The following is a 72,089-nucleotide window of genomic DNA, read 5'->3' as shown; positions in this document are numbered from 1 at the left end:
ACTCCACATCCAATGGTCCAAATTCTGTACACCATAATATCCCTTCTTGATCCATTGGTGAAAGATTGAACCTTGCACTCCACTTTCTCTACAACTTCATCTGATGGCCAAAAGTGAATCTTCTGTTGATCCAAAGGCCCTGATTTACTCCAGCCATGAGACAACCTTTTCAAGATAAATTTTGTCTCTTTCTCTTGTGTCTCTAACGTCTATAATCATCCAAGGGTCCAGATTTATTCATCTCATCCAATGGCTCACAAATCATGAGACAACACTTCACTTTTACCAAAAAGCAAACCCTAGTTTCTTGCTTCTAAAACCTTGAACGAAAATACACTTGCGTTCTCTCAAATTGTTCTTCATTTTCTGAACCTAATCTTTCTTATACTTGCTTGATTCATACTTGATCTTTGAGAGACCTCACATACACAAGTCAATGCAAAGCTTAATCTCTACACTCTTGAACATTCACACCGATTCTACATTTAATCTCAAGAGCGCTTCTACTTGCTTGAGCTTATTTGATTGCTTTGTGCTCAAATCTACCATTAGGAGACCATACGATCATATTAGGATTTTATATATGATTTGCTCAAATTGATTGTTCTACTTGACTCATATACATCTACACTAGCACTCAATTTGGTATTTAGCTTCCGCTTAGGGTGAAGTTTGATAGAAATCATTGTAACAGAAAAAAGGAGTGAACTAGTCTAAATTTGACTAAGGACACAATTCACCCCCCCTCTTGTGGTGCCATATGTCCTAACAATTGATGCTTTGGAATTGCTCAACAGTCTCCATGGATGAGCATGTCACGTTTCAGTGCAATTTCAAACATAACTTGGTCTATTCGCATCTTTACCTTACGAAACGTTGCTCGAAGGCTAAACTAGCAACTTAGACTTCTAACAATACTAAATAGAGTACAACGGTCCACATTGATGCTTCGAAATTGCTCAACTCTTTCCACAGACGAGCTTGTCACGTTTTAGTGCAATTTTCAGACATAACTTGGTCTATTCGCATCTTTACCTTACAAAACGTTGCACGAAGGCTACACTAGCAAGTTTTACTTCTAAGAACTCTAAATGGAGAACAACGGTCCATATTGATGCCTTGAAATTGCTCAACTCTCTCCATGGACGAGCTTTTCACGTTTTTCTGCAATTTCAAACATAACTTGGTCTATTCGCATCTTTACCTTACGAAACGTTGCTCGAAGGCTAAACTAGCAAGTTAGACTTCTAAGAATACTAAATAGAGTACAACGATCCACATTGATGCTTTGGAATTTCTCTACTCTTTCCACAGACGAGCTTTTCACATTTTTGTGCAATTTCAAACATAACTTGGTCTATTCGCATCTTTACCTTACGAAACGTTGCATGAAGGCTAAACTAGCAATTTCTACTTCTAAGAATACTAAATAGAGTGCAAAGGTCGACATTGATGCTTTGGAATTGCTCAACTCTCTCCATGGACGAGCTTTTCACGTTTTTGTGCAATTTCAAACATAACTTGATCTATTCGCATCTTTACCTTACGAAACATTGCTCGAAGGCTAAACTAGCAAGTTATACATCTAAGAATACTAAATAGAGTACAACGGTCGACATTGATGCTTTGGAATTGCTCAACTCTCTCCATGCACGAGCTTTTCACGTTTTTGTGCAATTTCAAACATAACTTGGTTTATTCACATCTTTACCTTACGAAACGTTGCACGAAGGCTAAACTAGCCGGTTAGACTTCTAAGAACACTAAATAGAGTACAATGGTCCACATAGATGTTTTCGAATTGCTCAACTCTCTCCATAGACGAGCCTCTCACGTTTTAGTGTAATTTCAAACATAACTTGGTCTATTCGCATCTTTACCTTACGAAACGTTGCTCGAAGGCTAAACTAGTAAGTTTGACTTCTAAGAACACTAAATGGAGTACAACGGTCCACATTGATGCTTTGGAAATTGCTCAACTCTCTCCATAGATGAGCTTGTCACGTTTTCGTGTAATTTCAGACATAACTTGGTCTATTCACATCTCTACCTTACGAAACGGTGCTCGAAGGCTAAACTAGCAAGTTATACTTCTAAAAACACTAACTGGATTACAACGGTCCACATTGATGATTTGCAATTGCTCAACAATCTCCATAGACAAGCTTGTCACGTTTTAGTGTAATTTTCAGCCATAACTTGGTCTATTCGCATCTTTACCTTACGAAACGTTGTATGAAGGCTAAACTAGCAACTTAGACTTCTAACAATACTAAATAGAGTACAACGGTCCACATTGATGCTTTGGAATTGCTCAACTCTCTCCATGGACGAGCTTTTCACGTTTTTGTGCAATTTCAAACATAACTTGGTCTATTCGCATCTTTACCTGACGAAACGTTGCACAAAGGCTAAACTAGCAAGTTATACTTCTAAGAATACTAAATAGAATACAAAGGTTGACATTAATGCTTTGGAATTGCTCAACGCTTTCGACGGATGAGCTTTTCACTTTTTGTGCAATTTCAAACATAACTTGGTCTATTAGCATCTTTACCTTACGAAACGTTGCTCGAAGGCTAAACTAGCTAGTTATACTTCTAAGAACACTAAATGGAGTACAATGGTCCATATTGATGCTTTGGAATTGCTCAACTCTCTCCACAGACGAGCTTTTCACGTTTTTGTGCAATTTCAAACATAACTTGGTCTATTCACATCTTTACATTACGAAACGTTGCATGAAGGCTAAACTAGCCGGTTAGACTTCTAAGAACACTAAATAGAGTACAATGGTCCACATAGATGTTTTGGAATTGCTCAACTCTCTCCATAGACGAGCCTCTCATGTTTTAGTGTAATTTCAAACATAACTTGGTCTAATCGCATCTTTACCTTACTAAACATTGCTCGAAGGCTAAACTAGAAAGCCAGACTTCTAAGAACACTAAATGGAGTACAACGGTCCACATCGATGCTTTGGAATTGCTCAACTCTCTCCATAAACGAGCTTGTCACGTTTTCGTGCAATTTCAGACATAACTTGGTCTATTGATATCTTTACCTTACGAAACGGTGCTCGAAGGCTAAACTAGCTAGTTATACTTCTAAGAACACTAAATGGAGTACAACGGTCCACATTGATGCTTTGGAATTGCTCAACTCTCTCCGTGGACGAGGTTGTCACGTTTCAGTGCAATTTCAGACATAACTTGGTCCATTCGCATCTTTACCTTACAAAACATTGCTCGAAGGCTAAACTAGTTAGTTATACTTCTAAGAACACTAAATAGAGTACAACGGTCCACATTGATGTTGAATATATATGTTTGAGTGATTACAAAGGCATGCTTGTTTGAACTTTGATATATTGATTGTGTTGAGAAACTACCCGATTAGTTTATGAATTCAAGACTTGTATTAAACTAGTTCAATTGTGCTTATTTGATGATTTGATTATTGAACTAACATGGACTAATTGCAAGAAACCCTAAAAGGGTTTACAAAGCATATCTTGAGGTTGATTTGTGTGTAGGGTGACCAAAACTTGACTTGGTCCTAATGTCATCCTTGACCAATTTTAGTGAAGGCTTAATCAGTGTCAAACATGATTAAGAAAGTCAAATTCATGGTCAACACAAGTCAAAGATGTCTTGGAGCTTAATTGGGATCAATTTAAGTAAAGTTGACTTTCTGGTCAAAGTCAGAGTCAACCGACGTGACATGGCAACTGACATGGCATTGATGACATCGCAAAGAAGACAAGTTAACCATTGTTGCATCCTAACTAGAAGACTTGGAGCCAAAAGAGGAGAAGGAAAAGTTGGTTTGAAAAGAGGAGACAAGAAGTATAACAAGTACTATGACAAGCTTTCTCTCTTCACATGTGTGAGAAACTTTATTTCAAAACCATTTCTCTTTCCCACCAAGACACTCCACATCCAATGGTCCAAATTCTGTACACCATAATATCCCTTCTTGATCCATTGGTGAAAGATTGAACCTTGCACTCCACTTTCTCTACAACTTCATCTGATGGCCAAAAGTGAATCTTCTGTTGATCCAAAGGCCCTGATTTACTCCAGCCATGAGACAACCTTTTCAAGATAAATTTTGTCTCTTTCTCTTGTGTCTCTAACGTCTATAATCATCCAAGGGTCCAGATTTATTCATCTCATCCAATGGCTCACAAATCATGAGACAACACTTCACTTTTACCAAAAAGCAAACCCTAGTTTCTTGCTTATAAAACCTTGAACGAAAATACACTTGCGTTCTCTCAAATTGTTCTTCATTTTCTGAACCTAATCTTTCTTATACTTGCTTGATTCATACTTGATCTTTGAGAGACCTCACATACACAAGTCAAGGCAAAGCTTAATCTCCACACTCTTGAACATTCACACCGATTCTACATTTAATCTCAAGAGCGCTTCTACTTGCTTGAGCTTATTTGATTGCTTTGTGCTCAAATCTACCATTAGGAGACCATACGATCATATTAGGATTTTATATATGATTTGCTCAAATTGATTGTTCTACTTGACTCATATACATCTACACTAGTACTCAATTTGGTATTTAGCTTCCGCTTAGGGTGAAGTTTGATAGAAATCATTGTAACAGAAAAAAGGAGTGACCTAGTCTAAATTTGACTAAGGACACAATTCACCCCCCCTCTTGTGGTGCCATACGTCCTGACAATTGATGCTTTGGAATTGCTCAACACTCTCCATGGATGAGCATGTCATGTTTCAGTGCAATTTCAGACATAACTTGGTCTATTCGCATCTTTACCTTACGAAACGTTGCTCGAAGGCTAAACTAGCAACTTAGACTTGTAACAATACTAAATAGAGTACAACGGTCCACATTGATGCTTCGGAATTGCTCAACTCTTTCCACAGACGAGCTTGTCACGTTTTAGTGCAATTTTTAGACATAGCTTGGTCTATTCGCATCTTTACCATACAAAACATTGCACGAAGGCTAGACTAGCAAGTTTTACTTCTAAGAACTCTAAATGGAGAACAACGGTCCATATTGATGCCTTGGAATTGCTCAACTCTCTCCATGGACGAGTTTTTCACATTTTTGTGCAATTTCAAACATAACTTGGTCTATTCGCATCTTTGCCTTACGAAACGTTGCACGAAGGCTAAACTAGCAAGTTATACTTCTAAGAATACTAAATAGAGTACAACGGTCGACATTGATGCTTTGGAATTGCTCAACTCTCTCCATGGACGAGCTTTTCACGCTTTTATGCAATTTCAAACATAACTTGGTCTATTTGCATCTTTACCTTACGAAACGTTGCACGAAGGCTAAACTAGCAAGTTATACTTCTAAGAATACTAAATAGAGTACAACGGTCGACATTGATGCTTTGGAATTGCTCAACTCTCTCCATGGACGAGCTTTTCACGTTTTTGTGCAATTTCAAACATAACTTAGTCTATTCGCATCTTTTGTTCCGAAACGTTGTATGAAGGCTAAACTAGCAACTTAGACTTCTAACAATACTAAATAGAGTACAACGGTCCACATTGGTGCTTTGGAATTGCTCAACTCCTTCCACAGACGAGCTTATCACGTTTTTGTGCAATTTCAAACATAACTTGGTCTATTCACATCTTTACCTTATGAAACGTTGCACGAAGGCTAAACTAGCCGGTTAGACTTCTAAGAACACTAAATAGAGTACAATGGTCCACATTGATGTTTTGGAATTGCTCAACTCTATCCATAGACGAGCCTGTCACGTTTTAGTGTAATTTCGAACATAACTTGGTCTATTCACATCTTTACCTTACGAAACGTTGCTCGAAGGCCAAAGTTGAAAGTTAGACATCTAAGAACAGTAAATGGAGTACAACGGTCCACATTGATGCTTTGGAATTGCTCAACTCTCTCCATGGATGAGCTTTTCACGTTTTTGTGCAATTTCAAACATAACTTAGTCTATTCGCATCTTTAGTTCCGAAACGTTGTATGAAGGCTAAACTAGCAACCTAGACTTCTAACAATACTAAATAGAGTACAACAGTCCACATTGGTGCTTTGGAATTGCTCAACTCCTTCCACAGATGAGCTTATCACGTTTTTGTGCAATTTCAAACATAACTTGGTCTATTCACATCGTTACCTTGTGAAACGTTGCACGAAGGCTAAACTAGCCGGTTAGACTTCTAAGAACACTAAATAGAGTACAATGGTCCACATAGATGTTTTCGAATTGCTCAACTCTCTCCCTAGACGAGCCTCTCACGTTTTAGTGTAATTTCAAACAGAACTTGGTCTATTCGCATCTTTACCTTACGAAACGTTGCTCGAAGGCTAAACTAGTAAGTTAGACTTCTAAGAACACTAAATGGAGTACAACGGTCCACATTGATGCTTTGGAAATTGCTCAACTCTCTCCATAGACGAGCTTGTCACGTTTTCGTGTAATTTCTGACATAACTTGGTCTATTCACATCTTTACCTTACGAAACGGTGCTCGACGGTTAAACTAGCAAGTTATACTTCTAAGAACACTAAATGGAGTACAACGGTCCACATTGATGCTTTGCAATTGCTCAACACCCTCCATAGACAAGCTTGTCACGTTTTAGTGTAATTTTCTGCCATAACTTCGTCTATTCGCATCTTTAGCTTACGAAACGTTGCATGAAGGCTAAAGTAGCAACTTAGACTTCTAACAATACTAAATAGAGTACACATCTTTACCTTACGAAACGTTGCATGAAGGCTAAACTAGCCGGTTAGACTTCTAAGAACACTAAATAGAGTACAATGGTCCACATAGATGTTTTGGAATTGGTGAACTCTCTGCATAGACGAGCCTCTCACGTTTTAGTGTAATTTCAAACATAACTTGGTCTATTTGCATCTTTACCTTACGAAACGTTGCTCGAAGGCTAAACAAGTAAGTTAGACTTCGAAGAACACTAAATGGATTACAACGGTCCACATTGATGCTTTGGAATTGCTCAACTCTCTCAATAGACGAGCTTGTCACGTTTTCGTGCAATTTCAGACATAACTTGGGGTATTCACATCTTTACCTTACGAAACGGTGCTCGAAGCCTAAACTAGAAAGTTATACTTCTAAGAACACTAAATGGAGTACAACGTTCCACATTGATGCTTTGGAATTGCTCAACACTCTCCTTAGACAAGCTTGTCACGTTTTGGTGTAATTTTCAGCCATAAACTGGTCTATTCGCATCTTTAGCCTACGAAACGTTGCATGAAGGCTAAACTAGCTACTTAGACTTCTAACAATACTAAATAGAGTACAATGGTCGACATTGATGCTTTGGAATTGGTTAACTCTTTCCACAGATGAGCTTTTCACGTTTTTGTGTAATTTCAAACATAACTTGGTCTATTCACATCTTTACCTTACGAAACGTTGCACGAAGGCTAAACTAGCAAGTTATACTTCTAAGAACACTAAACGGAGTACAGCGGTCCACATTTATGCTTTGGAATTGCTCAATACTGTCCATAGACAAGCTTGTCACGTTTTAGTGCAGTTTTCGCCCATAACTTGGTCTATTCGCAACGTTAGCTTACGAAACGTTGCATAGGCTAAACTAGCAACTTAGACTTCTAACAATACTAAATAGAGTACAACGGTCCACATTGATGCTTTGGAATTGCTCAACTCTTTCCGCAGACGAGCTTTTCATGTTTTTGTGCAATTTCAAACATAACTTGGTCTATTCGCATCTTTACCTTACGAAACGTTGCTCGAAGGCAAAACTAGCAAGTTTTACTTCTAAGAATACTAAATAGAGTACAAAGGTCGACAGTGATGCTTTGGAATTGCTCAACTCTCTCCATGGACGAGCTTTTCACTTTTTTGTGCAATTTCAAACATAACTTGGTCCATTCGTATCTTTAGCTTACGAAACGTTGTATGAAGGCTAAACTAGCAACTTAGACTTCTAACAATACTAAATAGAGTACAACGGTCCACATTGATGCTTTGGAATTGCTCAACTCTCTCCATGGATGAGCTTTTCACGTTTTTGTGTAATTTCAAACATAACTTGGTCTATTCGCATCTTTACCTAACGAAACATTGCACAAAAGGCTAAACTAGCAAGTTATACTTCTAAGAATACTAAATATAGTACAAAGGTCGACATTAATGCTTTGGAATTGCTCAACGCTCTCGAGGGATGAGCTTTTCATGTTTTTGTGCAATTTCAAACATAGCTTGGTCTATTTGTATCTTTACCTTACGAAAAGTTCCTCGAAGGCTAAACTAGAAAGTTAGACTTATAAGAACACTAAATGGAGTACAACGGTCCACATTAATGATTTGGAATTGCTCATCTCTCTCCATAGACGAGCTTGCCACTTTTTGTGCAATTTTCAGACATAACTTGGTCTATTCGCATCTTTAGCTTACGAAACGTTGCATGAAGGCCAAACTAGCAACTTAGACTTCTAACAATACTAAATAGAGTACAACGGTCCACATTGATGCTTTGGTATTGCTCAACTCTTTCCACAGACGAGCTTTTCACGTATTTGTGCAATTTCAAACATAACTTGGTCTATTCGCATCTTTACCTTACGAAACGTTGCACGAAGGCTAAACTAGTAAGTGATCCTTCTAAGAATACTAAATAGAGTACAAAGTTCGACATTGATGCTTTGGAATTGCTCAACTCTCTCCATGGACGAGCTTTTCACGTTTTTGTGCAATTTCAAACATAACTTGGTCTATTCGCATCTTTACCTTACGAAACGTTGCTCGAAGGCTAAACTAGCAAGTTATACTTCTAAGAATATTAAATAGAGTATAAAGGTCGACATTGACGCTTTGGAATTGCTCAACTCTCTCCATGGATGAGCTTTTCATATTTTTGTGCAATTTCAAACGTAACTTGGTCTATTCGCATCTTTAGCTTACGAAACATTGTATGAAGGCAAAACGTGCAACTTAGACTTCTTACAATACTAAATAGAGTACAACGGTCCACATTGATGCTCTAGAATTGCTCCATTCGTTCCACTGGCGAGCTTTTCACGCTTTTGTGCAATTTCAAACATAACTTGGCCTATTCGCATCTTTACCTTACAAAACGTTGCTCGAAGGCTAAACTAGCAAGTTATACTTCTAAGAACACTAAATGGAGTACAACGTTCCACATTGATGCTTTGGAATTGCTCAACACTCTCCTTAGACAAGCTTGTCACGTTTTGGTGTAATTTTCAGCCATAAACTGGTCTATTCGCATCTTTAGCCTATGAAACGTTGCATGAAGGCTAAACTAGCTGCTTAGACTTCTAACAATACTAAATAGAGTACAATGGTCGACATTGATGCTTTGGAATTGCTCAACTCTCTCCATGGACTAGCTTGTCATGTTTCAGTGTAATTTCAGACATAACTTGGTCTATTCGCATCTTGACCCTACGAAACGTTGGTCGAAGGCTAAACTAGTTAGTTATACTTCTAACAACACTAAATGGAGTACAACGGTCCATATTGATGCTTTGGAATTGCTCAACACTCTCCATAGACAAGCTTGTCACATTTTAGTGCAAATTTCGGACATAAGTTGGTCTATTTGCATCTTTACCTTACGAAACGTTGCACGAAGGCTAAAGTAGCAAGTTAAACTTCTAAGAATACTAAATGGAGTACAAAGGTCGACATTGTTGCTTTTGAATTGCTCAACTCTACCCATGGACGAGCTTTTCACGTTTTTGTGCAATTTTAAACATAAGTTGGTCTATTCGCATCTTTACCTTACGAAACGTTGCTCGAAGGCTAAACTAGCAAGTTAGACTTCTAAGAATACTAAATAGAGTGCAAAGGTCGACATTGATGCTTTGGAATTGCTCAGCTCTCTCCATGGACGAGCTTGTCAAGTTTCAGTGCAATTTCAGACATAATTTTGATTATTCGCGTCTTTACCTTACGAAACGTTCCTTGAAGGCTAAACTGGAAAGTTAGACTTCTAAGAATACAAAATAGAGTACAAAGGTCGACTTTGATGCTTTGGAATTGCTCAACTCTCTCCATGGACGAGTTTTCACGATTTTGGGCAATTGTAAACATAACTTGGTCTATTCGCATCTTTAGCTTACGAAACGTTGTATGAAGGTTAAACTAGCAACTTAGACTTCTAACAATACTAAATAGAGTACAACGGTCGACATTGATGCTTTGGAATTGCTCAACTCTCTCCACGGATGAGCTTTTCATGTTTTTGTGCAATTCCAAACATAACTTGGTCTATTCGCATCTTTAGCTTACGAAACGTTGTATGAAGGCTAAACTAGCAACTTAGACTTCTAACAATACTAAATAGAGTATAACGGTCCACATTGATACTTTGGAATTGCTCAACTCTTTCCATAGACGAGCTTTTCACGCTTTTATGCAATTTCGAACATAACTTGGTCTATTTGCATCTTTACCTTACGAAACGTTGCACGAAGGCTAAACTAGCAAGTTATACTTCTAAGAATACTAAATAGAGTACAACGGTCGACATTGATGCTTTGGAATTGCTCAACTCTCTCCATGGACGAGCTTTTCACGTTTTTGTGCAATTTCAAACATAACTTAGTCTATTCACATCTTTAGTTCCGAAACGTTGTATGAAGGCTAAACTAGCAACTTTGACTTCTAACAATACTAAATTGAGTACAACGGTCCACATTGGTGCTTTGGAATTGCTCAACTCCTTCCACAGACGAGCTTATCACGTTTTTGTGCAATTTCAAACATAACTTGGTCTATTCACATTTTTACCTTATGAAACGTTGCACGAAGGCTAAACTAGCCGGTTAGACTTCTAAGAACACTAAATAGAGTACAATGGTCCACATTGATGTTTTGGAATTGCTCAACTCTCTCCATAGACGAGCCTGTCACGTTTTAGTGTAATTTCGAACATAACTTGGTCTATTCGCATCTTTACCTTACGAAACGTTGCTCGAAGGCCAAAGTAGAAAGTTAGACATCTAAGAACAGTAAATGGAGTACAACGGTCCACATTGATGCTTTGGAATTGCTCAACTCTCTCCATGGACGAGCTTTTCACGTTTTTGTGCAATTTCAAACATAACTTAGTCTATTCGCATCTTTAGTTCCGAAACGTTGTATGAAGGCTAAACTAGCAACTTAGACTTCTAACAATAGTAAATAGAGTACAACGGTCCACATTGGTGCTTTGGAATTGCTCAACTCCTTCCACAGATGAGCTTATCACGTTTTTGTGCAATTTCAAACATAACTTGGTCTATTCACATCTTTACCTTGTGAAACGTTGCACGAAGGCTAAACTAGCCGGTTAGACTTCCAAGAACACTAAATAGAGTACAATGGTCCACATTGATGTTTTGGAATTGCTCAACTCTCTCCATAGACGAGCCTGTCACGTTTTAGTGTAATTTCGAACATAACTTGGTCTATTCGCATCTTTACCTTACGAAACGTTGCTCGAAGGCCAAAGTAGATAGTTAGACATCTAAGAACAGTAAATGGAGTACAACGGTCCACATTGATGCTTTGGAATTGCTCAACTCTCTCCATTGACGAGCTTGTCACGTTTTCGTGGAATTTTAGACATAACTTGGTCTATTAGCATCTTTGCCTTACGAAACGTTGCACGAAGGCTAAACTAGCAAGTTAGACTTTTAAGAATACTAAATGGAGTACAACGGTCCACATTGATGCTTTGCAATTGCTCAACACTCTCCATAGACAAGCTTGTCACGTTTTAGTGTAATTTTCAGACATAACTTGGTCTATTCGCATCTTTAGCTTACGAAACGTTGCATGAAGGCTAAACTAGCAACTTAGACTTCTAACAATACAAAATAGAGCACAATGGTCCACATTGATGCTTTGGAATTGCTCAACTCTTTCCACAGACGAGCTTTTCACGTTTTTGTGCAATTTCAAACATAACTTGGTCTATTCACATCTTTACCTTACGAAACGTTGCACGAAGGCTAAACTAGCCGGTTAGACTTCTAAGAACACTAAATAGAGTACAATGGTCCACATAGATGTTTTCGAATTGCTCAACTCTCTCCCTAGACGAGCCTCTCACGTTTTAGTGTAATTTCAAACATAACTTGGTCTATTCGCATCTTTACCTTACGAAACGTTGCTCGAAGGCTAAACTAGTAAGTTAGACTTCTAAGAACACTAAATGGAGTACAACGGTCCACATTGATGCTTTGGAAATTGCTCAACTCTCTCCATAGACGAGCTTGTCACGTTTTCGTGTAATTTCAGAATAACTTGGTCTATTCACATCTTTACCTTACGAAACGGTGCTCGAAGGCTAAACTAGCAAGTTATACTTCTAAGAACACAAAATGGAGTACAACGGTCCACATTGATGCTTTGCAATTGCTCAACACTCTCCATAGACAAGCTTGTCACGTTTTAGTGTAATTTTCAGCCATAACTTGGTCTATTCGCATTTTTAGCTTACGAAACGTTGCATGAAGGCTAAAGTAGCAACTTAGACTTCTAACAATACTAAATAGAGTACACATCTTTACCTTACGAAACGTTGCATGAAGGCTAAACTAGCCGGTTAGACTTCTAAGAACACTAATACAATGGTCCACATAGATGTTTTGGAATTGGTGAACTCTCTGCAAAGACGAGCCTCTCACGTTTTAGTGTAATTTCAAACATAACTTGGTCTATTTGCATCTTTACCTTACGAAACGTTGCTCGAAGGCTAAACAAGTAAGTTAGACTTCTAAGAACACTAAATGGATTACAACGGTCCACATTGATGCTTTGGAATTGCTCAACTCTCTCAATAGACGAGCTTGTCACGTTTTCGTGCAATTTTAGACATAACTTGGGGTATTCACATCTTTACCTTACGAAACGGTGCTCGAAGCCTAAACTAGCAAGTTGTACTCCTAAGAACACTAAATGGAGTACAACGTTCCACATTGATGCTTTGGAATTGCTCAACACTCTCCTTAGACAAGCTTGTCACGTTTTGGTGTAATTTTCAGCCATAAACTGGTCTATTTGCATCTTTGGCCTACGAAACGTTGCATGAAGGCTAAACTAGCTACTTAGACTTCTAACAATACTAAATAGAGTACAATGGTCGACATTGATGCTTTGGAATTGGTTAACTCTTTCCACAGATGAGCTTTTCACGTTTCTGTGCAATTTCAAACATAACTTGGTCTATTCACATCTTTACCTTACGAAACGTTGCACGAAGGCTAAACTAGCCGCTTAGACTTCTAAGAACACTAAATAGAGTAAAATGGTCCACATAGATGTTTTGGAATTGCTCAACTCTCTCCAAAGACGAGCCTCTCACGTTTTTGTGTAATTTCAAACATAACTTGGTCTATTCGCATCTTTACCTTACGAAACGTTGCTCGAATGCTAAACTAGAAAGTTAGACTTCTATGAACACTAAATGGAGTACTACGGCCCGCATTGATGCTTTGGAAATGCTCAACTCTCTCCATAAACGAGCTTGTCACGTTTTCGTGCAATTTCAGACATAACTTGGTTTATTGACATCTTTACCTTACGAAACGGTGCTCGAAGGCTAAACTAGCAAGTTATACTTCTAAGAACACTAAATGGAGTACAACGGTCCACATTTATGCTTTGTAATTGCTCAATACTCTCCATAGACAAGCTTGTCACGTTTTAGTGCAATTTTCATCCATAACTTGGTCTATTCGCATCGTTAGCTTACGAAACGTTGCATAGGCTAAACTAGCAACTTAGACTTCTAACAATACTAAATAGAGTACAACGGTCCACATTGATGCTTTGGAATTGCTCAACTCTTTCCGCAGACGAGCTTTTCATGTTTTTGTGCAATTTCAAACATAACTTGGTCTATTCGCATCTTTACCTTACGAAACGTTGCTCGAAGGCAAAACTAGCAAGTTTTACTTCTAAGAATACTAAATAGAGTACAAAGGTCGACAGTGATGCTTTGGAATTGCTCAACTCTCTCCACGGACGAGCTTTTCACTTTTTTGTGCAATTTCAAACATAACTTGGTCCATTCGTATCTTTAGCTTACGAAACGTTGTATGAAGGCTAAACTAGCAACTTAGACTTCTAACAATACTAAATAGAGTACAACGGTCCACATTGATGCTTTGGAATTGCTCAACTCTCTCCATGGACGAGCTTTTCACGTTTTTGTGCAATTTCAAACATAACTTGGTCTATTCGCATCTTTACCTAACGAAACGTTGCACAAAAGGCTAAACTAGCAAGTTATACTTCTAAGAATACTAAATATAGTACAAAGGTCGACATTAATGCTTTGGAATTGCTCAACGCTCTCGAGGGATGAGCTTTTCACGTTTTTGTGCAATTTCAAACATAGCTTGGTCTATTTGCATCTTTACCTTACGAAAAGTTCCTCGAAGGCTAAACTAGAAAGTTAGATTTATAAGAACACTAAATGGAGTACAACGGTCCACATTAATGATTTGGAATTGCTCATCTCTCTCCATAGACGAGCTTGCCACGTTTTCGTGCAATTTTCAGACATAACTTGGTCTATTCGCATCTTTAGCTTACGAAACGTTGCATGAAGGCCAAACTAGCAACTTAGACTTCTAACAATACTAAATAGAGTACAACGGTCCACATTGATGCTTTCGTATTGCTCAACTCTTTCCATAGACGAGCTTTTCACTTATTTGTGCAATTTCAAACATAACTTGGTCTATTCGCATCTTTACCTTACGAAACGTTGCACGAAGGCTAAACTAGTAAGTGATCCTTCTAAGAATACTAAATAGAGTACAAAGGTCGACATTGATGCTTTGGAATTGCTCAACTCTCTCCATGGATGAGCTTTTCACGTTTTTGTGCAATTTCAAACATAACTTGGTCTATTCGCATCTTTACCTTACGAAACGTTGCTCGAAGGCTAAACTAGCAAGTTATACTTCTAAGAATGCTAAATAGAGTATAAAGGTCGACATTGACGCTTTGGAATTGCTCAACTCTCTCCATGGATGAGCTTTTCACGTTTTTGCGCAATTTCAAACATAACTTGGTCGATTCGCATCTTTAGCTTGCGAAACGTTATATGAAGACAAAACTAGCAACTTAGACTTCTAACAATACTAAATAGAGTACGATGGTCCACATTAATACTTTGGAATTGCTCAACTCTTTCGACAGACGAGCTTTTCACGCTTTTGTGCAATTTCAAACATAACTTGGTCTATTCACATCTTTACCTTACGAAACGTTGCACGAAGGCTAAACTAGCAAGTTATACTTCTAAGAATGCTAAATAGAGTACAAAGGTCGACATTGATGCTTTGGAATTGCTCAACTATCTCCACAGACGAGCTTTTCACATTTTTGTGCAATTTCAAACGTAACTTGGTCTATTCGCATCTTTAGCTTACGAAACATTGTATGAAGGCAAAACGTGCAACTTAGACTTCTAGCAATACTAAATAGAGTACAACGGTCCACATTGATGCTCTGGAATTGCTCCATTCGTTCCACTGGCGAGCTTTTCACGCTTTTGTGCAATTTCGAACATAACTTGGCCTATTCGCATCTTTACCTTACTAAACGTTGCTCGAAGGCTAAACTAGCAAGTTAGACTTCTCAGAATACTAAATAGAGTACAAAGGTCGACATTGATGCTTTGGAATTGCTCAACTCTCTCCATGGACGAGCTTGTCACGTTTTACTGTAATTTCAGACATAACTTGGTCTATTCGCATCTTTACCTTACGAAACGTTGCTCGAAGGCTAAACTAGCAAGTTATACTTCTAAGAACACTAAATAGAGTATAACGGTCCACATTGATGCTTTAGAATTGCTCAACACTCTCCATAGACAAGCTGGTCACGTTTTGGTGCAATTTTAAGACATAACTTGGTGTATTCGCATCTTTAGCTTGCGAAACGTTCCAGGAAGGCTCAACTAGCAACTTAGACTCCTAACAAGACTAAATAGTGTACAACAACCAACATTGATGCTTTGGAATTGCTCAACTCTTTCCACAGACGAGCTTTTCACGTTTTTGTGCAATTTCAAACAAAACTTGGTCTATTCTCAACTTTACCTTACGAAACGTTGCACGAAGGCTAGCCTAGCAAGTTATACTTCTAAGAACATTAAATGGAGAACAACGGTCCACATTGATGCTTTGGAATTGCTCAACTCTCTCCATGGACGAGCTTTTCACGTTTTTGTGCAATTTCAAACGTAACTTGGTCTATTCGCATCTTTAGCTTACGAAACATTGTATGAAGGCCAACCTACCAACTTAGACTTCCAACAATACTAAATATAGTACAACGGTCCCCATTGACGCTTTTCAATTGCTCAACTCTTACCACAGATGAGCTTTTCACGCTTTTGTGCAATTTTAAACATAACTTGGTCTATTTGCATCTTTGCCTCACGAAACATTGCACGAAGGCTAAACTAGCAAGTTATACTTCTAAGAATATGAAATAGAGTACAAAGGTCGACATTGATGCGTTGGAATTGCTCAACTCTCTCCAGGGACGAGCTTTTCATGTTTTTGTGCAATTTTAAACATAACTTGGTCTATTTGCATTTTTATCTTACGAAACGTTGTATGAAGTCTAAACTAGCAACATAGACTTCTAACAATACTAAATAGAGCACAACGGTCCACATTGATGCTTTGAAATTGCTCAACTCTTTCCACAGACGAGCTTTCAACTTTTAATGCAATTTCAAACATAACTTGGTTTATTCACACCTTTAGCTTACGAAACGTTGTATGAAGGCTAAACTAGCAACTTAGACTTCTGAAAATACTAAATAGAGTACAACGGACCACATTGATGATCCGGAATTGGTCAACTCTTTCCACAGACGAGCTTTTCACACTTTTGTGCAATTTCAAACATAACTTGGTCTATTTGCATCTTTACCTTACGAAACGTTGCTCGAAGGCTAAACTAGCAAGTTAGACTTCTAAGAATACTAAATAGGGTACAAAGGTCGACATTGATGCTTTCGAATTGCTCAACTCTCTCCATGGACGAGCTTGTCACGTTTCAGTGCAATTTCAGACATAACTTGGTCTATTCGCGTCTTTACCTTACGAAACGTTGCTCGAAGGCTAAACTAGCAAGTTAGACTGGTAAGAATACTAAATAGAGTACAAAGGTCGACATTGATGCTTTGGAATTGCTCAACTTTCTCCATGGACGAGCTTTTCAAGTTTTTGTGCAATTCCAAACATAACTTGGTCTATTCGCGTCTTTAGCTTACGAAACGTTGTATGAAGGCTAAACTAGCAACTTAGACTTCTAACAATACTAAATAGAGTACAATGATCCACATTGATACTTTGGAATTGCTCAACTCTTTCCACAGACGAGCTTTTCACGCTTTTGTGTAATTTCAAACATAACTTGGTCTATTTGCATCTTTACCTGACGAAACGTTGCACGAAGGCTAAACTAGCAAGTTATACTTCGAAGAATACTAAATAGAGTACAAAGGTCAACATTGATGCTTCGGAATTGTTCAACTCTCTCCATGGATGAGCTTTTCACGTCTTTATCCAATTTCAAACATAACTTGGTCTATTCGCATCTTTACAGTACGAAACGTTGCTCGAAGGCTAAACTAGCAAGTTAGACTTCTAAGAATACTAAATAGAGTACAAAGGTTGACATTGATGTTTCGGAATTGCTCAACTCTCCATGGATGACCTTTTCACATTTTTGTGCAATTTCAAACATAACTTGGTCTATTCGCATCTTTACCGTACGAAACGTTGCTCGAAGGATAAACTAGCAAGTTAGACTTCTAAGAATACTAAATAGAGTACAAAGGTCGACATTGATGCTTTGGAATTGCTCAACTCTCTCCATGGACGAGCTTGTCATGTTTCAGTGCAATTTCAGACATAACTTGGTCTATTCGCATCGTGACCCTACGAAACGTTGGTCGAAGGCTAAACAAGTTAGTTATACTTCTAACAACACTAAATGGAGTACAACGGTCCATATTGATGCTTTGGAATTGCTCAACACTCTCCATAGACAAGCTTGTCACATTTTAGTGCAATTTTCGGACATAAGTTGGTCTATTTGCATCTTTACCTTACGAAACGTTGCACGAAGGCTAAACTAGCAAGTTAAACTTCTAAGAATACTAAATGGAGTACAAAGGTCGACATTTTTGCTTTTGAATTGCTCAACTCTACCCATGGACGAGCTTTTCACGTTTTTGTGCAATTTTAAACATAAGTTGGTCTATTCGCATCTTTACCTTACGAAACGTTGCTCGAAGGCTAAACTAGCAAGTTAGACTTCTAAGAATACTAAATAGAGTGCAAAGGTCGACATTGATGCTTTGGAATTGCTAAACTCTCTCCATGGACGAGCTTGTCAAGTTTCAGTACAATTTCAGACATAATTTGGATTATTCACGTCTTTACCTTACGAAACGTTCCTCGAAGGCTAAACTAGCAAGTTAGACTTCTAAGAATACAAAATAGAGTACAAAGGTCGACTTTGATGCTTTGGAATTGCTCAACTCTCCCCATGGATGAGTTTTCACGTTTTTGGGCAATTCTAAACATAACTAGGTCTATTCGCATCTTTAGCTTACGAAATGTTGTATGAAGGTTAAACTAGAAACTTAGACTTCTAACAATACTAAATAGAGTACAACGGTCCACATTGATGCTTTGGAATTGCTCAACTCTCTCCACGGATGAGCTTTTCATGTTTTTGTGCAATTCCAAACTTAACTTGGTCTATTCGCATCTTTAGCTTATGAAACGTTGTATGAAGGCTAAACTAGAACCTTAGACTTCTAACAATACTAAATAGAGTAAACGGTCCACATTGATACTTTGGAATTGCTCAACTCTTTCCATGGACGAGCTTTTCACGCTTTTGTGCAATTTCAAACATAACTTGGTCTATTTGGATCTTTAGCTTACGAAACGTTACACGAAGGCTAAACCAGCAAGTTATACTTCTAAGAATAATAAATAGAGTACAAAGGTCGACATTGCTGCTTTGGAATTGCTCAACGCTCTCCATGGACGAGCTTTTCATGTTTTTGTGTAATTTCAAACATAACTTGTTCTATTTGCATCCTTACCTTACGAAACATTGCTCGAAGGCTAAACTAGCAAGTTAGACATCTAAGAATAATAAATAAAGTACAAAGGTCGACATTGATGCTTTGGAATTGCTCAACTCTCTCCATGGACGAGCTTGTCACGTTTCAGTGCAATTTCAAACATAACTTGGTCTATTCGCGTCTTTACCTTACGAAACGTTGCTCGAAGGCTAAACTAGCAAGTTAGAATTCTAAGAATACTAAATAGAGCACAAAGGTCGACTTTGATGCTTTGGAATTGCTCAACTCTCTCCATGGACGAGCTTTTCACGTTTTTGTGCAATTTCAAACATAACTTGGTCTATTCGCATCTTTAGCTGACGAAACGTTGTATGAAGGCTAAACTAGCAACTTAGACTTCTAACAATACTAAATAGAGTACAACAGTCCACATTGTTGCTTTGGAATTGCTCAACTCTCTCCATGGATGAGCTTTTCACGTTTTTGTGCAATTCCAAACTGAACTTGGTCTATTCGCATCTTTAGTTACGAAATGTTGTATGAAGGCTAAACTAGAACCTTAGACTTCTAACAATACTAAATAGAGTACAACGGTCCACATTGATACTTTGGAATTACTCAACGCTTTCCACAGATGAGCTTTTCACGCTTTTGTGCAATTTCAAACATAACATGGTCTATTTGGATCTTTACCTTACGAAACGTTGCACGAAGGCTAAACTAGCAAGTTATACTTCTAAGAATAATAAATAGAGTACAAAGGTCGACATTGATGCTTTGGAATTGCTCAACTCTCTCCATGGACGAGCTTTTCACGTTTTTGTGCAATTTCAAACATAACTTGTTCTATTCGCATCTTTACCTTATGAAACATTGCTCGAAGGCTAAACTAGCAAGTTAGACTTCTAAGAATAATAAATAGAGTACAAAGGTCGACATTGATGCTTTGGAATTGCTCAACTCTCTCCATGGACGAGCTTTTCACGTTTTTGTGCAATTTCAAACATAACTTGTTCTATTCGCATCTTTACCTTATGAAACATTGCTCGAAGGCTAAACTAGCAAGTTAGACTTCTAAGAATAATAAATAGAGTACAAAGGTCGACATTGCTGCTTTGGAATTGCTCAACGCTCTCCATGGACGAGCTTTTCATGTTTTTGTGTAATTTCAAACATAACTTGTTCTATTTGCATCCTTACCTTACGAAACATTGCTCGAAGGCTAAACTAGCAAGTTAGACATCTAAGAATAATAAATAGAGTACAAAGGTCGACATTGATGCTTTGGAATTGCTCAACTCTCTCCATGGACGAGCTTGTCACGTTTCAGTGCAATTTCAAACATAACTTGGTCTATTCGCGTCTTTACCTTACGAAACGTTGCTCGAAGGCTAAACTAGCAAGTTAGAATTCTAAGAACACTAAATAGAGCACAAAGGTCGACTTTGATGCTTTGGAATTGCTCAACTCTCTCCATGGACGAGCTTTTCACGTTTTTGTGCAATTTCAAACATAACTTGGTCTATTCGCATCTTTAGCTGACGAAATGTTGTATGAAGGCTAAACTAGCAACTTAGACTTCTAACAATACTAAATAGAGTACAACAGTCCACATTGTTGCTTTGGAATTGCTCAACTCTCTCCATGGATGAGCTTTTCACGTTTTTGTGCAATTCCAAACTTAACTTGGTCTATTCGCATCTTTAGCTTACGAAATGTTGTATGAAGGCTAAACTAGAACCTTAGACTTCTAACAATACTAAATAGAGTACAACGGTCCACATTGATACTTTGGAATTACTCAACGCTTTCCATAGATGAGCTTTTCACGCTTTTGTGCAATTTCAAACATAACATGGTCTATTTGGATCTTTACCTTACGAAACGTTGCACGAAGGCTAAACTAGCAAGTTATACTTCTAAGAATAATAAATAGAGTACAAAGGTCGACATTGATGCTTTGGAATTGCTCAACTCTCTCCATGGACGAGCTTTTCACGTTTTTGTGCAATTTCAAACATAACTTGTTCTATTCGCATCTTTACCTTATGAAACATTGCTCGAAGGCTAAACTAGCAAGTTAGACTTCTAAGAATAATAAATATAGTACAAAGGTCGACATTGATGCTTTGGAATTGCTCAACTCTCTCCATGGACGAGCTTTTCACGTTTTTGTGCAATTTCAAACATAACTTGTTCTATTCGCATCTTTACCTTATGAAACATTGCTCGAAGGCTAAACTAGCAAGTTAGACTTCTAAGAATAATAAATAGAGTACAAAGGTCGACATTGCTGCTTTGGAATTGCTCAACGCTCTCCATGGACGAGCTTTTCATGTTTTTGTGTAATTTCAAACATAACTTGTTCTATTTGCATCCTTACCTTACGAAACATTGCTCGAAGGCTAAACTAGCAAGTTAGACATCTAAGAATAATAAATAGAGTACAAAGGTCGACATTGATGCTTTGGAATTGCTCAACTCTCTCCATGGACGAGCTTGTCACGTTTCAGTGCAATTTCAAACATAACTTGGTCTATTCGCGTCTTTACCTTACGAAACGTTGCTCGAAGGCTAAACTAGCAAGTTAGAATTCTAAGAATACTAAATAGAGCACAAAGGTCGACTTTGATGCTTTGGAATTGCTCAACTCTCTCCATGGACGAGCTTTTCACGTTTTTGTGCAATTTCAAACATAACTTGGTCTATTCGCATCTTTAGCTGACGAAATGTTGTATGAAGGCTAAACTAGCAACTTAGACTTCTAACAATACTAAATAGAGTACAACAGTCCACATTGTTGCTTTGGAATTGCTCAACTCTCTCCATGGATGAGCTTTTCACGTTTTTGTGCAATTCCAAACTTAACTTGGTCTATTCGCATCTTTAGCTTACGAAATGTTGTATGAAGGCTAAACTAGAACCTTAGACTTCTAACAATACTAAATAGAGTACAACGGTCCACATTGATACTTTGGAATTACTCAACGCTTTCCATAGATGAGCTTTTCACGCTTTTGTGCAATTTCAAACATAACATGGTCTATTTGGATCTTTACCTTACGAAACATTGCACGAAGGCTAAACTAGCAAGTTATACTTCTAAGAATAATAAATAGAGTACAAAGGTCGACATTGATGCTTTGGAATTGCTCAACGCTCTCCATGGATGAGCTTTTCACGTTTTTGTGCAATTTCAAACATAACTTGTTCTATTCGCATCTTTACCTTATGAAACATTGCTCGAAGGCTAAACTAGCAAGTTAGACTTCTAAGAATAATAAATAGAGTACAAAGGTCGACATTGATGCTTTGGAATTGCTCAACTCTCTCCATGGACGAGCTTGTCACGTTTCAGTGCAATTTCAAACATAACTTCGTCTATTCGCATCTTTACCTTACGAAATATTGCTCGAAGGCTAAACTAGCAAGTTAGACTTCTAAGAATACTAAATAGAGTACAAAGGTCGACATTGATGCTTTGGAATTGCTCAACTCTCTCCATGGACGAGCTTTTCACGTTTTTGTACAATTCCAAACATAACTTAGTCTATTCGCATCTTTAGCTTACGAAACGTTGTATGAAGGCTAAACTAGCAACTCAGACTTCTAACAATACTATATAGAGTACAACAGTCCTCGTTGATGCTTTGGAATTGCTCAACTCTCTCTATGGACGAGCTTTTCACGTTTTTGTGCAATTCCAAACATAACTTGGTCTATTCGCATCTTTAGCTCATGAAACATTGTATGAAGGCTAAACTAGCAACTTAGACTTCTAACAATACTAAATAGAGTACAACGGTCCATATTGATACTTTGGAATTGCTCAACTCTTTCCATAGATGAGCTTTTCACGCTTTTATGCAATTTCAAACATAAATTGGTCTATTTGCATCTTTACCTTACGAAACGTTGCACGAAGGCTAAACTAGCAAGTTATACTTCTAAGAATACTAAATAGAGTACAAAGGTCGACATTGATGCTTTGGAATTGCTCAACTCTCTCCATGGACGAGCTTTTCACGTTTTTGTGCAATTTCAAACATAACTTGGTCTATTCGCATCTTTAGCTTACGAAACGTTGTATGAAGGCTAAACTAGCAACTTCGACTTCTAACAATACTAAATAGAGTACAACGGTCCACATTGATACTTTGGAATTGCTCAACTCTTTCGATAGACGAGCTTTTCACGCTTTTGTGCAATTTCAAACATAACTTGGTCTATTTGCATCTTTACCTTACGAAACGTTGCGCGAAGGCTAAACTAGCAAGTTAAACTTCTAAGAATACTAAATGGAGTACAAAGGTCAACATTGATACTTTGGAATTGCTCAACTCTCCCCATGGACGAGCTTTTCACGTTTTTGTGGAATTTTAAACATAACTTGGTCTATTCGCATCTTTACCTAACGAAACGTTGCTCGAAGGCTAAACTAGCAAGTTAGACTTCTAAGAATACTAAATAGAGTACAAAGGTTGACATTGATGCTTTGGAATTGCTCAACTCTCTCCATGGATGAGCTTTTGACGTTTCAGTGCAATTTCAAACATAACTTGGTCTATTCACGTCTTTACCTTACGAAACGTTGCTCGAAGGCTAAACTAGCAAGTTAGACTTCTAAGAATACTAAATAGAGTACAAAGGTCGACTTTGATGCTTTGGAATTGCTCAACTCTCTCCATGGACGAGCTTTTCACGTTTTTGTGCAATTTCAAATATAACTTGGTCTATTCGCATCTTTAGCTGACGAAACGTTGTATGAAGGCTAGACTAGCAACTTAGACTTCTAACAATACTAAATAGAGTACAACGGTCCACATTGATACTTTGGAATTGCTCAACTCTCTCCATGGACGTGCCTTCCACGTTTTTGTGCAATTCCAAACTTAACTTGGTCTATTCGCATCTTTAGCTTACGAAACGTTGTATGAAGGCTAAACTAGAACCTTAGACTTCTAACAATACTAAATAGAGTAAACGGTCCACATTGATACTTTGGAATTACTCAACTCTTTCCTTAGATGAGCTTTTCACGCTTTTGTGCAATTTCAAACATAACATGGTCTATTTGGATCTTTACCTTACGAAACGTTGCACGAAAGCTAAACTAGCAAGTTATACTTCTAAGAATAATAAATAGAGTACAAAGGTCGACATTGATGCTTTGGAATTGCTCAACTCTCTCCATGGACGAGCTTTTCACGTTTTTGTGTAATTTCAAACATAACTTGTTCTATTCGCATCTTTACCTTATGAAACATTGCTCGAAGGCTAAACTAGCAAGTTAGACATCTAAGAATAATAAATAGAGTACAAAGGTCGACATTGATGCTTTGGAATTGCTCAACTCTCTCCATGGACGAGCTTGTCACGTTTCAGTGCAATTTCAAACATAACTTGGTCTATTCACGTCTTTACCTTACGAAACGTTGCTCGAAGGCTAAACTAGCAAGTTAGAATTCTAAGAATACTAAATAGAGCACAAAGGTCGACTTTGATGCTTTGGAATTGCTCAACTCTTTCCATGGACGAGCTTTTCACGTTTTTGTGCAATTCCAAACATGACTTGGTCTATTCGCATCTTTAGCTTACGAAACGTTGTATGAAGGCTAAACTAGCAACTTAGACTTCTAACAATACTAAATAGAGTACAACGGTCCACATTGATGCTTTGGAATTGCTCAACTCTCTCCATGGACGAGCTTGTCACGTTTCAGTGCAATTTCAAACATAACTTGGTCTATTCGCGTCTTTACCTTACGAAACGTTGCTCGAAGGCTAAACTAGCAAGTTAGAATTCTAAGAATACTAAATAGAGCACAAAGGTCGACTTTGATACTTTGGAATTACTCAACTCTTTCCATAGATGAGCTTTTCACGCTTTTGTGCAATTTCAAACATAACATGGTCTATTTGGATATTTACCTTACGAAACGTTGCGCGAAGGCTAAACTAGCAAGTTATACTTCTAAGAATAATAAATAGAGTACAAAGGTCGACATTGATGCTTTGGAATTGCTCAACTCTCTCCATGGACGAGCTTTTCACGTTTTTGTGCAATTTCAAACATAACTTGTTCTATTCGCATCTTTACCTTACGAAACATTGCTCGAAGGCTAAACTAGCAAGTTAGACATCTAAGAATAATAAATAGAGTACAAAGGTCGACATTGATGCTTTGGAATTGCTCAACTCTCTCCATGGACGAGCTTGTCACGTTTCAGTGCAATTTCAATCATAACTTGGTCTATTCACGTCTTTACCTTACGAAACGTTGCTCGAAGGCTAAACTAGCAAGTTAGAATTCTAAGAATACTAAATAGAGCACAAAGGTCGACTTTGATGCTTTGGAATTGCTCAACTCTTTCCATGGACGAGCTTTTCACGTTTTTGTGCAATTCCAAACATGACTTGGTCTATTCGCATCTTTAGCTTACGAAACGTTGTATGAAGGCTAAACTAGCAACTTAGACTTCTAACAATACTAAATAGAGTACAACGGTCCACATTGATGCTTTGGAATTGCTCAACTCTCTCCATGGATGAGCTTTTCACGTTTTTGTGCAATTCCAAACTTAACTTGGTCTATTCGCATCTTTAGCTTACGAAATGTTGTATGAAGGCTAAACTAGAACCTTAGACTTCTAACAATACTAAATAGAGTACAACGGTCCACATTGATACTTTGGAATTACTCAACTCTTTCCATAGATGAGCTTTTCACGCTTTTGTGCAATTTCAAACATAACATGGTCTATTTGGATATTTACCTTACGAAACGTTGCGCGAAGGCTAAACTAGCAAGTTATACTTCTAAGAATAATAAATAGAGTACAAAGGTCGACATTGATGCTTTGGAATTGCTCAACTCTCTCCATGGACGAGCTTTTCACGTTTTTGTGCAATTTCAAACATAACTTGTTCTATTCGCATCTTTACCTTACGAAACATTGCTCGAAGGCTAAACTAGCAAGTTAGGCTTCTAAGAATAATAAATAGAGTACAAAGGTCGACATTGATGCTTTGGAATTGCTCAACTCTCTCCATGGACGAGCTTGTCACGTTTCAGTGCAATTTCAAACATAACTTGGTCTATTCGCATCTTTACCTTACGAAATATTGCTCGAAGGCTAAACTAGCAAGTTAGACTTCTAAGAATACTTAATAGAGTACAAAGGTTGACATTGATGCTTTGGAATTGCTCAACTCTCTCCATGGACGAGCTTTTCACGTTTTTGTACAATTCCAAACATAACTTAGTCTATTCGCATCTTTAGCTTACGAAACGTTGTATGAAGGCTAAACTAGCAACTCAGACTTCAAACAATACTAAAGAGAGTACAACGGTCCTCGATGATGCTTTGGAATTGCTCAACTCTCTCTATGGACGAGCTTTTCACGTTTTTTGCAATTCCAAACATAACTTGGTCTATTCGCATCTTTAGCTCACGAAACGTTGTATGAAGGCTAAACTAGCAACTTAGACTTCTAACAATACTAAATAGAGTACAACGGTCCACATTGACGCTTTGGAATTGCTAAACTCTCTCCATGGACGAGCTAGTCACGTTTTAGTGCAATTTCAGACATAAGTTGATCTATTCGCATCTTTACCTTACGAAACGTTGCACGAATGCTAAACTAGCAAGTCATACCTCTAAGAATACTAAATAGAGTTCAAAGGTCGACATAGATTCTTCGGAATTGCTCAACTTTCTCCATGGATGAGCTTTTCACGTTTTTGCGTATTTTCAAACATAACTTGGTCTATTCTCATCTTTAGCTTACGAAACGTTGCACGAAGGCTAAACTCACAAGTTATACTTCTAAGAACACTAAATGGAGAACAACGGTCCACATTGATGCTTTGGAATTGCTCAACTCTCTCCATGGACGAGCTTTTCATATTTTTGTGCAATTTCAAACATAACTTGGTCTGTTCGAATCTTTACCTTACGAAACGTTGCTCAAAGGCTAAACTAGCAAGTTAGACTTCTAAGAATACTAAATAGAGTACAAAGGTCGACATTGATGCTTTGGAATTGCTCAACTCTCTCCATGGACGAGCTTGTCACGTTTCAATGCAATTTCAGACATAACTTGGTCTATTCGCATCTTTACCTTACGAAACGTTGTATGAATGCTAAACTAGCGACTTAGACTTCTAACAATACTTAATACAGTACAACGGTCCACATTGATGCCTTGGAATTGCTCAAATCTTTCCACAGACGAGCTTTTCACGTTTTTATGCAATTTCAAACGTAACTTGGTCTATTTGCATCTTTAGCTTACGAAACGTTGTATGAAGGCAAAACGTGCAACTTAGACTTCTCACAATACTAAATAGAGTACAACGGTCCAAATAATACTTTGGAATTGCTCAACTCTTTCCACAGACGAGCTTTGCACGCTTTTATGCAATTTCAAACATAACTTGGTCTATTTGCATCTTTACCTTACGAAACGTTGCACGAAGGCTAAACCTAGCAGTTATACTTCTAAGAATGCTAAATAGAGTAGAAAGGTCGACATTGATGCTTTGGAATTGCTCAACTCTCTCCATGGACGAGCTTTTCACGTTTTTGTGTAATTCCAAACATAACTTGGTCTATTCGCATCTTTAGCTTACGAAACGTTGTATGAAGGCTAAACTAGCGACTTAGACTTCAAACAATACTAAATACAGTACAACGGTCCATATTGATGCTTTGGAATTGCTCAACTCTTTTCACAGAAGAGCTTTTCACGTTTTTGTGCAATTTCAAACGTAACTTGGTCTATTCACATCTTTAGCTTACGAAACATTGTATGAAGGCAAAACGTGCAACTTAGAGTTCTAACAATACTAAATAGAGTACAATGGTCCACATTGATGCTTTGGAATTGCTCCATTCGTTCCATTGGCGAGCTTTTCACGCTTTTGGGCAATTTCAAACATAACTTGGTCTATTCGCATCTTTACCTTACGAAACGTTGCTCAAGGCTAAACTAGCAAGTTAGATTTCTATGAATACTAAATCGAGTACAAAGGTCGACATTGATCCTTTGGAATTACTCAACTCTCTCCATGGACGAGCTTGTCACGTTTTAGTGCAATTTCAGACATAACTTGGTCTATTCGCATCTTTACCTTATGTAACGTTGCTTGAAGGCTAAGATAGCAAGTTATACTTCTAAGAACACTAACTGGAGTATAACAGTCCACATTGATGCTTTAGAATTGCTCAACACTCTCCATAGACCAGCTTGTCATGTTTTAGTGCAATTTTCGGGCATAACTTGGTCTATTCGCATCTTTAGCCTACGAAACGTTCCAGGAAGGCTCAACTAGCAACTTAGACTTCTAACAAGACTAAATAGAGTACAACGGCCCACATTAATGCTTTGGAATTGCTCAACTCTTTCCACAGACGAGCTTTTCACGTTTTTGTGTAATTTCAAACATAACTTGGTCTATTCTCAACTTTACCTTACGAAACGTTGCACGAAGGCTAAACTAGCAAGTTATACTTCTAAGAACATTAAATGGTGAACAACGGTCCACATTGATGCTTTGGAATTGCTCAACTCTCTTCATGGACGAGCTTTACGCGTTTTTGTGCAATTTCAAATGTAACTTGGTCTATTCGCATCTTTAGCTTATGAAACGTTGTATGAATGCAAACCTAGCAACTTAGACTTCCAACAATACTAAATATAGTACAACGGTCCTCATTGACGCTCTGGAATTGCTCAACTCTTACCACAGACGAGCTTTTCACGCTTTTGTGCAAATTCAAACATAACTTGGTCTATTTGCATCTTTGCCTCACGAAACGTTGCACGAAGGCTAAACTAGCAAGTTACACTTCTAAGAATACGAAATAGAGTACAAAGGCAGACATTGATGCTTTGGAATTGCTCAACTCTCTCTAGGGATGAGCTTTTTCACGTTTTTGTGCAATTCCAAACATAACTTGGTCTATTCGCATCTTTAGCTTATGAAACGTTGTATGAAGGCTAAACTAGCAACTTAGACTTCTAACAATATGAAATAGACTACAACGGTCCACATTGATGCTTTCGAATTGCTCAACTCTCTCGATGGATGAGCTTTTCACTTTTTGTGCAATTCCAAATATAACTTGGTCTATTCGCATCTTTAGCTCACGAAACGTTGTATGAAGGCTAAACTAGCAACTTAGACTTCTAACAATACTAAATAGAGTACAACGGTCCACATTGATACTTTGGAATTGCTCAACTCTTTCCACAGACGAGCTTTTCACGCTTTTGTGTAATTTCAAACATAACTTGATCTATTTGCATCTTTACCTTACGAAACGTTGCACAAAGGCTAAAGTTGCAAGTTATACTTCGAAGAATACTAAATAGAGTACAAAGGTCGACGTTGATGCTTTGGAATTGTTCAACTCTCTCCATGGATGAGCTTTTCATGTCTTTATGCAATTTCAAACATAACTTGATCTATTCGCATCTTTACCTTACGAAACGTTGCTGGAAGGCTAAAATAGCAAGTTAGACTTCTAAGAATACTAAATAGAGTACAATGGTCGACGTTGATGCTTTGGAATTGTTCAACTCTCTCCATGGACGATCTTTTCACGTCTTTATGCAATTTCAAACATAACTTGGTCTATTCGCATATTTACCTTACGAAACGTTGCTCGAAGGATAAACTAGCAAGTTAGACTTCTAAGAATACTAAATAGAGTACAAAGGTCGACATTGATGCTTTGGAATTGCTCAACTCTCTCCCGGGACGAGCTTTTCACGTTTTTGTGCAATTTAAGACATAACTTTGTCTATTCGCATCTTTAGCTTACGAAACGTTGCTCGAAGACTAAACTAGCAAGTTAGACTTCTAAGACTACTAAATATAGTACAAAGGTCGACGTTGATGCTTTGGAATTGTTCATCTCTCTCCATGGACGAGCTTTTCACGTCTTTACGCAATTTCAAACATAACTTGGTCTATTCGCATCTTTACCTTACGAAACGTTGCTCGAAGGATAAACTAGCAAGTTAGACTTCTAGGAATACTAAATAGAGTACAAAGGTCGACATTGATGCTTTGGAATTGCTCAACTCTCTCCAGGGACGAGCTTTTCACGTTTTTGTGCAATTTCAAACATAACTTTGTCTATTCGCATCTTTGGCTTACGAAACGTTGCTTGAAGGCTAAACTAGCAAGTTAGACTTCTAAGAATACTAAATAAAGTACAAAGGACGACATTGATGCTTTGGAATTGCTCAACTCTATCTAGGGACGAGCTTTTCACGTTTTTGTGCAATTCGAAACATAACTTGGTCTATTCGCATCTTTAGCTTACGAAACGTTGTATGAAGGCTAAACTAGCAACTTAGACGTCTAACAATACGAAATAGAGTACAACGGTCCACATTGATGCTTTTGAATTGCTCAACTCTCTCTATGGACGAGTTTTTCACGTTTTTGTGCAATTCCAAACATAACTTGCTCTATTCGTATCTTTAGCTCACGAAACGTTGTATGAAGGCTATACTAGCAACTTAGACTTCTAACAATATTAAATAGAGTACAACGGTCTACATTGATACTTTGGAATTGCTCAACTCTTTCCACAGACGAGCTTTTCACACAATTGTGCAATTTCAAACATAACTTGGTGTATTTGCATCTTTACCTTACGAAACGTTGCACGAAGGCTAAACTAGCAAGTTATACTTCGAAGAACACTAAATAGAGTACAAAGGTCGACGTTGATGCTTTGGAATTGTTCAACTCTCTCCATGGATGAGCTTTTACCTCTTTATGCAATTTCAAACATAACTTGGTCTATTCGCATATTTACCTTACGAAACGTTGCTCGAAGGCTAAACTAGCAAGTTAGACTTCCAAGAATACTAAATAGAGTACAATGGTCGAGATTGATGCTTTGGAATTGCTCAACTCTCTCCATGGATGAGCTTTTCACGTTTTTGTGCAATTTCAAACATAACTCGGTCTATTCGCATCTTTACTGTACGAAACGTTGCTCGAAGGCTAAACTAGCAAGTTAGACTTCTAAGAATACTAAATAGAATACAAAAGTCGACATTGATGCTGTGGAATTGCTCAACTCTCTCCATGGACGAGCTTGTCACGTTTAAGTGCAATTTCAGACATAACTTGGTCTATTCGCATCTTTACCCTACGAAACGTTGCTTGAAGGCTAAACTAGTTAGTTATACTTCTACGAACACTAAATGGAGTACAACGATCCACATTGACACATTGGAATTGCTCAACTCTTTCCACAGAGGAGCTTTTCACGCTTTTGTGCAATTTCAAACATAACTTGGTCAATTTGCATCTTTACCTTACGAAACGTTGCACGAAGGCCAAACTAGCAAGTTATACTTCGAAGAATACTAAATAGGGTACAAAGGTCGACGTTGATGCTTTGGAATTGTTCAACTCTCTCCATGGATGAGCTTTTCACGTCTTTATGTAATTTCAAACATAACATGGTCTATTCGCATCTTTACTTTACGAAACGTTGCTCGAAGGCTAAACTAGCAAGTTAGACTTCTAAGAATACTAAATAGAGTACAAAGGTCGACATTGATGCTTTGGAATTGCTCAACTCTCTCCATGGATGAGCTTTTCACGTTTTTGTGCAATTTCAAACATAGCTTGGTCTATTCGCATCTTTACCGTACGAAACGTTGCTCGAAGGCTAAACTAGCAAGTTATACTTCTAAGAATACTAAATAGAGTACAAATGTCGACATTGATGCTTTGGAATTGCTCAACTCTCTCCATGGACGAGCTTGTCACGTTTCAGTGCAATTTCAGACATAACTTGGTCTATTCGCATCTTTACCCTACGAAACGTTGCTTGAAGGCTAAACTAGTTAGTTATACTTCTAAGAACACTAAATGGAGTACAACGGTCCACATTGATACTTTGGAATTGCTCAACTCTTTCCACAGCGGAGCTTTTCACGCTTTTGTGCAATTTCAAACATAACTTGGTCTATTTGCATCTTTACCTTACGAAACGTTGCACGAAGGCCAAACTAGCAAGTTATACTTCGAAGAATACTAAATAGGGTACAAAGGTCGACGTTGATGCTTTGGAATTGTTCAACTCTCTCCATGGATGAGCTTTTCACGTCTTTATGTAATTTCAAACATAACATGGTCTATTCGCATCTTTACTTTACAAAACGTTGCTCGAAGGCTAAACTAGCAAGTTAGACTTCTAAGAATACTAAATAGAGTACAAAGGTCGACATTGATGCTTTGGAATTGCTCAACTCTCTCCATGGATGAGCTTTTCACGTTTTTGTGCAATTTCAAACATAGCTTGGTCTATTCGCATCTTTACCGTACGAAACGTTGCTCGAAGGCTAAACTAGCAAGTTAGACTTCTAAGAATACTAAATAGAGTACAAATGTCGACATTGATGCTTTGGAATTGCTCAACTCTCTCCATGGACGAGCTTGTCACGTTTCAGTGCAATTTCAGACATAACTTGGTCTATTCGCATCTTTACCTTACGAAATATTGCTCGAAGGCTAAACTAGCAAGTTAGACTTCTAAGAATACTAAATAGAGTACAAAGGTCGACATTGATGCTTTGGAATTGCTCAACTCTCTCCATGGACGAGCTTTTCACGTTTTTGTACAATTCCAAACATAGCTTAGTTTATTCGCATCTTTAGCTTAAGAAACGTTGTATGAAGGCTAAACTAGCAACTTAGACTTCTAACAATACTAAAGAGAGTACAACGGTCCTCGATGATGCTTTGGAATTGCTCAACTCTCTCTATGGACGAGCTTTCCACGTTTTTGTGCAATTCCAAACTTAACTTGGTCTATTCGCATCTTTAGCTTACGAAACGTTGTATGAAGGCTAAACTAGAACCTTAGACTTCTAACAATCCTAAATAGAGTAAACGGTCCACATTGATACTTTGGAATTGCTCAACTCTTTCCATAGACGAGCTTTTCACGCTTTTTCTGCAATTTCAAACATAACTTGGTCTATTTGCATCTTTACCTTACGAAACGTTGCACGAAGGCCAAACTAGCAAGTTATACTTCGAAGAATACTAAATAGGGTACAAAGGTCGACGTTGATGCTTTTGAATTGTTCAACTCTCTCCATGGATGAGCTTCTCACGTCTTTATGTTATTTCAAACATAACATGGTCTATTCGCATCTTTACTTTACGAAACGTTGCTCGAAGGCTAAACTAGCAAGTTAGACTTCTAAGAATACTAAATAGAGTACAAATGTCGACATTGATGCTTTGGAATTGCTCAACTCTCTCCATGGACGAGCTTGTCACGTTTCAGTGCAATTTCAGACATAACTTGGTCTATTCGCATCTTTACCTTACGAAATATTGCTCGAAAGCTAAACTAGCAAGTTAGACTTCTAAGAATACTAAATAGAGTACAAAGGTCGACATTGATGCTTTGGAATTGCTCAACTCTCTCCATGGACGAGCTTTTCACGTTTTTGTACAATTCCAAACATAGCTTAGTTTATTCGCATCTTTAGCTTACGAAACGTTGTATGAAGGCTAAACTAGCAACTCAGACTTCTAACAATACTAAAGAGAGTACAACGGTCCTCGATGATGCTTTGGAATTGCTCAACTCTCTCTATGGACGAGCTTTCCACGTTTTTGTGCAATTCCAAACTTAACTTGGTCTATTCGCATCTTTAGCTTACGAAACGTTGTATGAAGGCTAAACTAGAACCTTAGACTTCTAACAATACTAAATAGAGTAAACGGTCCACATTGATACTTTGGAATTGCTCAACTCTTTCCATAGACGAGCTTTTCACGCTTTTGTGCAATTTCAAACATAACTTGGTGTATTTGGATCTTTACCTTACGAAACGTTGCACGAAGGCTAAACTAGCAAGTTATACTTCTAAGAATAATAAATAGAGTACAAAGGCGACATTGATGCTTTGGAATTGCTCAACGCTCTCCATGGTCGAGCTTTTCACGTTTTTGTGCAATTTCAAACATAACTTGTTCTATTCGCATCCTTACCTTACGAAACATTGCTCGAAGGCTAAACTAGCAAGTTAGACATCTAAGAATAATAAATAGAGTACAAAGGTCGACATTGATACTTTGGAATTGCACAACTCTCTCCATGGACGAGCTTGTCACGTTTCAGTGCAATTTCAAACATAACTTGTTCTATTCACGTCTTTACCTTACGAAACGTTGCTCGAAGGCTAAACTAGCAAGTTATAATTCTAAGAATACTAAATAGAGCACAAAGGTTGACTTTGATGCTTTGGAATTGCTCAACTCTTTCCATGGACGAGCTTTTCACGTTTTTGTGCAATTCCAAACATAACTTGGTCTATTCGCATCTTTAGCTTACGAAACGTTGTAGGAAGGCTAAACTAGCAACTTAGACTTCTAACAATACTAAATAGAGTACAACGGTCCACAATGATGCTTTGGAATTGCTCAACTCTCTCCATGGATGAGCTTTTCACGTTTTTGTGCAATTCCAAACTTAACTTGGTCTATTCGCATCTTTAGCTTACGAAATGTTGTATGAAGGCTAAACTAGAACCTTAGACTTCTAACAATACTAAATAGAGTACAACGGTCCACATTGATACTTTGGAATTACTCAACTCTTTCCATAGATGAGCTTTTCACGCTTTTGTGCAATTTCAAACATAACATGGTCTATTTGGATCTTTACCTTACGAAACGTTGCGCGAAGGCTAAACTAGCAAGTTATACTTCTAAGAATAATAAATAGAGTACAAAGGTCGACATTGATTCTTTGGAATTGCTCAACTCTCTCCATGGACGAGCTTTTCACGTTTTTGTGCAATTTCAAACATAACTTGTTCTATTCGCATCTTTACCTTACGAAACATTGCTCGAAGGCTAAACTAGCAAGTTAGGCTTCTAAGAATAATAAATAGAGTACAAAGGTCGACATTAATGCTTTGGAATTGCTCAACTCTCTCCATGGACGAGCTTGTCACGTTTCAGTGCAATTTCAAACATAACTTGGTCTATTCGCATCTTTACCTTACGAAATATTGCTCGAAGGCTAAACTAGCAAGTTAGACTTCTAAGAATACTTAATAGAGTACAAAGGTCGACATTGATGCTTTGGAATTGCTCAACTCTCTCCATGGACGAGCTTTTCACGTTTTTGTACAATTCCAAACATAACTTAGTCTATTCGCATCTTTAGCTTACGAAACGTTGTATGAAGGCTAAACTAGCAACTCAGACTTCTAACAATACTAAAGAGAGTACAACGGTCGTCGATGATGCTTTGGAATTGCTCAACTCTCTCTATGGACGAGCTTTTCACATTTTTTGCAATTCCAAACATAACTTGGTCTATTCGCATCTTTAGCTCACGAAACGTTGTATGAAGGCTAAACTAGCAACTTAGACTTCTAACAATACTAAATAGAGTACAACGGTCCACATTGACGCTTTGGAATTGCTAAACTCTCTCCATGGACGAGCTAGTCACGTTTTAGTGCAATTTCAGACATAAGTTGATCTATTCGCATCTTTACCTTACGAAACGTTGCACGAATGCTAAACTAGCAAGTCATACCTCTAAGAATACTAAATAGAGTTCAAAGGTCGACATAGATTCTTCGGAATTGCTCAACTTTCTCCATGGATGAACTTTTCACGTTTTTGCGCATTTTCAAACAGAACTTGGTCTATTCTCATCTTTAGCTTACGAAACGTTGCACGAAGGCTAAACTAACAAGTTATACTTCTAAGAACACTAAATGGGAACAACGGTCCACATTGATGCTTTGGAATTGCTCAACTCTCTCCATGGACGAGCTTTTCATGTTTTTGTGCAATTTCAAACATAACTTGGTCTATTCGAATCTTTACCTTACGAAACGTTGCTCAAAGGCTAAACTAGCAAGTTAGACTTCTAAGAATACTAAATAGAGTACAAAGGTCGACATTGATGCTTTGGAATTGCTCAACTCTCTCCATGGACGAGCTTGTCACGTTTCAATGCAATTTCAGACATAACTTGGTCTATTCGCATCTTTACCTTACGAAACGTTGTATGAATGCTAAACTAGCGACTTAGACTTCTAACAATACTTAATACAGTATAACGGTCCACATTGATGCCTTGGAATTGCTCAAATCTTTCCACAGACGAGCTTTTCACGTTTTTATGCAATTTCAAACGTAACTTGGTCTATTTGCATCTTTAGCTTACGAAACGTTGTATGAAGGCAAAACGTGCAACTTAGACTTCTCACAATACTAAATAGAGTACAACGGTCCAAATAATACTTTGGAATTGCTCAACTCTTTCCACAGACGAGCTTTGCACGCTTTTATGCAATTTCAAACATAACTTGGTCTATTTGCATCTTTACCTTACGAAACGTTGCACGAAGGCTAAACCTAGCAGTTATACTTCTAAGAATGCTAAATAGAGTAGAAAGGTCGACATTGATGCTTTGGAATTGCTCAACTCTCTCCATGGATGAGCTTTTCACGTTTTTGTGTAATTCCAAACATAACTTGGTCTATTCGCATCTTTAGCTTACGAAACGTTGTATGAAGGCTAAACTAGCGACTTAGACTTCTAACAATACTAAATACAGTACAACGGTCCATATTGATGTGGAATTGCTCAACTCTTTTCACAGAAGAGCTTTTCACGTTTTTGTGCAATTTCAAACGTAACTTGGTCTATTCGCATCTTTAGCTTACGAAACATTGTATGAAGGCAAAACGTGCAACTTAGAGTTCTAACTATACTAAATAGAGTACAATGGTCCACATTGATGCTTTGGCATTGCTCCATTCGTTCCATTGGCGAGCTTTTCACGCTTTTGGGCAATTTCAAACATAACTTGGTCTATTCGCATCTTTACCTTACGAAACGTTGCTCAAGGCTAAACTAGCAAGTTAGATTTCTATGAATACTAAATCGAGTACAAAGGTCGACATTGATCCTTTGGAATTACTCAACTCTCTCCATGGACGAGCTTGTCACGTTTTAGTGCAATTTCAGACATAACTTGGTCTATTCGCATCTTTACCTTATGTAACGTTGCTTGAAGGCTAAGATAGCAAGTTATACTTCTAAGAACACTAAATGGAGTATAACAGTCCACATTGATGCTTTAGAATTGCTCAACACTCTCCATAGACCAGCTTGTCATGTTTTAGTGCAATTTTCGGGCATAACTTGGTCTATTCGCATCTTTAGCCTACGAAACGTTCCAGGAAGGCTCAACTAGCAACTTAGACTTCTAACAAGACTAAATAGAGTACAACGGCCCACATTGATGCTTTGGAATTGCTCAACTCTTTCCACAGACGAGCTTTTCACGTTTTTGTGTAATTTCAAACATAACTTGGTCTATTCTCAACTTTACCTTACGAAACGTTGCACGAAGGCTAAACTAGCAAGTTATACTTCTAAGAACATTAAATGGTGAACAACGGTCCACATTGATACTTTGGAATTACTCAACTCTTTCCATAGATGAGCTTTTCACGCTTTTGTGCAATTTCAAACATAACATGGTCTATTTGGATCTTTACCTTACGAAACGTTGCGCGAAGGCTAAACTAGCAAGTTATACTTCTAAGAATAATAAATAGAGTACAAAGGTCGACATTGATGCTTTGGAATTGCTCAACTCTCTCCATGGACGAGCTTTTCACGTTTTTGTGCAATTTCAAACATAACTTGTTCTATTCGCATCTTTACCTTACGAAACATTGCTCGAAGGCTAAACTAGCAAGTTAGGCTTCTAAGAATAATAAATAGCGTACAAAGGTCGACATTGATGCTTTGGAATTGCTCAACTCTCTCCATGGACGAGCTTGTCACGTTTCAGTGCAATTTCAAACATAACTTGGTCTATTCGCATCTTTACCTTACGAAATATTGCTCGAAGGCTAAACTAGCAAGTTAGACTTCTAAGAATACTTAATAGAGTACAAAGGTCGACATTGATGCTTTGGAATTGCTCAACTCTCTCCATGGACGAGCTTTTCACGTTTTTGTACAATTCCAAACATAACTTAGTCTATTCGCATCTTTAGCTTACGAAACATTGTATGAAGGCTAAACTAGCAACTCAGACTTCTAACAATACTAAAGAGAGTACAACGGTCCTCGATGATGCTTTGGAATTGCTCAACTCTCTCTATGGACGAGCTTTTCACGTTTTTTGCAATTCCAAACATAACTTGGCCTATTCGCATCTTTAGCTCACGAAACGTTGTAGGAATGCTAAACTAGCAACTTAGACTTCTAACAATACTAAATAGAGTACAACGGTCCACATTGACGCTTTGGAATTGCTAAACACTCTCCATGGACGAGCTAGTCACGTTTTAGTGCAATTTCAGACATAAGTTGATCTATTCGCATCTTTACCTTACGAAACGTTGCACGAATGCTAAACTAGCAAGTCATACCTCTAAGAATACTAAATAGAGTTCAAAGGTCGATAGAGATTCTTCGGAATTGCTCAACTTTCTCCATGGACGAGCTTTTCACGTTTTTGCGCATTTTCAAACATAACTTGGTCTATTCTCATCTTTAGCTTACGAAACGTTGCACGAAGGCTAAACTAACAAGTTATACTTCTAAGAACACTAAATGGGAACAACGGTCCACATTGATGCTTTGGAATTGCTCAACTCTCTCCATGGACGAGCTTTTCATGTTTTTGTGCAATTTCAAACATAACTTGGTCTATTCGGATCTTTACCTTACGAAACGTTGCGCGAAGGCTAAACTAGCAAGTTAGACTTCTAAGAATACTAAATAGAGTACAAAGGTCGACATTGATGCTTTGGAATTGCTCAACTCTCTCCATGGACGAGCTTGTCACGTTTCAATGCAATTTCAGACATAACTTGGTCTATTCGCATCTTTACCTTACGAAACGTTGTATGAATGCTAAACTAGCGACTTAGACTTCTAACAATACTTAATACAGTACAACGGTCCACATTGATGCCTTGGAATTGCTCAAATCTTTCCACAGACGAGCTTTTCACGTTTTTATGCAATTTCAAACGTAACTTGGTCTATTTGCATCTTTAGCTTACGAAACGTTGTATGAAGGCAAAACGTGCAACTTAGACTTCTCACAATACTAAATAGAGTACAACGGTCCAAATAATACTTTGGAATTGCTCAACTCTTTCCACAGACGAGCTTTGCACGCTTTTATGCAATTTCAAACATAACTTGGTCTATTTGCATCTTTACCTTACGAAACGTTGCACGAAGGCTAAACCTAGCATTTATACTTCTAAGAATGCTAAATAGAGTAGAAAGGTCGACATTGATGCTTTGGAATTGCTCAACTCTCTCCATGGACGAGCTTTTCACGTTTTTGTGTAATTCCAAACATAACTTGGTCTATTCGCATCTTTAGCTTACGAAACGTTGTATGAAGGCTAAACTAGCGACTTAGACTTCTAACAATACTAAATACAGTACAACGGTCCATATTGATGCTTTGGAATTGCTCAACTCTTTTCACAGAAGAGATTTTCACGTTTTTGTGCAATTTCAAACGTAACTTGGTCTATTCGCATCTTTAGCTTACGAAACATTGTATGAAGGCAAAACGTGCAACTTAGAGTTCTAACAATACTAAATAGAGTACAATGGTCCACATTGATGCTTTGGAATTGCTCCATTCGTTCCATTGGCGAGCTTTTCACGCTTTTGGGCAATTTCAAACATAACTTGGTCTATTCGCATCTTTACCTTACGAAACGTTGCTCAAGGCTAAACTAGCAAGTTAGATTTCTATGAATACTAAATCGAGTACAAAGGTCGACATTGATCCTTTGGAATTACTCAACTCTCTCCATGGACGAGCTTGTCACGTTTTAGTGCAATTTCAGACATAACTTGGTCTATTCGCATCTTTACCTTATGTAACGTTGCTTGAAGGCTAAGATAGCAAGTTATACTTCTAAGAACACTAAATGGAGTATAACAGTCCACATTGATGCTTTAGAATTGCTCAACACTCTCCATAGACCAGCTTGTCATGTTTTAGTGCAATTTTCGGGCATAACTTGGTCTATTCGCATCTTTAGCCTACGAAACGTTCCAGGAAGGCTCAACTAGCAACTTAGACTTCTAACAAGACTAAATAGAGTACAACGGCCCACATTGATGCTTTGGAATTGCTCAACTCTTTCCACAGACGAGCTTTTCACGTTTTTGTGTAATTTCAAACATAACTTGGTCTATTCTCAACTTTACCTTACGAAACGTTGCACGAAGGCTAAACTAGCAAGTTATACTTCTAAGAACATTAAATGGTGAACAACGGTCCACATTGATGCTTTGGAATTGCTCAACTCTCTTCATGGACGAGCTTTACGCGTTTTTGTGCAATTTCAAATGTAACTTGGTCTATTCGCATCTTTAGCTTATGAAACGTTGTATGAATGCTAACCTAGCAACTTAGACTTCCAACAATACTAAATATAGTACAACGGTCCTCATTGACGCTCTGGAATTGCTCAACTCTTACCACAGACGAGCTTGTCACGCTTTTGTGCAAATTCAAACATAACTTGGTCTATTTGCATCTTTGCCTCACGAAACGTTGCACGAAGGCTAAACTAGCAAGTTACACTTCTAAGAATACGAAATAGAGTACAAAGGTAGACATTGATGCTTTGGAATTGCTCAACTCTCTCTAGGGATGAGCTTTTTCACGTTTTTGTGCAATTCCAAACATAACTTGGTCTATTCGCATCTTTAGCTTACGAAACGTTGTATGAAGGCTAAACTAGCAACTTAGACTTCTAACAATATGAAATAGAGTACAACGGTCCACATTGATGCTTTCGAATTGCTCAACTCTCTCGATGGATGAGCTTTTCACGTTTTTGTGCAATTCCAAACATAACTTGGTCTATTCGCATCTTTAGCTCACGAAACGTTGTATGAAGGCTAAACTAGCAACTTAGACTTCTAACAATACTAAATAGAGTACAACGGTGTCGCAACCAGGGTCACGACGCTGACCGGCGATGGAAGGATGAAAAATGTTTAGAGTCGCCACCAATTGATTTAAGTGCAATTGGACACTAAAAATGGTCTACAAACCAGAGAATAGGTAAGGGGGTCTATTGAGTGTGGGGAAGGTGTTAGGCACCCCACAACTCCCTAAAAGATTACCTAGATTAATCTATGTGCTTTTTCTTGAAAAATTATTTGCCAATATAAATGATATTTTGATTTGAAAAGATAACATAATTAAAGCATAGGCAGGAGCAGAATGTCATCAAGTCCTCCTCCTAATAAACTTTAATTTAGTTACCATTATTTTTCGAGTACAAATGATATCTTAATTTGTAGAGATAACATAATTAAAGCCTAGGCAGGAGCTGAATGTCATCAAGTCCTCCTCCTAATTAACTTCAATTCAGTTATCATTATTTTTACGAGTATAAATGATACTTAAATTTGAACATAATTAAAGCATAGGCAGGAGTTGAATGTCATCAAGTCCTCTTCCTAATTAACTTTAATTTATGTATTAAATTTCCATGATTTCAATGAATATAAGTGATACTTTAATTTAAAGAGATAACATAATTAAAGTCTAGGCAGGAGCTGAATGTCATCAAGTCCTCCTCCTAATTAACTTTAATTTAGGTATCTAATAAATTTATTTCATTTATTTTTCGTTTAAATAAAGATAACACAATTAAAGTCTAGGCAGGAGCTGAATGTCATCAAGTCCTCCTCCTATTTGACTTTAATGTAGTATCTATTAATTGTTTATGTGGAAATTTGGTAAAGAGGTGGTTGTTGAATTGGCGGATTTGTGGAAAACGATCTATGCATAAAATTCTAATATACATCCTAAACATGTATTCTAAACTAACAACCCCTATCATGCGTACTAATCAATTTAAATATGCATAAATATAAATTACACTACTCTACACTATTTTCATTATTTTTCCACTATCCTATTACATAACTTACATTTACAAGGATATATATGTCAAACAAAAATAAGATAAAAATATATACAAATAACAAATGATAAATAATACAAATACAAATATGACCACTAAGCCCGGTCCATTACTTAAGCCCAATCCAATCTCCAAATATATGTTCCGGCCCGAATAACATCCAACCCGGTCCAACATCCAAAACAAACAAGATAAGGGGGTAAAGTGTACTCAAATGCCATAAAAATTCAATATCAAATTAAGTACATGTACATCATAAACATATAAACACACACATACAAATTTACAAACTGGTATACATTCATATGCAAACACATATACAATATATATAAACACACACAGAGTATATATATATACACGCACACCACCTATATATGCAGCATATACACACCATACATATATAGACAGCACATACAAACATATATATATACACACGCTGATATATATACACGTACACTACATATATATATATATATACACATACAGACACGCACATACAGACATATATATATACTCACACGCTGATATATATACGCACACCACATATATATATATACATACACAATGATATCAAATAATTAATAAAAGCTATACGAACAGAGTCAGATTTAGAGTCTGATACGAATCAACACAAGCTGATATCAGATCCAAAGAATAACCGGGACAACAATGGCCAAGTAAACAAAGAATAAGCAGGGAGATCTAAATCGGATATAAACGGAGAATAATCGGGTATGAATTAGATATAAACTGAGCATGAACAGAGGCATCAACATAGCACAAATTCAGATTTCAACATAGCACAAACAAATCCAGATTTTAACACAGTGAACAGACAAATTCCAGGTATCAATACGAAGATAAATGAATAAACAGGAAACAGAATCATTACCTCTCCTTCTTATTGTTGAACACCTCTTCTTCCTCTCTTCTTTTTCTCCTTTCTTTTTCTTCTTCCTTTTTTTGTTTTTTCTTCACCAAAAGCCAAAGCCTCTCCCTTTCTTCCTCTCTCTCACGCCTCCTCTCTTCCTCTCTTCTTTTTTTTGTTTTGTTTCCTCTCCCTCAAAACCAAAGTCTCTTCTCCCCTCTTCTTATTCTTTTTCTTTCCCCAATTTGTGCCACATTTCTCTCTTTGTCTCCTTCTTTTCATTCTTTTTCTTTCCCCAATTTGTGTCACATTTCTCTCTTTGTCTCCTTCTTTTTATTCTTTTTCTTTCCCCAATTATTCTTTTTCTTTCCCCAATTTGTGCCACATTTCTCTCTTTGTCTCCTTCTTTTATTCTTTTTCTTTCTCCAATTTGTGCCACATTTCTCTCTTTGTCTCATTCTTTTTATTCTTGGCTTTTTCTTTCTTATTTTTTACTTTTCCATTCTTCTAGCAAAAATCATAAAAAGATGTGACATTTTTTTTAAAACAATTCTCTTATTTTTAGATATTTTCTAAGATTTGATCTTATTGGGTCAAGATTTGAGTATTTAAGGATCCAAGAAAGAGATTATGAATATCTATGGGCTTATAGGTCAAAGAAATGAGCTTTTGCATTTTTTGTGTTCTTTTTTCTATTTTTCTTTTTTTCGGATCGGACGAAATCCGGTTACTACAGCTGCCCCCCTTTGTATGTCCTTTATGAAATAAAAGGCGAACAAAGGCGTAGTCAACCGAGTTTCGTACGAGAATTGAAATGCACGGGATCATTGTGGTCATTCCCGGCTTGGCCAAATGTTTGTTCAAGAAAATAAAGATGCACGGGATCACAAGGCCATTCCCGGCTTGGCCAACTGTTTGTTCAAGAAAATAAAGGGGCACGGGATCACAAGGCCATTCCCGGCTTGGCCAACTGTTTGTGCAAGAAAATAAAGGGCACGGGATCACAAGGCCATTCCCGGCTTGGCCAACTGTTTGTGCAAGAAAATAAGGGGCACGGGATCACAAGGCCATTCCCGGCTTGGCCAACTGTTTGTGCAAGAAAATAAAGGGGCACGGGATCACAAGGCCATTCCCGGCTTGGCCAAATGTTTGTGCAGAAAAATAAAGGGCACGGGATCACAAGGCCATTCCCGGCTTGGCCAATGTTTGTGCAGAAAAATAAAGGGCACGGGATCACAAGGCCATTCCCGGCTTGGCCAATGTTTGTGCAAGAAAATAAAGGGCCACGGGATCACAAGGCCATTCCCGGCTTGGCCAATGTTTGTGCAGGAAAATAAAGGGGCACGGGATCACAAGGCCATTCCCGGCTTGGCCAATGTTTGTGCAAGAAAATAAAGGGCACGGGATCACAAGGCCATTCCCGGCTTGGCCAATGTTTGTGCAGGAAAATAAAGGGGCACGGGATCACAAGGCCATTCCCGGCTTCGCCAATGTTTTTTTTCAATCTTTGACTTTCTTTTTTTTTTTTTTTTTTTTTGGTGAAAAGGTGCTCGGGATCACTGTAGCCATTCCCGGCTTGGCTAATTTTTGATTTTTGATTTTTTTTTATTGTGAAAAAGGTGCTCGGGATCATTGTAGCCATTCCCGATTTGGCTGGAAAAGATTTTTTTTGATTTGATTTTTTTTTTTTGATTTGATTTTTTTTTTTATTTTTTGAGAAAAAGGTGCTCGAGATCATTGTAGCCATTCCCGACTTGGCTGGAAAAGATTTTTTGATTTTTTGAATTTTTTTTTATTGAGAAAAAGGTGCTCGGGATCACTGTAGCCATTCCCGGCTTGGCTGAAAATTTTTTAATTATGCAGTGATGATGCATGCACTGACCTATTTTGCTCAATTATGAATGTCTCATGAATGAATGGATGCATGTTTTCTCATAGTTTTGCCATCCTCCAACAAGCGCACAATTACGAATTGCTAAACCAAATTTGTTTCTCTGTCAGGGTTGACTTTCTGACTCACTGAGCTTTCAATGTATCTTCTCTAATCTGATTAGTGAAGGCCTTTTTCCGTTCTGGATCCCAGCTCTTGAGCTATCTCTTTTCCTTTTCCAATGTGCATTCCCATAATCAATTCATTTTCCCTGAAATTTACATGTTCGTACGCATCTGAATTCAAAGCTACCCATTTATCTGAATTTCCTTATTCAAATCTTTTTTATTTTTTTTTTTTTTGCACGGCTCAGGAATGTGAGCTTCTTTTTCCTGCTAACACCTGCTTCAGCTTCAGGCTTTTCACTCAGATCCTTTCCAGCTTAGGATGCCAAAATCCATCAACTTCCTATCAAAAGTATTGTCCTGATGCACTCATTATATTTCCTATCAAAACTTTGTCAGTGATAAATTCAAAAGTACAGCCGTGCTTGTCAATTATTGAAAGCAAATGATAAATTTTTTGGAGTATGAAATGAGAATTGAATTGGGATGTGGGAAAGGAGACAACAAGCAACAAAATTGAAGAAATGAATTTCCTCACAATTTTTATTGAAAAGGATGGGTGGTAATAAAATATTTTAGAATGAAATATGTACAAGAAAGTAGAGAGGTCAAAGGCAAGAAGGACAAACCGAACTTCCCCAAGATGAAATATGTGATAATTCAAAGATTGTACCAAAATTGCCCTAGTTTTGGTGTGCACCCAATTAACAATAATCAAATCTGACTTGTATGAGGCTATCTCTGAACCTTCCATTTCTGCCAACAAACTTCTTCTTCTATGTAACAGACTAACACCTTAGCAAGGTAAAATATCTGATGGTATCAAGAGCACCCCAAAATCTGCCCCAGTTTTGGGTGTATGTCCAATTAACTGATCTCCAACCCTTCAATTACGAAATTAATTCTGCACTCCCACCTATGTCAACGTGAGACAAGTTAACAGCCAACTCAAGCAATACTCATCAATTCAACATATTCGTGATCCAACCATCTTGCAGCCCAAACTAAAATGCCCAAAAGGGTTTTTTTTTTCACTTTAGCGGAATTCTCTTTTTCTTCTTTATCTTTTTTGTTTTTTGTTTTTTTTTTTTTTTGCCCCTAATTTTTGCCTAGAGCGCCCTTGCGGGTTTTCACTCTAGCGGGGTTTTTTTTTATATATTCCTAATTTTGCCTAGAGTACCCTTTCGGGTTTTCACTCTGGCGGGAATTTTTTTTTTTTTTTTTTTCTACCAATAAAACTTAACAACTTCATTGAAATTATCCCGAATGTGCATTTTGAGGGGTTCAACTTCAACTAGGGCATTCTCAACCTCTTGAACAATTTTTCCAGGTTAATCATGTAATCTTCCTCTTGCTTGGAATTAGCAATCATGTCATCCACATACACTTCAATGGAGGATAAACTCTTTAGTGACAATCTGTGGACCACTATGTTCTTATCAAGTTCTGCATACCCTGATATGATCATGCAAAAACATCTTGGTTCACGCAACCACTTTATCAATCTCTTTCTATCCTTTTCTTCCAGTGCTGCATCAATTCAAACTTCTTCTTTCTGATCTTCAACTTCCGAATTAACAACCTTAGCCATTTGAATTACCTTTTCTTTTTGGTTAAACTTGTCTCAACATTTCTGACTATATCTCAGATTTATCCTCAATGTTCGAGTCAAATTCGACATTGTTAATGGGTGCCCCAAAATCTGGTTCCTTCGGTTCATCTTTTCATTATCATCAATTTCAATCCTGCCAAAATGGAATTTGCAAGATTTGGAATTTGCAAGTAATGGACAAATAAAGGCAAATAAATGTGGAATGATGAATGTAACAAAGGCATCAAAAACACGGGAATTGGGCAAATAAATGTGGGAATGATAAGTGTAACAGGGCATCAAAAACATGAGGATTGGAAATATTGAACATGCAAAAGCTGTACTAGAGAAATTTATCAAAGTAAAGTAAAGACATGCTCATTATTAAAACCCAATCAATGGTCGTGAGCTGGATCCCAGATCGTAGTGCACATGGATATTACTCTTGAAGGTTGCTGACAGAATCTGACAATTCCAAATTGGTCCAGTTACTGAGCTTAAAACCTGAAGGCCATGGCAAGGCTTAACAGCAAAGTTTTGATCATTCCCCATAATAGCAACATGGAATCCCTCAAACTACTCACATAACTCCCCAAAATTTCTAGTGTTTGGACTTCCTTATCATGTCCATGACTGCGACCAACATGTGCTCCAGCCTTTGCTGTCCATCTTCTAGTGTTTGTAGCCCCATCTCTAGCCGGGCTATCGCTGCATGCATGCGATCTGATTGTGGAGATGCTGCAATTGCTGATGAGGAATCACCAGGTGGTGATGCTGAGTGACTTTCTTGGGTCTGCTTCTTTCTAGTAGCAGTTGTTTTCAAATGGCTGATGCTCTGACGCCATGTCCTTCTTTCCAGCAAGGTGACTTGATATCCCAAAGATGCTCGAGGCTGAGGAGGTCGAATGCCTTTGAACAAAAGCAACCTTGTGATAAGCCGTGGGAAAAATAACTTCCCCGCCTTTATTGGCTTCTTCTCGACAAAATCCTTGGCTTTGAAGATCGTGGCCAGATAGATCTTCCCAATATCAAACCACTGCCCTTTATACATAGAGTATAAGACTGACAAGAATTTTCCTCGTCGTTCTTGCTCATGACCAATAGGGCACAGATTTTTCCTGACAGCATCATCCAGCAACCACATCTTCGAAGGCAAGTAAGCACGGCGTGTAGCGTTGCTGAGCCTATTCTTTTTTCCTCCACACATATCATCAACAATTTTCTGCTTTGACGCACAGATCGGTTGTTGAGATCCAATGGGCTTATCATCTACTGGTGGATATCCCAAGCAGCGACACAGATCTGCTGTCGTGAATTGAACTTTCACACCAGCTAGAATGACCTGATAAACCAGTTGATTCCTAGTCCGCTCACTTCGTGGTAGCTCGATGAGAGTGTGATAGAAGGAGCGAACGATCTGAGGATACACCAGTAAGTCATTTTCTGGATCTGGATCTACTAAAAACAGCAAGGAATGCTCCCTCAAGCAGTGTATCGCCCATTTGTTGATTGCTTCTCGCTGTACCGTTTCATCAATTCTACACTCCGGAATAATTTCAGCTTCGTTGGACAACGCAAGCCTGGATTGCAATCTTGAGGCGATGGTGCGTGAGCGTCTCGGCTTAGCTCTTGATCTTTGTGAGAGAAAACACACTTTTACCATAACCAATGGAGATGAAGATGGAGACGGAGATGAAGATGGCTCAGAGAGAAAACACGCTTTTGCTAGAAATGATTGAGATGGAGATGAAGACGAAGATGGCTCTGCATATGCGAAGACATTCACGGTGCCTGTCACATCAGTACTTACTTTACTGTCACCTTCCACTGTTATTTTCCCCGCTTGAGGACAACTCTTTTCTTCCTTCTTTTTTTCAACTAGATAATAATAAAAACAAAACTGTCACACTCAACTGTTCATTTCCCGCTTGAGGACAAACTTTTTTCTTTCTTTTTTCTTTCAACTTAAATAAAACAAAATAATAATAATAAAAAAAAATTTCACACTCCCCAAGAAATTACGAATATTTGCACAGTGAGGCAGGGGACATAACAGACGATCAGGATTTAATCCCAGCAGGACCTTCTAAGCTGTCTGATAAGAGATTCCAACGGTGGTGGAGAACATGGCTCTAAGGGTGATGGTGGTAGTGAAGGAGAAACTGACAGCGATGGGGGCGGAGAGCTAAGAGTGGAGGATGACGGTGACGGTGATGATGCACAAGTCTCCGGAAGCTTTCTCTTGTTGTTGATGCATCTCTCTTGGTTTCCGTCTCTGGTCATGTAACTTTTCAAGCGCTTCACATCTGACAACTTCACTGGCTTTACAATAAAATCCTTTGCTTCTTCTCCCAAGCATCTGTTGATCGAGTCACTACGTTCTCAGATGACATGATTACCACTGGAATCTCTCTCAAGGCAGACGATCCCTTGATTTTCTTCAGCAACTTGTATCTTGTCATTCCAGGAATACAGTAGTCGGTGATAATCAAATCCATCTTCAAACTATCAAACCCAACAGAACAATTATTCTCCTCGTGTAATCCCAGAAACTGAAGTACTCTTATTCCACTATCCACCGCAGTCACTTTACAGGAAGTAATCTTGAGCAACCTTTCAATGACCGTTCTATCAACAAGGTTTTCATCGATAGCCAAAACATGAACCTCCTTAGAATCAGACAAAGAATGATCCATTCCAACTCGATCAACAAGAAAATTAAGAGTCAATTTCCTCAAAAACTGCCCCAGTATTTTTTGCTGCTCATTTTTCATTGTTTTAGCAATTCACAACTGTAATCTTGTGTAATAAGGATGGCGATGATGTGAGTGAATTTTTTCTTTTTTTTTTTGTTTTTTTTTTTTTTGCTCATTTTTTCTGTTTCTTCTCTCTGTTTCTCATGCATGACTATGAACTTATTAGTTTATCAAAATGCAAAGAATGTGTCTAGTGAATGTATGGGAGTATTAAAAGGCTAAGTATAAGATGTGTATGAACATGTATGGGTAATTAACACTCATGCAAGTATATATGGACATGTATGGATAATTAACAAATGTATAAGTATATATGAACATATATGAACTAATGACAAGTGTGCACGTCTATGTGGATATGTATGGATATGAACATGTGTGGTTTACTAAATGTGTATATACAAGTGTAATCTAACTGATGCATCAAGTACATATGAGTACGTAAATAAGTGATGAATGTACATGATATATAAATGTACAGGAATATAACATAGTATAAGCATGTGAAATAAATAGTTAGGGATAGGAATGCCCCCTTTGTTCCTAAGATGGGTAATCCGTCTAAAAATGTCTGGAGGTTTAGAACCATGACTACGGTTTATCTATAGTGCATATGGGTGGTTTAACTAACTAATCGTGAGGTCTCTGGATCAGGTGGCTTTTGCTCCATTGGATCACAAAAGCCCATCCCTTAATGTTATAAGAGGACGTCAATCCAGGAAGGTGTCTTCCTCCACCCATACAGGGAAGTGAATCCCATGAAAGTGGTAGGTCAACCTTCACTAATCACTAAGTAACCCGGGTATAGGGTTATGTGTGTGAAGTGATAAGTGAATGTGTGTGTGGGGGCATACAAACCAATATCTCTAATATTTAAATCTCACAAGGCCCATATCTGATGAAGATATCTACAACATTGAACAAATTTATCAAATTCCTCAAATATACAAACACAAATTGGAACTAACAAAAACTATATAAGAAAAGCACAAAAATCAATCATACAGGCTCGACCCATTTGGTATAAAAACCAATGTCCCCAGCAGAGTCGCCAGTTGTCGCAACCAGGGTCACGACGCTGATCGGCGATGGAAGGATGAAAAATGTTTAGAGTCGCCACCAATTGATTTAAGTGCAATTGGACACTAAAAATGGTCTACAAACCAGAGAATAGGTAAGGGGGTCTATTGAGTGTGGGGAAGGTGTTAGGCACCCCACAACTCCCTAAAAGATTACCTAGATTAATCTATGTGTTTTTTCTTGAAAAATTATTTGCCAATATAAATGATATTTTGATTTGAAAAGATAACATAATTAAAGCATAAGCAGGAGCTGAATGTCATCAAGTCCTCCTCCTAATAAACTTTAATTTAGTTACCATTATTTTTCGAGTACAAATGATATCTTAATTTGTAGAGATAACATAATTAAAGCCTAGGCAGGAGCTGAATGTCATCAAGTCCTCCTCCTAATTAACTTCAATTCAGTTACCATTATTTTTACGAGTATAAATGATACTTAAATTTGAACATAATTAAAGCATAGGCAGGAGCTGAATGTCATCAAGTCCTCCTCCTAATTAACTTTAATTTATGTATTAAATTTCCATGATTTCAATGAATATAAGTGATACTTTAATTTAAAGAGATAACATAATTAAAGTCTAGGCAGGAGCTGAATGTCATCAAGTCCTCCTCCTAATTAACTTTAATTTAGGTATCTAATAAATTTATTTCATTTATTTTTCGTTTAAATAAAGATAACACAATTAAAGTCTAGGCAGGAGCTGAATGTCATCAAGTCCTCCTCCTATTTGACTTTAATGTAGTATCTATTAATTGTTTATGTGGAAATTTGGTAAAAACGTGGTTGTTGAATTGGCGGATTTGTGGAAAACGATCTATGCATAAAATTCTAATATACATCCTAAACATGCATTCTAAACTAACAACCCTATCATGCGTACTAATCAATTTAAATATGCATAAATATAAATTACACTACTCTACACTATTTTCATTATTTTTCCACTATCCTATTACATAACTTACATTTACAAGGATATATATGTCAAACAAAAATAAGATAAAAATATATACAAATAACAAATGATAAATAATACAAATACAAATATGACCACTAAGCCCGGTCCATTACTTAAGCCCAATCCAATCTCCAAATATATGTTCCGGCCCGAATAACATCCAACCCGGTCCAACATCCAAAACAAACAAGATAAGGGGGTAAAGTGTACTCAAATGCCATAAAAATTCAATATCAAATTAAGTACATATACATCATAAACATATAAACACACACATACAAATATACAAACTGGTATACATTCATATGCAAACACATATACAATATATATAAACACACACAGAGTATATATATATACACGCACACCACCTATATATGCAGCATATACACACCATATATATATAGACAGCACATACAAACATATATATATACACACGCTGATATATATACACGTACACTACATATATATATATATATACACATACAGACACGCACATACAGACATATATATATACTCACACGCTGATATATATACGCACACCACATATATATATATACATACACAATGATATCAAATAATTAATAAAAGCTATACGAACAGAGTCAGATTTAGAGTCTGATATGAATCAACACAAGCTGATATCAGATCCAAAGAATAACCGGGACAACAATGGCCAAGTAAACAAAGAATAAGCAGGGAGATCTAAATCGGATATAAACGGAGAATAATCGGGTATGAATTAGATATAAACTGAGCATGAACAGAGGCATCAACATAGCACAAATTCAGATTTCAACATAGCACAAACAAATCCAGATTTTAACACAGTGAACAGACAAATTCCAGGTATCAATACGAAGATAAATGAATAAACAGGAAACAGAATCATTACCTCTCCTTCTTATTGTTGAACACCTCTTCTTCCTCTCTTCTTTTTCTCCTTTCTTTTTCTTCTTCCTTTTTTTGTTTTTTCTTCACCAAAAGCCAAAGCCTTTCCCTTTCTTCCTCTCTCTCACGCCTCCTCTCTTCCTCTCTTCTTTTTTTTGTTTTGTTTCCTCTCCCTCAAAACCAAAGTCTCTTCTCCCCTCTTCTTATTCTTTTTCTTTCCCCAATTTGTGCCACATTTCTCTCTTTGTCTCCTTCTTTTCATTCTTTTTCTTTCCCCAATTTGTGCCACATTTCTCTCTTTGTCTCCTTCTTTTTATTCTTTTTCTTTCCCCAATTTGTGCCACATTTCTCTCTTTGTCTCCTTCTTTTATTCTTTTTCTTTCCCCAATTTGTGCCACATTTCTCTCTTTGTCTCCTTCTTTTTATTCTTGGCTTTTTCTTTCTTATTTTTTACTTTTCCATTCTTCTAGCAAAAATCATAAAAAGATGTGACATTTTTTTTAAAACAATTCTCTTATTTTTAGATATTTTCTAAGATTTGATCTTATTGGGTCAAGATTTGAGTATTTAAGGATCCAAGAAAGGGATTATGAATATCTATGGGCTTATAGGTCAAAGAAATGAGCTTTTGCATTTTTTGTGTTCTTTTTTCTATTTTTCTTTTTTTCGGATCGGACGAAATCCGGTTACTACAAACGGTCCACATTGATACTTTGGAATTGCTCAACTCTTTCCACAGACGAGCTTTTCACGCTTTTGTGTAATTTCAAACATAACTTGATCTATTTGCATCTTTACCTTACGAAACGTTGCACAAAGGCTAAAGTAGCAAGTTATACTTCGAAGAATACTAAATAGAGTACAAAGGTCGACGTTGATGCTTTGGAATTGTTCAACTCTCTCCATGGATGAGCTTTTCATGTCTTTATGCAATTTCAAACATAACTTGGTCTATTCGCATCTTTACCTTACGAAACGTTGCTGGAAGGCTAAAATAGCAAGTTAGACTTCTAAGAATACTAAATAGAGTACAAAGGTCGACGTTGATGCTTTGGAATTGTTCAACTCTCTCCATGGACGATCTTTTCACGTCTTTATGCAATTTCAAACATAACTTGGTCTATTCGCATCTTTACCTTACGAAACGTTGCTCGAAGGATAAACTAGCAAGTTAGACTTCGAAGAATACTAAATAGAGTACAAAGGTCGACATTGATGCTTTGGAATTGCTCAACTCTCTCCAGGGACGAGCTTTTCACGTTTTTGTGCAATTTCAGACATAACTTTGTCTATTCGCATCTTTAGCTTACGAAACGTTGCTCGAAGACTAAACTAGCAAGTTAGACTTCTAAGACTACTAAATATAGTACAAAGGTCGACGTTGATGCTTTGGAATTGTTCAACTCTCTCAATGGATGAGCTTTTCACGTCTTTACGCAATTTCAAACATAACTTGGTCTATTCGCATCTTTACCTTACGAAACGTTGCTCGAAGGATAAACTAGCAAGTTAGACTTCTAAGAATACTAAATAGAGTACAAAGGTCGACATTGATGCTTTGGAATTGCTCAACTCTCTCCAGGGACGAGCTTTTCACGTTTTTGTGCAATTTCAAACATAACTTTGTCTATTCGCATCTTTGGCTTACGAAACGTTGCTCGAAGGCTAAACTAGCAAGTTAGACTTCTAAGAATACTAAATACAGTACAAAGGACGACATTGATGCTTTGGAATTGCTCAACTCTATCTAGGGACGAGCTTTTCACGTTTTTGTGCAATTCGAAACATAACTTGGTCTATTCGCATCTTTAGCTTACGAAACGTTGTATGAAGGCTAAACTAGCAACTTAGACGTCTAACAATACGAAATAGAGTACAACGGTCCACATTGATGCTTTTGAATTTCTCAACTCTCTCTGTGGATGAGTTTTTCACGTTTTTGTGTAATTCCAAACATAACTTGCTCTATTCGTATCTTTAGCTCACGAAACGTTGTATGAAGGCTAAACTAGCAACTTAGACTTCTAACAATATTAAATAGAGTACAACGGTCCACATTGATACTTTGGAATTGCTCAACTCTTTCCACAGACGAGCTTTTCACGCTTTTGTCCAATTTCAAACATAACTTGGTGTATTTGCATCTTTACCTTACGAAACGTTGCACGAAGGCTAAACTAGCAAGTTATACTTCGAAGAACACTAAATAGAGTACAAAGGTCGACCTTGATGCTTTGGAATTGTTCAACTCTCTCCATGGACGAGCTTTTACCTCTTTATGCAATTTCAAACATAACTTGGTCTATTCGCATATTTACCTTACGAAACGTTGCTCGAAGGCTAAACTAGCAAGTTAGACTTCCAAGAATACTAAATAGAGTACAATGGTCGAGATTGATGCTTTGGAATTGCTCAACTCTCTCCATGGATAAGCTTTTCACGTTTTTGTGCAATTTCAAACATAACTCGGTCTATTCGCATCTTTACCGTATGAAACGTTGCTCGAAGGCTAAACTAGCAAGTTAGACTTCTAAGAATACTAAATAGAGTACAAAAGTCGACATTGATGCTGTGGAATTGCTCAACTCTCTCCATGGACGAGCTTGTCACGTTTCAGTGCAATTTCAGACATAACTTGGTCTATTCGCATCTTTACCCTACGAAACGTTGCTTGAAGGCTAAACTAGTTAGTTATACTTCTAAGAACACTAAATGAAGTACAACGGTCCACATTGATACTTTGGAATTGCTCAACTCTTTCCATAGAGGAGCTTTTCACGCTTTTGTGCAATTTCAAACATAACTTGGTCTATTTGCATCTTTACCTTACGAAACGTTGCACGAAGGCCAAACTAGCAAGTTATACTTCGAAGAATACTAAATAGGGTACAAAGGTCGACGTTGATGCTTTGGAATTGTTCAACTCTCTCCATGGATGAGCTTTTCACGTCTTTACGCAATTTCATACATAACTTGGTCTATTCGCATCTTTACCTTACGAAACGTTGCTCGAAGGATAAACTAGCAAGTTAGACTTCTAAGAATACTAAATAGAGTACAAAGGTCGACATTGATGCTTTGGAATTGCTCAACTCTCTCCATGGATGAGCTTTTCACGTTTTTGTGCAATTTCAAACATAGCTTGGTCTATTCGCATCTTTACCGTACGAAACGTTGCTCGAAGGCTAAACTAGCAAGTTAGACTTCTAAGAATACTAAATAGAGTACAAATGTCGACATTGATGCTTTGGAATTGCTCAACTCTCTCCATGGACGAGCTTGTCACGTTTCAGTGCAATTTCAGACATAACTTGGTCTATTCGCATCTTTACCCTACGAAACGTTGCTCGAAGGCCAAACTACTTAGTTATACTTCTAACAACACTAAATGGAGTACAACGGTCCACATTGATTGTTTTGAATTGCTCAACACTCTCCATAGACAAGCTTGTCACCTTTTAGGGCAATTTGCGGACATAACTTGGTCTGTTTGTATCTTTACCTTACGAAACGATGCACGAAGGCTAAACAAGCGAGTTAAACTTCTAAGAATAGTAAATGGAGTACAAAGGTCGACATCGATGCTTTGGAATTGCTTAACTCTTTCCACAGACGAGCTTTTCACGCTTTTGTGCAATTTCAAACATAACTTGGTCTATTTGCATCTTTACCTTACGAAACGTTGCACGAAGGCCAAACTAGCAAGTTATACTTCGAAGAATACTAAATAGAGTACAAAGGTCGACATTGATGCTTTGGAATTGCTCAACTCTCTCCATGGATGAGCTTTTCACGTTTTTGTGCAATTTCAAACATAGCTTGGTCTATTCGCATCTTTACCATACGAAACGTTGCTCGAAGGCTAAACTAGCAAGTTAGACTTCTAAGAATACTAAATAGAGTACAAATGTCGACATTGATGCTTTGGAATTGCTCAACTCTCTCCATGGACGAGCTTGTCACGTTTCAGTGCAATTTCAGACATAACTTGGTCTATTCGCATCTTTACCCTACGAAACGTTGCTCGAAGGCTAAACTACTTAGTTATACTTCTAACAACACTAAATGGAGTACAACGGTCCACATTGATGGTTTGGAATTGCTCAACACTCTCCATAGACAAGCTTGTCACCTTTTAGGACAATTTGCGGACATAACTTGGTCTATTTGCATCTTTACCTTACGAAACGTTGCACGAAGGCCAAACTAGCAAGTTATACTTCGAAGAATATTAAATAGAGTGCAAAGGTCGACGTTGATGCTTTGGAATTGTTCAACTCTCTCCATGGACGAGCTTTTCACGTCTTTATGCAATTTCAGACATAACTTGGTCTATTCGCATCTTTACCTTACGAAACGTTGCTCGAAGGCTAAACTAGCAAGTTAGACTTCTAAGAATACTAAATAGAGTACAAATGTCGACATTGATGCTTTGGAATTGCTCAACTCTCTCCAAGGACGAGCTTGTCACGTTTCAGTGAAATTTCAGACATAACTTGGTCTATTCGCATCTTTACCCTACGAAACGTTGCTTGAACGCTAAACTAGTTAGTTATACTTCTAAGAACACTAAATGGAGTACAACGGTCCACATTGACACTTTGGAATTGCTCAACTCTTTCCACAGAGGAGATTTTCACGCTTTTGTGCAATTTCAAACATAACTTGGTCTATTTGCATCTTTACCTTACGAAACGTTGCACGAAGGCCAAACTAGCAAGTTATACTTCGAAGAATACTAAATAGAGTACAAAGGTCAACATTGATGCTTTGGAATTGCTCAACTCTCTCCATGGATGAGCTTTTCACGTTTTTGTGCAATTTCAAACATAGCTTGGTCTATTCGCATCTTTACCGTACGAAACGCTGCTCGAAGGCTAAACTAGCAAGTTAGACTTCTAAGAATACTAAATAGAGTACAAATGTCGACATTGATGCTTTGGAATTGCTCAACTCTCTCCATGGACGAGCTTGTCACGTTTCAGTGCAATTTCAGACATAACTTGGTCTATTCGCATCTTTACCCTACGAAACGTTGCTCGAAGGCTAAACTACTTAGTTATACTTCTAACAACACTAAATGGTGTACAACGGTCCACATTGATGGTTTGGAATTGCTCAACACTCTCCATAGACAAGCTTGTCACCTTTTAGTGCAATTTGCGGACATAACTTGGTCTATTTGCATCTTTACCTTACGAAACGTTGCACAAAGGCCAAACTAGCAAGTTATACTTCGAAGAATATTAAATAGAGTGCAAAGGTCGACGTTGATGCTTTGGAATTGTTCAACTCTCTCCATGGATGAGCTTTTCACGTCTTTATGCAATTTCAGACATAACTTGGTCTATTCGCATCTTTACCTTACGAAACGTTGCTTGAAGGCTAAACTAGCAAGTTAGACTTCTAAGAATACTAAATAGAGTACAAAGGTCGACTTTGATGCTTTGGAATTGCTCAACTCTCTCCATGGACGAGCTTGTCACGTTTCAGTGCAATTTCAGACATAACTTGGTCTATTCGCATCTTTACCCTACGAAACGTTGCTCGAAGGCTAAACTAGTTAGTTATACTTCTAACAATACTAAATGGAGTACAACGGTCCACATTGATACTTTGGAATTGCTCAACTCTTTCCACAGACGAGCTTTTCACGCTTTTGTGCAATTTCAAACATAACTTGGTCTATTCGCATCTTTAGCTTACGAAACGTTCTATGAAGGCTAAACTAGAAACTTAGACTTCTAACAATATGAAATAGAGTACAACGGTCCAAATTGATGCTTTGGAGTTGCTCAACTCTCTCTATGGACGAGCTTTTCACGTTTTTGTGCAATTCCAAACATAACTTGGTCTATTCGCATCTTTAGCTCACGAAATGTTGTATGAAGGCTAAACTAGCAACTTAGACTTCTAACAATACTAAATAGAGTACAACGGTCCACATTGATACTTTGGAATTGCTCAACTCTTTCCACAGACGAGCTTTTCACGCTTTTGTGTGATTTCAAACATAACTTGATCTATTTGCATCTTCATCTTACGAAACGTTGCACGAAGGCTAAACTCGCAAGTTATACTTCGAAGAATACTAAATAGAGTACAAAGGTCGACGTTGATGCTTTGGAATTGTTCAACTCCCTCCATGGATGAGCTTTTCATGTCTTTATGCAATTTCAAACATAACTTGGTCTATTCGCATCTTTACCTTACGAAACGTTGCTCGAAGGCTAAACTAGCAAGTTAGACTTCTAAGAAAACTAAATAGAGTACGAAGGTCGACGTTGATGATTTGGAATTGTTCAACTCTCTCCATGGACGAGCTTTTCACATCTTTATGCAATTTCAAACATAACTTGGTCTATTCGCATCTTTACCTTACGAAACGTTGCTCGAAGGATAAAGTAGCAAGTTAGACTTCTAAGAATACTAAATAGAGTACAAAGGTCGACATTGATGCTTTGGAATTGCTCAACTCTCTCCAGGGACGAGCTTTTCACGTTTTTGTGCAATTCCAAACATAACTTGGTCTATTCGCATCTTTAGCTTAGAAACGTTGCTCGAAGGCTAAACTAGCAAGTTAGACTTCTAAGAATACTAAATAGAGTACAAAGGACGACATTGATGCTTTGGAATTGCTCAACTCTATCTAGGGACGAGCTTTTCACGTTTTTGTGCAATTCCAAACATAACTTGGTCTATTCGCATCTTTAGCTTACGAAACGTTGGATGAAGGCTAAACTAGCATCTTAGACTTCTAACAAGATGAAATAGTGTACAACGGTCCACATTGATGCTTTGGAATTGCTCAACTCTCTCAATGGACGAGTTTTTCATGTTTTTGTGCAATTCCAAACATAACTTGGTGTATTCGTATCTTTAGCTCACGAAACGTTGTATGAAGGCTAAACTAGCAACTTAGATTTCTAACAATACTAAATAGAGTACAACGGTCCACATAGATACTTTGGAATTGCTCAACTCTTCCCACAGACGAGCTTTTCACGCTTTTGTGCAATTTCAAACATAACTTGATCTATTTGCATCTTTACCTTACGAAACGTTGCACGAAGGCTAAACTTGCAAGTTATACTTTGAAGAATACTAAATAGAGTACAAAGGTCGACGTTGATGCTTTGGAATTGTTCAACTCTCTCCATGGATGAGCTTTTCATGTCCTTATGCAATTTCAAACATAACTTGGTCTATTCGCATCTTTACTTTACGAAACGTTGCTCGAAGGCTAAACTAGCAAGTTAGACTTCTAAGAATACTAAATAGAGTACGAAGCTCGACGTTGATGTTTTGGAATTGTTCAACTCTCTCCATGGACGAGCTTTTCACGTCTTTATGCAATTTCAAACATAACTTGGTCTATTCGCATCTTTACCTTACGAAACGTTGCTCGAAGGATAAAGTAGCAAGTTAGACTTCTAAGAATACTAAATAGAGTACAAAGGTCGACATTGATGCTTTGGAATTGCTCAACTCTCTTCAGGGACGAGCTTTTCACGTTTTTGTGCAATTCCAAACATAACTTGGTCTATTCGCATCTTTAGCTTACGAAATGTTGTATGAAGGCTAAACTAGCAACTTAGACTTCTAACAATACGAAATAGAGTACAACGGTCCACATTGATGCTTTGGAATTGCTCAACTCTCTCAATGGACGAGTTTTTCATGTTTTTGTGCAATTCCAAACATAACTTGGTCTATTTGTATCTTTAGCTCACGAAACATTGTATGAAGGCTAAACTAGCAACTTAGACTTCTAACAATACTAAATAGAGTACAACGGTCCACATTAATACTTTGGAATTGCTCAACTCTTTCCACAGACGAGCTTTTCACGCTTTTGTGCAATTTCAAACATAACTTGGTGTATTTGCATCTTTACCTTACGAAACGTTGCACGAAGGCTGAATTAGCAAGTTATACTTCGAAGAATACTAAATAGAGTACAAAGGTCGACGTTGATGCTTTGGAATTGTTCAACTCTCTCCATGGATGAGTTTTTCACGTCTTTATGCAATTTCAAACATAACTTGGTCTATTCGCAACTTTACCTTACGAAAAGTTGCTCGAAGGCTAAAGTAGCAAGTTAGACTTCTAAGAATGCTAAATAGAGTACAAAGGTCGACATTGATGCTTTGGAATTGCTCAACTCTCTCCATGGATGAGCTTTTCACGTTTTTGTGCAATTTCAAATATAACTTGGTCTATTCGCATCTTTACCGTACGAAACGTTGCTCGAAGGATAAACTAGCAAGTTAGACTTCTAAGAATACTAAATAGAGTACAAAGGTCGACATTGATGCTTTGGAATTGCTCAACTCTCTCCATGGACTAGCTTGTCATGTTTCAGTGCAATTTCAGACATAACTTGGTCTATTCGCATCTTGACCCTACGGAACGTTGGTCGAAGGCTAAACTAGTTAGTTATACTTCTAACAACACTAAATGGAGTACAACGGTCCATATTGATGCTTTGGAATTGCTCAACACTCTCCATAGACAAGCTTGTCACATTTTAGTGCAAATTTCGGACATAAGTTGGTCTATTTGCATCTTTACCTTACGAAACGTTGCACGAAGGCTAAAGTAGCAAGTTAGACTTCTAAGAATACAAAATGGAGTACAAAGGTCGACATTGTTGCTTTTGAATTGCTCAACTCTACCCATGGACGAGCTTTTCACGTTTTTGTGCAATTTTAAACATAAGTTGGTCTATTCGCATCTTTACCTTACGAAACGTTGCTCGAAGGCTAAACTAGCAAGTTAGACTTCTAAGAATACTAAATAGAGTGCAAAGGTCGACATTGATGCTTTGGAATTGCTCAACTCTCTCCATGGACGAGCTTGTCAAGTTTCAGTGCAATTTCAGACATAATTTTGATTATTCGCGTCTTTACCTTACGAAACGTTCCTCGAAGGCTAAACTGGCAAGTTAGACTTCTAAGAATACAAAATAGAGTACAAAGGTCGACCTTGATGCTTTGGAATTGCTCAACTCTCTCCATGGACGAGTTTTCACGTTTTTGGGCAATTGTAAACATAACTTGGTCTATTCGCATCTTTAGCTTACGAAACGTTGTATGAAGGTTAAACTAGCAACTTAGACTTCTAACAATACTAAATAGAGTACAACGGTCGACATTGATGCTTTGGAATTGCTCAACTCTCTCCACGGATGAGCTTTTCATGTTTTTGTGCAATTCCAAACATAACTTGGTCTATTCGCATCTTTAGCTTACGAAACGTTGTATGAAGGCTAAACTAGCAACTTAGACTTCTAACAATACTAAATAGAGTATAACGGTCCACATTGATACTTTGGAATTGCTCAACTCTTTCCATAGACGAGCTTTTCACGCTTTTATGCAATTTCGAACATAACTTGGTCTATTTGCATCTTTACCTTACGAAACGTTGCACGAAGGCTAAACTAGCAAGTTATACTTCTAAGAATACTAAATAGAGTACAACGGTCGACATTGATGCTTTGGAATTGCTCAACTCTCTCCATGGACGAGCTTTTCACGTTTTTGTGCAATTTCAAACATAACTTAGTCTATTCGCATCTTTAGTTCCGAAACGTTGTATGAAGGCTAAACTAGCAACTTTGGCTTCTAACAATACTAAATAGAGTACAACGGTCCACATTGGTACTTTGGAATTGCTCAACTCCTTCCACAGACGAGCTTATCACGTTTTTGTGCAATTTCAAACATAACTTGGTCTATTCACATCTTTACCTTATGAAACGTTGCACGAAGGCTAAACTAGCCGGTTAGACTTCTAAGAACACTAAATAGAGTACAATGGTCCACATTGATGTTTTGGAATTGCTCAACTCTCTCCATAGACGAGCCTGTCACGTTTTAGTGTAATTTCGAACATAACTTGGTCTATTCGCATCTTTACCTTACGAAACGTTGCTCGAAGGCCAAAGTAGAAAGTTAGACATCTAAGAACAGTAAATGGAGTACAACGGTCCACATTGATGCTTTGGAATTGCTCAACTCTCTCCATGGACGAGCTTTTCACGTTTTTGTGCAATTTCAAACATAACTTAGTCTATTCGCATCTTTAGTTCCGAAACGTTGTATGAAGGCTAAACTAGCAACTTAGACTTCTAACAATACTAAATAGAGTACAACGGTCCACATTGGTGCTTTGGAATTGCTCAACTCCTTCCACAGATGAGCTTATCACGTTTTTGTGCAATTTCAAACATAACTTGGTCTATTCACATCTTTACCTTGTGAAACGTTGCACGAAGGCTAAACTAGCCGGTTAGACTTCTAAGAACACTAAATAGAGTACAATGGTCCACATTGATGTTTTGGAATTGCTCAACTCTCTCCATAGACGAGCCTGTCACGTTTTAGTGTAATTTCGAACATAACTTGGTCTATTCGCATCTTTACCTTACGAAACGTTGCTCGAAGGCCAAAGTAGAAAGTTAGACATCTAAGAACAGTAAATGGAGTACAACGGTCCACATTCATGCTTTGGAATTGCTCAACTCTCTCCATTGACGAGCTTGTCACGTTTTCGTGGAATTTCAGACATAACTTGGTCTATTAGCATCTTTGCCTTACGAAACGTTGCACGAAGGCTAAACTAGCAAGTTAGACTTTTAAGAATACTAAATGGAGTACAACGGTCCACATTGATGCTTTGCAATTGCTCAACACTCTCCATAGACAAGCTTGTCACGTTTTAGTGTAATTTTCAGACATAACTTGGTCTATTCGCATCTTTAGCTTACGAAACGTTGCATGAAGGCTAAACTAGCAACTTAGACTTCTAACAATACAAAATAGAGCACAATGGTCCACATTGATGCTTTGGAATTGCTCAACTCTTTCCACAGACGAGCTTTTCAAGTTTTTGTGCAATTTCAAACATAACTTGGTCTATTCACATCTTTACCTTACGAAACGTTGCACGAAGGCTAAACTAGCCGGTTAGACTTCTAAGAACACTAAATAGAGTACAATGGTCCACATAGATGTTTTCGAATTGCTCAACTCTCTCCCTAGACGAGCCTCTCACGTTTTAGTGTAATTTCAAACATAACTTGGTCTATTCGCATCTTTACCTTACGAAACGTTGCTCGAAGGCTAAACTAGTAAGTTAGACTTCTAAGAACACTAAATGGAGTACAACGGTCCACGTTGATGCTTTGGAAATTGCTCAACTCTCTCCATAGATGAGCTTGTCACGTTTTCGTGTAATTTCAGAATAACTTGGTCTATTCACATCTTTACCTTACGAAACGGTGCTCGAAGGCTAAACTAGCAAGTTATACTTCTAAGAACACTAAATGGAGTACAACGGTCCACATTGATGCTTTGCAATTGCTCAACACTCTCCATAGACAAGCTTGTCACGTTTTAGTGTAATTTTCAGCCATAACTTGGTCTATTCGCATCTTTAGCTTACGAAACGTTGCATGAAGGCTAAAGTAGCAACTTAGACTTCTAACAATACTAAATAGAGTACACATCTTTACCTTACGAAACGTTGCATGAAGGCTAAACTAGCCGGTTAGACTTCTAAGAACACTAATACAATGGTCCACATAGATGTTTTGGAATTGGTGAACTCTCTGCAAAGACGAGCCTCTCACGTTTTAGTGTAATTTCAAACATAACTTGGTCTATTTGCATCTTTACCTTACGAAACGTTGCTCGAAGGCTAAACAAGTAAGTTAGACTTCTAAGAACACTAAATGGATTACAACGGTCCACATTGATGCTTTGGAATTGCTCAACTCTCTCAATAGACGAGCTTGTCACGTTTTCGTGCAATTTTAGACATAACTTGGGGTATTCACATCTTTACCTTACGAAACGGTGCTCGAAGCCTAAACTAGCAAGTTATACTCCTAAGAGCACTAAATGGAGTACAACGTTCCACATTGATGCTTTGGAATTGCTCAACACTCTCCTTAGACAAGCTTGTCTCGTTTTGGTGTAATTTTCAGCCATAAACTGGTCTATTTGCATCTTTAGCCTACGAAACGTTGCATGAAGGCTAAACTAGCTACTTAGACTTCTAACAATACTAAATAGAGTACAATGGTCGACATTGATGCTTTGGAATTGGTTAACTCTTTCCACAGATGAGCTTTTCACGTTTCTGTGCAATTTCAAACATAACTTGGTCTATTCACATCTTTACCTTACGAAACGTTGCACGAAGGCTAAACTAGCCGCTTAGACTTCTAAGAACACTAAATAGAGTAAAATGGTCCACATAGATGTTTTGGAATTGCTCAACTCTCTCCAAAGACGAGCCTCTCACGTTTTTGTGTAATTTCAAACATAACTTGGTCTATTCGCATCTTTACCTTACGAAACGTTGCTCGAATGCTAAACTAGAAAGTTAGACTTCTAAGAACACTAAATGGAGTACTACGGCCCGCATTGATGCTTTGGAAATGCTCAACTCTCTCCATAAACGAGCTTGTCACGTTTTCGTGCAATTTCAGACATAACTTGGTTTATTGACATCTTTACCTTACAAAACGGTGCTCGAAGGCTAAACTAGCAAGTTATACTTCTAAGAACACTAAATGGAGTACAACGGTCCACATTTATGCTTTGTAATTGCTCAATACTCTCCATAGACAAGCTTGTCACGTTTTAGTGCAATTTTCACCCATAACTTGGTCTATTCGCACGTTAGCTTACGAAATGTTGCATAGGCTAAACTAGCAACTTAGACTTCTAACAATACTAAATAGAGTACAACGGTCCACATTGATGCTTTGGAATTGCTCAACTCTTTCCGCAGACGAGCTTTTCATGTTTTTGTGCAATTTCAAACATAACTTGGTCTATTCGCATCTTTACCTTACGAAACGTTGCTCGAAGGCAAAACTAGCAAGTTTTACTTCTAAGAATACTAAATAGAGTACAAAGGTCGACAGTGATGCTTTGGAATTGCTCAACTCTCTCCACGGACGAGCTTTTCACTTTTTTGTGCAATTTCAAACATAACTTGGTTCATTCGTATCTTTAGCTTACGAAACGTTGTATGAAGGTTAAACTAGCAACTTAGACTTCTAACAATACTAAATAGAGTACAACGGTCCACATTGATGCTTTGGAATTGCTCAACTCTCTCCATGGACGAGCTTTTCACGTTTTTGTGCAATTTCAAACATAACTTGGTCTATTCGCATCTTTACCTAACGAAACATTGCACAAAAGGCTAAACTAGCAAGTTATACTTCTAAGAATACTAAATATAGTACAAAGGTCGACATTAATGCTTTGGAATTGCTCAACGCTCTCGAGGGATGAGCTTTTCACGTTTTTGTGCAATTTCAAACATAGCTTGGTCTATTTGCATCTTTACCTTACGAAAAGTTCCTCGAAGGCTAAACTATAAAGTTAGATTTATAAGAACACTAAATGGAGTACAACGGTCCACATTAATGATTTGGAATTGCTCATCTCTCTCCATAGACGAGCTTGCCACGTTTTCGTGCAATTTTCAGACATAACTTGGTCTATTCGCATCTTTAGCTTACGAAACGTTGCATGAAGGCCAAACTAGCAACTTAGACTTCTAACAATACTAAATAGAGTACAACGGTCCACATTGATGCTTTGGTATTGCTCAACTCTTTCCATAGACGAGCTTTTCACTTATTTGTGCAATTTCAAACATAACTTGGTCTATTCGCATCTTTACCTTACGAAACGTTGCACGAAGGCTAAACTAGTAAGTGATCCTTCTAAGAATACTAAATAGAGTACAAAGGTCGACATTGATGCTTTGGAATTGCTCAACTCTCTCCATGGATGAGCTTTTCACGTTTTTGTGCAATTTCAAACATAACTTGGTCTATTCGCATCTTTACCTTACGAAACGTTGCTCGAAGGCTAAACTAGCAAGTTATACTTCTAAGAATGCTAAATAGAGTATAAAGGTCGACATTGACGCTTTGGAATTGCTCAACTCTCTCCATGGATGAGCTTTTCACGTTTTTGCGCAATTTCAAACATAACTTGGTCGATTCGCATCTTTAGCTTGCGAAACGTTATATGAAGGCAAAACTAGCAACTTAGACTTCTAACAATACTAAATAGAGTACGATGGTCCACATTAATACTTTGGAATTGCTCAACTCTTTCCACAGACGAGCTTTTCACGCTTTTGTGCAATTTCAAACATAACTTGGTCTATTCACATCTTTACCTTACGAAACGTTGCACGAAGGCTAAACTAGCAAGTTATACTTCTAAGAATGCTAAATTGAGTACAAAGGTCGACATTGATGCTTTGGAATTGCTCAACTATCTCCACAGACGAGCTTTTCACATTTTTGTGCAATTTCAAACGTAACTTGGTCTATTCGCATCTTTAGCTTACGAAACATTGTATGAAGGCAAAACGTGCAACTTAGACTTCTAGCAATACTAAATAGAGTACAACGGTCCACATTGATGCTTTGAAATTGCTCCATTCGTTCCACTGGCGAGCTTTTCACGCTTTTGTGCAATTTCAAACATAACTTGGCCTATTCGCATCTTTACCTTACAAAACGTTGCTCGAAGGCTAAACTAGCAAGTTAGACTTCTAAGAATACTAAATAGAGTACAAAGGTCGACATTGATGCTTTGGAATTGCTCAACTCTCTCCATGGACGAGCTTGTCACGTTTTACTGTAATTTCAGACATAACTTGGTCTATTCACATCTTTACCTTACGAAACGTTGCTCGAAGGCTAAACTAGCAAGTTATACTTCTAAGAACACTAAATAGAGTATAACGGTCCACATTGATGCTTTAGAATTGCTCAACACTCTCCATAGACAAGCTTGTCACGTTTTGGTGCAATTTTAAGACATAACTTGGTCTATTCGCATCTTTAGCTTGCGAAACGTTCCAGGAAGGCTCAACTAGCAACTTAGACTCCTAACAAGACTAAATAGTGTACAACAACCAACATTGATGCTTTGGAATTGCTCAACTCTTTCCACAGACGAGCTTTTCACGTTTTTGTGCAATTTCAAACAAAACTTGGTCTATTCTCAACTTTACCTTACGAAACGTTGCACGAAGGCTAAGCTAGCAAGTTAGACTTCTAAGAACATTAAATGGAGAACAACGGTCCACATTGATGCTTTGGAATTGCTCAACTCTCTCCAGGGACGAGCTTTTCACGTTTTTGTGCAATTTCAAACGTAACTTGGTCTATTCGCATCTTTAGCTTACGAAACATTGTATGAAGGCCAACCTACCAACTTAGACTTCCAACAATACTAAATATAGTACAACGGTCCCCATTGATGCTTTTCAATTGCTCAACTCTTACCACAGATGAGCTTTTCACGCTTTTGTGCAATTTTAAACATAACTTGGTCTATTTGCATCTTTGCCTCACGAAACATTGCACGAAGGCTAAACTAGCAAGTTATACTTCTAAGAATATGAAATAGAGTACAAAGGTCGACATTGATGCTTTGGAATTGCTCAACTCTCTCCAGGGACGAGCTTTTCACGTTTTTGTGCAATTTTAAACATAACTTGGTCTATTTGCATTTTTATCTTACGAAACGTTGTATGAAGTCTAAACTAGCAACATAGACTTCTAACAATACTAAATAGAGCACAACGGTCCACATTGATGCTTTGAAATTGCTCAACTCTTTCCACAGACGAGCTTTCAACTTTTAATGCAATTTCAAACATAACTTGGTTTATTCACACCTTTAGCTTACGAAACGTTGTATGAAGGCTAAACTAGCAACTTAGACTTCTGAAAATACTAAATAGAGTACAACGGACCACATTGATGATCCGGAATTGGTCAACTCTTTCCACAGACGAGCTTTTCACACTTTTGTGCAATTTCAAACATAACTTGGTCTATTTGCATCTTTACATTACGAAACGTTGCTCGAAGGCTAAACTAGCAAGTTAGACTTCTAAGAATACTAAATAGGGTACAAAGGTCGACATTGATGCTTTGGAATTGCTCAACTCTCTCCATGGACGAGCTTGTCACGTTTCAGTGCAATTTCAGACATAACTTGGTCTATTCGCGTCTTTACCTTACGAAACGTTGCTCGAAGGCTAAACTAGCAAGTTAGACTGCTAAGAATACTAAATAGAGTACAAAGTTTGACATTGATGCTTTGGAATTGCTCAACTCTCTCCATGGACGAGCTTTTCACGTTTTTGTACAATTCCAAACATAACTTCGTCTATTCGCGTCTTTACCTTACGAAACGTTGCTCGAAGGCTAAGCTAGCAAGTTAGACTGCTAAGAATACTAAATAGAGTACAAAGGTCGACATTGATGCTTTGGAATTGCTCAACTTTCTCCATGGACGAGCTTTTCAAGTTTTTGTGCAATTCCAAACATAACTTGGTCTATTCGCGTCTTTAGCTTACGAAACGTTGTATGAAGGCTAAACTAGCAACTTAGACTTCTAACAATACTAAATAGAGTACAATGATCCACATTGATACTTTGGAATTGCTCAACTCTTTCCACAGACGAGCTTTTCACGCTTTTGTGTAATTTCAAACATAACTTGGTCTATTTGCATCTTTACCTGACGAAACGTTGCACGAAGGCTAAACTAGCAAGTTATACTTCGAAGAATACTAAATAGAGTACAAAGGTCAACATTGATGCTTCGGAATTGTTCAACTCTCTCCATGGATGAGCTTTTCACGTCTTTAAGCAATTTCAAACATAACTTGGTCTATTCGCATCTTTACAGTACGAAACGTTGCTCGAAGGCTAAACTAGCAAGTTAGACTTCTAAGAATACTAAAGAGAGTACAAAGGTTGACATTGATGTTTCGGAATTGCTCAACTCTCCATGGATGACCTTTTCACATTTTTGTGCAATTTCAAACATAACTTGGTCTATTCGCATCTTTACCGTACGAAACGTTGCTCGAAGGATAAACTAGCAAGTTAGACTTCTAAGAATACTAAATAGAGTACAAAGGTCGATATTGATGCTTTGGAATTGCTCAACTCTCTCCATGGACGAGCTTGTCATGTTTCAGTGCAATTTCAGACATAACTTGGTCTATTCGCATCGTGACCCTACGAAACGTTGGTCGAAGGCTAAACAAGTTAGTTATACTTCTAACAACACTAAATGGAGTACAACGGTCCATATTGATGCTTTGGAATTGCTCAACACTCTCCATAGACAAGCTTGTCACATTTTAGTGCAATTTTCTGACATAAGTTGGTCTATTTGCATCTTTACCTTACGAAACGTTGCACGAAGGCTAAACTAGCAAGTTAAACTTCTAAGAATACTAAATGGAGTACAAAGGTCGACATTTTTGCTTTTGAATTGCTCAACTCTACCCATGGACGAGCTTTTCACGTTTTTGTGCAATTTTAAACATAAGTTGGTCTATTCGCATCTTTACCTTACGAAACGTTGCTCGAAGGCTAAACTAGCAAGTTAGACTTCTAAGAATACTAAATAGAGTGCAAAGGTCGACATTGATGCTTTGGAATTGCTCAACTCTCTCCATGGACGAGCTTGTCAAGTTTCAGTGCAATTTCAAACATAATTTGGATTATTCGCGTCTTTACCTTACGAAACGTTCCTCGAAGGCTAAACTAGCAAGTTAGACTTCTAAGAATACAAAATAGAGTACAAAGGTCGACTTTGATGCTTTGGAATTGCTCAACTCTCCCCATGGATGAGTTTTCACGTTTTTGGGCAATTCTAAACATAACTAGGTCTATTCGCATCTTTAGCTTACGAAACGTTGTATGAAGGTTAAACTAGCAACTTAGACTTCTAACAATACTAAATAGAGTACAACGGTCCACATTGATGCTTTGGAATTGCTCAACTCTCTCCACGGATGAGCTTTTCATGTTTTTGTGCAATTCCAAACTTAACTTGGTCTATTCGCATCTTTAGCTTACGAAACGTTGTATGAAGGCTAAACTAGAACCTTAGACTTCTAACAATACTAAATAGAGTAAACGGTCCACATTGATACTTTGGAATTGCTCAACTCTTTCCATAGACGAGCTTTTCACGCTTTTGTGCAATTTCAAACATAACTTGGTCTATTTGGATCTTTAGCTTACGAAACGTTACACGAAGGCTAAACTAGCAAGTTATACTTCTAAGAATAATAAATAGAGTACAAAGGTCGACATTGCTGCTTTGGAATTGCTCAACGCTCTCCATGGACGAGCTTTTCATGTTTTTGTGTAATTTCAAACATAACTTGTTCTATTTGCATCCTTACCTTACGAAACATTGCTCGAAGGCTAAACTAGCAAGTTAGACATCTAAGAATAATAAATAGAGTACAAAGGTCGACATTGATGCTTTGGAATTGCTCAACTCTCTCCATGGACGAGCTTGTCACGTTTCAGTGCAATTTCAAACATAACTTGGTCTATTCGCGTCTTTACCTTACGAAACGTTGCTCGAAGGCTAAACTAGCAAGTTAGAATTCTAAGAATACTAAATAGAGCACAAAGGTCGACTTTGATGCTTTGGAATTGCTCAACTCTCTCCATGGACGAGCTTTTCACGTTTTTGTGCAATTTCAAACATAACTTGGTCTATTCGCATCTTTAGCTGACGAAACGTTGTATGAAGGCTAAACTAGCAACTTAGACTTCTAAAAATACTAAATAGAGTACAACAGTCCACATTGTTGCTTTGGAATTGCTCAACTCTCTCCATGGATGAGCTTTTCACGTTTTTGTGCAATTCCAAACTTAACTTGGTCTATTCGCATCTTTAGCTTACGAAATGTTGTATGAAGGCTAAACTAGAACCTTAGACGTCTAACAATACTAAATAGAGTACAACGGTCCACATTCATACTTTGAAATTACTCAACGCTTTCCACAGATGAGCTTTTCACGCTTTTGTGCAATTTCAAACATAACATGGTCTATTTGGATCTTTACCTTACGAAACGTTGCACGAAGGCTAAACTAGCAAGTTATACTTCTAAGAATAATAAATAGAGTACAAAGGTCGACATTGATGCTTTGGAATTGCTCAACTCTCTCCATGGACGAGCTTTTCACGTTTTTGTGCAATTTCAAACATAACTTGTTCTATTCGCATCTTTACCTTATGAAACATTGCTCGAAGGCTAAACTAGCAAGTTAGACTTCTAAGAATAATAAATAGAGTACAAAGGTCGACATTGATGCTTTGGAATTGCTCAACTCTCTCCATGGACGAGCTTTTCACGTTTTTGTGCAATTTCAAACATAACTTGTTCTATTCGCATCTTTACCTTATGAAACATTGCTCGAAGGCTAAACTAGCAAGTTAGACTTCTAAGAATAATAAATAGACTACAAAGGTCGACATTGCTGCTTTGGAATTGCTCAACGCTCTCCATGGACGAGCTTTTCATGTTTTTGTGTAATTTCAAACATAACTTGTTCTATTTGCATCCTTACCTTACGAAACATTGCTCGAAGGCTAAACTAGCAAGTTAGACATCTAAGAATAATAAATAGAGTACAAAGGTCGACATTGATGCTTTGGAATTGCTCAACTCTCTCCATGGACGAGCTTGTCACGTTTCAGTGCAATTTCAAACATAACTTGGTCTATTCGCGTCTTTACCTTACGAAACGTTGCTCGAAGGCTAAACTAGCAAGTTAGAATTCTAAGAATACTAAATAGAGCACAAAGGTCGACTTTGATGCTTTGGAATTGCTCAACTCTCTCCATGGACGAGCTTTTCACGTTTTTGTGCAATTTCAAACATAACTTGGTCTATTCGCATCTTTAG

This window comes from Tripterygium wilfordii, chromosome 22, assembly GCF_013401445.1.
Source record: "Tripterygium wilfordii isolate XIE 37 chromosome 22, ASM1340144v1, whole genome shotgun sequence".
Lineage (NCBI taxonomy): Eukaryota > Viridiplantae > Streptophyta > Magnoliopsida > Celastrales > Celastraceae > Tripterygium > Tripterygium wilfordii.
This window is presented reverse-complemented; position numbering follows the sequence as displayed.